Raw genomic sequence first — 72,089 nt, forward strand, 5'->3', positions numbered from 1 at the left:
CCTACGCCTCCCACGGATTGATAAACCTTAGGTCATCCACTTGAGGGAAATTTGCTACTGTCCTACAAACCTCTGCACTTGAAGGCCCAACAACGTCTATAAGAAGAAGGTTGCGTAGTAGACATCAAGCTCATTTGTGGCGCCGTTGCCGGGGAGGTTAGTGCTTGAAGGTATATCTTTAGATCGTGCAATTGAATCTTTTTTTCTCGTTTTATCACTAGTCTAGTCTATAAAAGAAAACTACAAAAAAATGGAATTGAGGTTGCCTCATATGCTTCATCTTTTTAATATCTTTCATGAAAATGATGGAAAGGAAAATTGTGCCCAAGTGCTAGAAGAAGAATGCATTAAAATGTTTGGCACTAAATCTTTGAATGATGAGCATGATTGCAATGTTGTTAGTATGAACTCTTTGAATATCCATAGTACTAAAGATGATTGCACTAGTCATGATGAAAATGTCTCTTATAAGCATGTCAATTTTTGTGGAGTGCATAGAGTTTGCAAGTACACACCAAATAGGGAAGATAGATTTTGCAAGAGGCATAAGTATTTAGAAACTAAATGGTTGCAAGAGAGGCTAGATGCTCGTGCTGAAAATTTAAAATTTCTTTGCCATCCTTGTGAACTTTGCAATGAACGTGACCATTTAAATCTCCAATGCAAATTGTTTGATGATCGTATCATGTCCAAAAATTGTGATGACTTGATTTCCCTTGCGCATCATAATGAACTTAGTTTGCTTGTGGGTCCTTGATAAAGTTCTTGATTTTGATCTAGAGGAAATTTATATGTATTGTGCGGTGAATTGCATTGAAAATCCTTATATTGCCAATTACATAAATACAAGAAAACAAATAGAAGATGAAGAGAATACTAATGAAAGGGAAGGGACTTCCCAATATCCTCCTATTATTTCTTATGATGAATCAGGTAACGAGGAGGAGCCTTCTGTTCAACCAATCTCATTAATAAGGAGCTCCAAAAAGAGGATTAAACCCACACATGAGGCGAAGAAGAAAAAGAAAAGACGGAGAAGCAAAGGTAAAAAGGCATCCCTCCCAAATGATGTTGCTCCTACTACTCATTGTGATGATAATAGTTGCTATACTATTGGTGCTATCCATACTGTTAATGATGGGAGTGATTATGCTTATGATATGAAAAGTCCCAAGCTTGGGGATGCTATGTTTGATGAGAATGACATGTTTGAGAATTTATTTGCTGTAATTAATGTTTGTCCCAAGCTTGGGGATGCTATGTTTTATGAAGATGATATTTTTAACCTCCCAAGTTTTGATATGCAATTTTTTTATGATGATAGCATGCCTCCTATTTATGATGATTATATTGATGAAAGTGGATGTGGAGAGGTCATGACTTTATTTAGTAATGATTCCACTATCTTGGAAGAGGTTTCAATTGATTATGATGAGAACAAAGTTGCTACTTATGATGATTATTGTGATGACACTTATGCTATAAAAAGTAGTGATGATTATATTTATAAAACTTGTCATGATTATGATTACCCTTTTTCTGAACATTACTCTTTTAATGTGGAAACAATTTATAGTATTCGAGTTTCTTATGATACTCCCACTATTCCGAATGAGAAGAATTTTGCTTATGTGGAGAGTAATAAAATTTATATTCTTGGGGATCATGAAAAGAATGCTTTATGTGACGGTTATATTGTTGAATTCATTCATGATGCCACTGAAAATTATTATGAGGAAGGAATATATGCTTGCAGGAATTGCAATAATATCAAGTTTCCTCTCTATGTGCTTAAAATCTTGAAGTTATGCTTGTTTTGCTTTACTATGCTAGTTGATTCTTGTTCCCATAAATTTTTTGCTCACAAAATCCCTATGCATAGGAAGTGGGTTAGACTTAAATGTGCTAGTCATATTCTTCATGATGCTCTCTTTATATTTCAATTCTTATCTTTTATGTGAGCATCATTGAAATCATCATGCCTAGCTAGGGGCGTTAAACGTTAGCGCTTGTTGGGAGGCAACCCAATTTTATTTTATTTCTTTGCCTTTTGATCCTGTTTAGTAATAAATAATCTATATAGCCTCTGGTTAGATGTGGTTTTATGTTTTAATTAGTGTTTGTGGCAAGTAGAACCTTTGGGAAGACTTGGGTGAAAGTTAATGCGATCTTGCTGTAAAAAACAGAAACTTTGCGCTCACGAGATTAGCTGTCATTTTTTACAGAAGAGTGATTTTAAGTTGATTACTTTTGAAGAAGATTAATAGACAAATTCCTCAAGTCCACCAATTTATTTCAGAATTTTTGGAGTTACAGAAGTATTTGAGAGTTACAGATTACTACAGGCTGTTATGTTTTTGACAGATTCTGTTTTCTATGTGTTGTTTGCCTATTTTGATGAATCTATGAGTAGTATCGGAGGGTATGAACCATAGAGAAGTTGGAATACACTAGATACTACACCACTATGAATTTAGAATGAGTTCACAACAGTACCAAAAGTGGTGATTTATTTCATATACTAACGGAGCTTATTAGTTTTCTATGGAGTTTTGTGTTGTGAAGTTTTCAAGTTTTGCGTAAAGATTCGATGGACTATGGAATAGTTGCAAGAGCCTAAGCTTGGGAATTCCCAAGGCACCCCAATGTAATATTCAAGGACAACCAAGAGACTAAGCTTGGGGATGCCTTGGATGGCATCCCCTCTTTCGTCTTCGTTCATCAGTAACTTTACTTGGGGCTATATTTTTATTCACCACATGATATGTGTTTTGCTTGGAGCATCATTTTATTTTATTTTGTTTTGCTTGCTGTTTGAATAATATCCCAATATCTGAAATTCTTAAATGTTAGAGAGTCTTCACATAGTTACATAACTATTCAACTACTCATTGATATTCACTTATATCTTTCGGAGTAGTTTGTCGTTTGCTCTAGTGCTTCACTTATATCTTTTTAGAGCACGGGGTGGTTTTATTTTGAAGAAATAGATGAACTCTCATGCTTCACTTATATTATTTTGAGAGTCTTTTAGAACAGCATGGTAATTTGCTTAGGTTATGAATTTAGTCCTAATATGATGGGCATCCAAGAGGGATATAATAAAAACTTTCATATAAAGTGCATTGAATACTATGAGAAGTTTGATTCCTTATGATTGTTTTGAGATATGAAGATGGTGATATTAGAGTCATGCTAGTGAGTAGTTCTGAATTTGAGAAATACTTGTATTAAGGTTTGTGAGTCCCGTAGCATGCACGTATGGTGAACCGTTATGTAACGAAGTTGGAGCATCAGATATTTTTTGATTGTCTTCCTTATGAGTGGCGGTCGGGGACGGGCGATGGTCTTTTCCTACCAATCTATCCCCCTAGGAGCATGCACGTAGTACTTTTTTTCGATGACTAATAGATTTTTGCAATAAGTATGTGAGTTCTTTATGACTAATGTTAGTCCATGGATTATACACACTCTCACCGTTCCGGCATTGCTGGCCTCTCTAGTACCGCGCAACTTCCGCCGGTACCATAAACCCACCACATATCCTTCCTCAAAACAGCCACCATACCTACCTATTATGGCATTTCCATAGCCATTCCGAGATATATTGCCATGCAACTTTCCACCATTCCGTTTATTATGACACGTTCCATCATTGTCATATTGCTTTCCATGATCATGTAGTTGACATCGTATTTGTGGCAAAGCCATCGTTCATAATTCTTTCATACATGTCACTCATGAGTCATTGCACATCCCGGTACACCGCCAGAGGCATTCATATAGAGTCATATTTTGTTCTAAGTATCGAGTTGTAATCCTTGAGGTGTAAATAAATAGAAGTGTGATGATTATCATTATTAGAGCATTGTCCCGTGTGAGAAAAAAAAGAGAGAGGCCGAAGAAGCCAAACAAAAAAAACAAAAAAAGGGAGAAAAAGAGAGAAGGGACAATGCTACTATCCCTTTTCCACACTTGTGCTTCAAAGTAGCACCATGATCTTCATGATAGAGAGTCTCTTATTTTGTCACTTTCATATACTAGTGGGAATTTTCGTTATAGAGATTGGCTTGTATATTCCAATAATGGGCTTACTCAAAATGCCCTAGGTCTTCGTGAGCAAGAAAGTTGGATGCACACCCACTTAGTTTCTTTTGTTGAGCTTTCATACATTTATAGCTCTAGTGCATCCGTTGCATGGCAATCCCTACTCACTCACATTGATATCTATTGATGGGCATCTCCATAGCCCATTAATACGCCTAGTTGATGTGAGACCATCTTCCTCCTTTTTGTCTTCTCCACAACCACCACTCTATTCCACCTATAGTGCTATGTCCATGGCTCACGCTCATGTATTGCGTGAAAGTTGAAATTTTTTGAGAATACTAAAGTATGAAACAATTGCCTGGCTTGTCATAGGGGTTGTGCATGATCTGAATATTTTGTGTGATGAATATGGAGCATAACCAGACTATATGATTTTGTAGGGATAAGCTTTCTTTGGCCATGTTATTTTGAGAAGACATAATTGCCTTGTTAGTATGCTTGAAGTATTATTATTTTTATGTCAATATTAAACTTTAGTTTTGAATCTTATGGATCCGAATATTCTTGCCACAATAATTACATTCATAAATATATTAGGTAGCATTCCACATAAAAAATTCTGTTTTTATCATTTACCTACTCGACGACGAGCAGGAATTAAGCTTGGGGATGCTTGATACGTCTCCAACGTATCTATAATTTTTTATTGTTCCATGCTATTATATTATCCATCTAGGATGTTTTATATGCATTTATATGCTATTTTATATGATTTTTGGAACTAACCTATTAACCTAGAGCCCAGTGCCAGTTTCTGTTTCTTACTTGTTTTTGAGTTTTACAGAAAAGGAATACCAAACGGAGTCCAATTGACGTGCCAATTTTTGATGATTTTTTATGGACCAAAAGAAGCCCCCGGAGTAAAATAGTTGGGCCAGAAGAGTCCCGGGCCGTCCACGAGGGTGGAGGGCGTGCCCTACCCCCTGGGCGCGCCCCCTACCTCGTGGATGACTCGGAGACCCCCCTGACGTGAGACCGACGCCAAAAATTCCTATAAATATAGAAACCCCTGAAAAGAAACCTAGATCGGGAGTTCCGCCGCCGCAAGCCTCTGTAGCCACCAAAAACTAATCGGGACCCTGTTCCGGCACCATGCCGGAGGGGGGATCCATCACTGGTGGCCATCTTCATCATCCCGGCGCTCTCCATGACGAGGAGGGAGTAGTTCACCCTCGGGGCTGAGGGTATGTACCAGTAGCTATGTGTTTGATCTCTCTCTCTCTCTCTCGTGTTCTTGATTCGGCACGATCTTGATGTATCGCGAGCTTTGCTATTATAGTTGGATCTTATGATGTTTCTCCCCCTCTACTCTCTTGTAATGGATTGAGTTTTCCCTTTGAAGTTATCTTATCGGATTGAGTCTTTAAGGATTTGAGAACACTTGATGTATGTCTTGCATGTGCTTATCTGTGGTGACAATGGGATATTCACGTGATCTACTTGATGTAGGTTTTGGTGATCAACTGGCGGGTTCAGTGACCTTGTGAACTTATGCATAGGGGTTGGCACATGTTTTTGTCTTGACTCTCTGGTAGAAACTTTGGGGCACTCTTTGAAGTACTTTGTGTTGGTTTGAATAGATGAATCTGAGATTGTGTGATGCATATCGTATAATCATACCCATGGATACTTGTGGTGAGATTGGAGTATCTAGGTGACATTAGGGTTTTGGTTGATGTGTGTCTTAAGGTGTTATTCTAGTATAGACTCTAGGATAGATCGAACGGAAAGAATAGCTTCGTGTTATTTTACTACGGACTCTTGAATGGATTGATCAGAAAGGATAACTTTGAGGTGGTTTCATACCCTACAATAATCTCTTCGTTTGTTCTCCGCTATTAGTGACTTTAGAGTGGCTCTTTGTTGCATGTTGAGGGATTGTTATATGATCTAATTATGCTATTATTATTGAGAGAACTTGCACTAGTGAAAGTATGAACCTTAGGCCTTGTTTCGAAGCATTGCAATACCGTTTGTGCTCACTTTTATCATTAGTTACCTTGTGTGTGTTGGGGACACAAGAGACTCTTTGTTATTGGGTTGCAGGGTTGTTTGAGAGAGACCATCTTCAGCCTACGCCTCCCACGGATTGATAAACCTTAGGTCATCCACTTGAGGGAAATTTGCTACTGTCCTACAAACCTCTGCACTTGGAGGCCCAACAACGTCTACAAGAAGAAGGTTGCGTAGTAGACATCAAGCTCTTTTCTGGCGCCGTTGCCAGGGAGGTTAGTGCCTGACGGTATATCTTTAGATCTTGCAGTCGAATCTTTTCTTCTTGTTTTATCACTAGTATACTCTATAAAAGAAAACTACAAAAAAAATGGAATTGAGGTTGCCTCATATGCTTCATCTTTTAGACATGTGTTAATCGGAAACTTGATACATGTGTGAATACATAGACAAAACAAAGTGTCCCTAGTATGCCTCTACTAGACTAGCTCATTAATCAAAGATGGTTAAGTTTCCTGACCATACATGTGTTGTCATTTGATGAACATGATCACATCATTAGAGCATGATGTGATGGACAAGACCCATCCGTTAGCTTAGCATTATGATCGTTGAGTTTTATTGCTATTGCTTTCTTCATGACTTATAAGTGTTCCTCTGACTATGAGATTATGCAACTCCCGAATACCGGAGGAACACCTTATGTGCTATCAAACGTCACAACGTAACTGGGTGATTATAAAGATGCTCTACAGGTGTCTCCGAAGGTATTTGTTGGGTTGGCATAGATCGAGATTAGGATTTGTCACTCCGTGTATCGAAGAGGTATCTCTGGGCCCTCTCGGTAATGCACATCACTATAAGCCTTGCAAGCAATGTGATTAATGAGTCAGTTGCGGGATGATGCATTACGAAACGACTAAACAGACTTGCCGGTAACGAGATTAAACTAGGTATGATGATACCGACGATTGAATCTCGGGTAAGTAACATATCGAGGACAAAGGGAATGACGCATGTTGTTATGCGGTTTGACCGATAAAGATCTTCATAGAATATGTAGGAGCCAATATGAGCATCCAGGTTCCACTATTGGTTATTGACCGGAGATGTGTCTCGGTCATGTCTACATAGTTCTCCAACCCGTAGGGTCCGCACGCTTAACGTTCGATGACGATGTGTATTATGAGTTATGTGATTTGATGACCGAAGTTTGTCCAGAGTCCCGAATGAGATCACGGACATGACGAGGAGTCTCAAAATGGTCGAGAGGTAATGATTGATATATTGGACGATGTTATTCGGACACCGGATGAGTTCCGAGAGGTACCGGATAATTATCGGAGTGCCGGAGGGTTATCGGAACCCCCGGGGGAACTAATGGGCCTCGATGGGCCTTAGTGGGAAGAGAGGAAGGGCCAAGAGGGGCTGGCCGCGCGCCCCACTTGGGTCCAAATTGGACTAGGGGAAGGGGGTGGCGCCCCCCTTTCCTTCCCTTCCCCCTCTTCCTTCCTTCTTCCCCCTCTTCCTTAGGTGGAAACCTACTAGGACTTGGAGTCCTAGTAGGATTCCCCTCTCTCGGCGCGCCCTAGGAGGGCCGGCCGGCCTCCCCTCCCCCCTTTATATACGGGGGCAGGGGGCACCCTAGAACACACAAGTTTCTCTTAACCGTGTGCCGTGCCCCCCTCCACAGTTACAAACCTCGGTCATATCGTCGTAGTGCTTAGGCGAAGCCCTGCGCCGGTAACTTCATCATTACCGTTGCCACGCCGTCATGCTGACAGAACTCTCCCTCGGCCTTAACTGGATCAAGAGCTCGAGGGACGTCATTGAGCTGAACGTTACCTGAACACGGAGGTGCCGTACGTTCAGTGCTTGGATCGGTTGGATCACGAAGACGTTCGACTACATCAACCGTGTTACTAAACGCTTCCGTTTTCTGTCTACGAGGGTGCATGGACACACTCTCCACGCTCGTTGCTATGCATCTCCTAGATAGATCTTGCATGATTGTAGGTAATTTTTTTGAAACACTGTGTTCCCCAACAGTGGCATCCGAGCCAGGTCTATGCGTAGATGTTATATGCACGAGTAGGACACAAAGAGTTGTGGGCGATAATAGTCATACTACTTACCAGCAACGTCTTACTTCGATTCGGCGGTATTGTTGGATGAAGTGGCCCGGACCGACATTACATGACCACGTTCATGAGACTGGTTCTACCGACGTGCTTCGCACACAGGTGGCTAGTGGATGTCTATTTCTCCAACTTTAGTTGAATCGAGGTTGACTACGCCCGGTCCTTGTTGAAGGTTAAAACAACACACTTGACAAAAAATTGTTGTGGTTTTGGTGCGTAGGTAAGAACGGTTCTTGCTAGAAGCCCGTAGCAGCCACGTAAAACTTGCAACAACAAAGTAGAGGACGTCTAACTTGTTTTTGCAGGGCTTGTTGTGATGTGATATGGTCAAGACGTGATGAGATATAAATTGTTGTATGAGATGATCATGTTTTGTTAAAGTTATCGGCAACTGGCAGGAGCCTTATGGTTGTCTCTTTATTGCATCAGATGCAAGCGCCATATAATTGCTTTACTTTATCGCTCTGCAATAGCAATAGTTGCAAAAGCAATAGTTGGCGAGACGACACGTTGATAAAGATCAAGATGATGAAGATCATGGTTTCATGCCGGTGACGATGGAGATCATGACGGTACTTTGGAGATGGAGATCAAAGGCACAAGATGATGACAGCCATATCATGTCACGTATTTTGATTGCATGTGATGTTTATCTTTTATGCATCTTATTTTGCTTAGTACGACGGTAGCATTATGAATGATCCCTTACTAAAATTTCAAGGTATAAGTGTTCTCCCTGAGTACGCACCGTTGCGACAGTTCTTCGTGCCGAGACACCACTTGATGATCGGGTGTGATAAGCTCTACGTTCACATACAACGGGTGCAAGCCAGTTTTGCACACGCGGAATACTCAGGTTAAACTTGACGAGCCTAGCATATGCAGATATGGCCTCGGAACACTGAGACCGAAAGGTCGAACGTGAATCATATAGTAGATATGATCAACATAGTGATGTTCACCATTGAAAACTACTCCATCTCATGTGATGATCGAACATGGTTTAGTTGATATGGATCACGTGATCATTTAGATGACTAGAGGGATGTCTATCTAAGTGGGAGTTCTTAAGTAATATGATTAATTGAACTTAAATTTATCATGAACTTAGTCCTGATAGTATTTGCATATCTATGTTGTAGATCAATAGCTCGCGTATACCTTCCCCGTTTTATTTATGATATGTTCCTAGAGAAAACTAAGTTGAAAGATGATAGGAGCAATGATGCGGACTAGGTCCGTGATCTGAGGATTATCCTCATTGCTGCACCAAAGAATTATGTCCTTGATGCACCGCTAGGTGACAGAACTATTGCAGGAGCAGATGAAGACGTTATGAACGTTTGACAAGCTCGGTATGACGACTACTTGATAGTTTAGTGCACCATGCTTTATGGCTTATACCGGGACTTCAAAAATGTTTTGAAATGTCACGGAGCATATGAGATGTTCCAAGAGCTGAAATTGGTATTTCAGACTCATGCCCGAGTCGAGAGGTATGAGACCTCTGACAAGTACTTTGCGTGCAAGATGGAGGAGAATAGCTCAACCAGTGAGCATGTGCTCAGAATGTCTGAGTACTACAATCGCTTGAATCAAGTGGGAGTTAATCTTCCAGATAAGATAGTGATTGACAGAGTTCTCTAGTCACTATCACCAAGTTACTGGAACTTCGTGATTGAACTATAATATGCAAGGGATGACAAAAATGATTCCCCGAGCTCTTCGCGATGCTGAAATCGGCGAAGGTAGAAATCAAGAAAAGCATCAAGTGTTGATGGTTGACAAGACCACTAGTTTCAAGTAAAAGGGCAAGGGAAAGAAAGGGAACTTCAAGAAGAATGGCAAGCAAGTTGCCACTCCCATGAAGAAGCCCAAAGCTAGACCCAAGCCTGAAACTGAGTGCTTCTACTGCAAAGGAAATGGTCACTGGAAGCAGAACTGCCCCAAATACTTGGCGGATAAGAAGGATGGCAAAGTGAACAAAAGTATATATGATATACATGTTATTGATGTATACTTTACTAGTGTTCATAGTAGCCCCTGGGTATTTGATACTGGTTCGGTTGCTATCATTAGTAACTTGAAACAGGAGTTACAAAATGAACAGAGACTAGTTGAGGGCGAGGTGATGATGTGTGTTGGAAGTGATTCCAAGGTTGATAAGATCACCATGACACACTCCCTTTACCTTTGGGATAAGTGTTGAACCTAAAATAAATGTTATTTGGTGTTTGCATTGAGCATAATATGATTGGACCATGTTTATTGCAATACGGTTATTCATTTAAGTCAAAGAATAATTGTTATTCTGTTTACATGAATAAAACCTTCTGTGGTCATACACCGAAGGTGAATGGTTTATTGAATCTCGATCGTAGTGATACACATATTCATAATATTGATGCCAAAAGATGCAAAGTTCATAACGATAATGCAACATATTTGTGGCACTGCCGTTTATGTCATATTGGTGTAAAGCCCATGAAGAAAGTCCTTGCTGATGGGCTTTCGGAATCACTTGATGCTTGCGAACCATTCCTAATGGGAAAGATGACTAAGACTCCGTTCTCCGGAACAATGGAACGAGCCACTGACTTATTGGAAATAATACATACCAATGTATGCGGTTCGATGAGTGTTGAGGCTCGCGGCGGGTATCATTATTTTCTGACCTTCACAGATGATTTGAGAAGATATGGGTATATCTACTTAATGAAACATAAGTCTGAAACATTTGAAAAGTTCAAAGAATTTCAGAGTGAAGTAGAAAATCATCGTAACAAGAAAATAAAGTTTCTACGATCTGATCGCAGAGGCGAATATTTGAGTTATGAGTTTGATATTTATTTGAAACAATGTGGAATAGTTTCGCAACTCATGCCACCTGGAACAGCACAGCGTAATGGTGTGTCCGAACATCGTAACCGCACTTTATTAGATATGGTGCGATCTATGATGTCTCTTACTGATTTACCACTATCGTTTTGGGGTTATGCATTAGAGACAACTACATTCACGTTAAATAGGGCACCATCTAAATCCATTGAGACAACACCGTATGAACTATGGTTTGGCAAGAAACCTAAGCTATCGTTTCTTAAAGTTTGAGGCTGCGATGCTTATGTGAAAAAGCTTCAACCTGATAAGCTCGAACCCAAATCGGAGAAATGCGACTTCATAGGATACCCAAAGGAGTCTGTTGGGCACCTTCTATCACAGATCCGAAGGCAAGATATTCGTTGCTAAGAATGGATCCTTTCTAGAGAAGGAGTTTCTCTCGAAAGAAGTGAGTGGGAGGAATGTAGAACTTGATGAGGTAATTGTACCTTCTCCCGAATTGGAAAGTAGTTCATCACAGAAATCAGTTCGAGTGATTCCTACACCAATTAGTGAGGAAGCTAATGATGATGATCATGAAACTTCAGATCAAGTTACTACCGAACCTCGTAGGTCAACCAGAGTATGGTTCGCACCAGAGTTGTACAGTAATCCTTTCTGGAAGTCATGTTACTAGACCATGACGAACCTACGAACTATGAGGAAGCGATGATGAGCCCAGATTCCGCGAAATGGCTTGAGGCCATGAAATCTGAGATGGGATCCATGTATGAGAACAAAGTATGGACTTTGATTGACTTACCTGATGATCGGCGAGCCATTGAGAATAAATGGATCTTCAAGAGGAAGACAGACGCTGATAGTAGTGTTACTATCTACAAAGTTTGAATTGTCGCAAAAAGTTTTTGACAAGTTCAAGGTGTTGACTACGATAAGATTTTCTCACTTGTAGCGATGCATAAGTCTGTCCAAATCATGTTAGCAATTGCCACATTTTACGAAATCTGGCAAATGGATGTCAAAACTACATTCCTTAATGGATTTCTTAAAGAAGAGTTGTATATGATGCAACAAGAAGGTTTTGTCAATCCTAAAGGTGCTAACAAAGTGTGCAAGCTCCAGCGATCCATCTATGGACTGGTGCAAGCGTCTCGGAGTTGGAATATACGCTTTGATAAGGTGATCAGAGCATATTGTTTTATACAGACTTTTGGTGAAGCCTGTATTTACAAGAAAGTGAGTGGGAGCACTACAGCCTTTCTGATAAGTATATGTGAATGACATATTGTTCATCAGAAATGATGTAGAATTGTCTGGAAAGAATAAAGGGGTGTTTGAAAGGAGTTTTTTAAAGGAAGACCTCAGTGAAGCTGCTTACATATTGGGCATCAAGATCTATAGAGATAGATCAAGACGCTTGATAAGTTTTTTTTTCAATAAGTACATACCTTGATAAGATTTTGAAGGAGTTCAAAATGGAACAGTCAAAGAAGGAGTTCTTGCCTGTGTTGCAAGGTGTGAAGTTGAGTAAAGACTCAAAACCCGACCACGACAAAAAATAGAAAGAGAATGAAAAGTTATTCTCTATGCCTCAGTCATAGGTTATATAAAGTAGCTATGTTGTGTACTAGACCTATTGTGTACCTCACCATGAGTTTGGCAAGAGGGTACAATAGTGATCCAGGAGTGGATCACTGGACAGCGGTCAAAATTATCCTTAGTGGAATAAGGAAATGTTTCTCGGTTATGGAGATGACGAAGAGTTCGCCGTAAAGAGTTACGTCGATGCAAGCTTTGACACCAATCTGGATGACTCTAAGCCTCGATCTAGATACATATTGAAAGTGGGAGCAATTAGCTAGAGTAGCTCCATGCAGAGTATTGTAGACATAGAATTTGCAAAATACATACGGATCTGAATGTTGCAGACCCGTAGACTAAAATTTCTCTCACAGGCAAAACATGATCATACCTTATTACTCTTGGGTGTTAATCACATATCGATGTGAACTGGATTATTGACTCTAGTAAACCTTTTGAGTGTTGGTCACATGGCGATGTGAACTATGGGTGTTAATCACATAAAGATGTGAACTATTGGTGTTAAATAACATGGCGATGTGTACTAGATTATTGACTCTAGTGCAAGTAGGAGACTGAATGAAATATGCCCTAGAGGCAATAATAAAGTTGTTATTTATATTTCCTTATATCATGATAAATGTTTATTATTCATGCTAGAATTTTATTAACCGGAAACTTGATACATGTGTGAATACATAGAAAAAACAAAGTGTCCCTAGTATGCCTCTACTAGACTAGCTCGTTAATCAAAGATGGTCAAGTTTCCTGACCATAGACATGTGTTGTCATTTGATGAACGGGATCACATCATTAGAGAATGATGTGATGGACAAGACCCATCCGTTAGCTTAGCTTTATGATCGTTGAGTTTTATTGCTATTGCTTTCTTCATGACTGATGCATATTCCTCTGACTACGAGATTATGCAACTCCCGAATACCCGAGGAACACCTTGTGTGCTATCAAATGTCACAACATAACTGGGTGGTTATAAAGATGCTCTACAGGTGTCTCTGAAGGTGTTTGTTGGGTTGGCATAGATCGAGATTAGGATTTGTCACTCCGTGTATCGGAGAGGTATCTCTGGGCCCTCTCGGTAATGCACATCACTATAAGCCTTGCAAGCAATGTGACTAATGAGTTAGTTGCGGGATGATGCATTACAGAACGATTAAAGAGACTTGTTGGTAACAAGATTAAACTAGGTATGATGATACCGACGATTGAATCTCGAGTAAGTAACATACCGATGACAAAGGGAATGACGTATGTTGTTATGCGGTTTGACCGATAAAGATCTTCGTAGAATATGTAGGAGCCAATATGAGGATCCAGGTTCCACTATCGGTTATTCACCGGAGATGTGTCTCGGTCATGTCTACATAGTTCTCGAACCCGTAGGGTCCGCACGCTTAACGTTTGATGACGATGTGTATTATGAGTTATGTGATTTGATGACTGAAGTTTGTTCGGAGTCCCGGATGAGATCACGAACATGACGAGGAGTCTCAAAATGGTCGAGAGGTAAAGATTGATATATTGGACGATGTTATTCGGACACCGGATGAGTTCCGAGAGGTACCGGATAATTATCGGAGTGCCAGAGGGTTATCGGAACCCCCGGGGGAACTAATGGGCCTCGATGGACCTTAGTGGGAAAAGAGGAAGGGCCAAGAGGTGCTGGCCGCGCCCCCCCTTGGGTCCGAATTGGACTCGGGGAAGGGGGCGGCGCCCCCCTTTCCTTCCCTCCCTCTCTTCCTTCCTTCTTCCCCCTCTTCCTTAGGTGGAAACCTACTAGGACTTGGAGTCCTAGTAGGATTCCCCTCTCCTGGCGCGCCCTAGGAGGGCCGACCAGCCTCCCTTCCCCTCCTTTATATACGGGGGCAGGGGGCACCCTAGAACACACAAGTTTCTCTTAACCATGTGCGGTGCCCCCCTCCATAGTTACACACCTCGGTCATATCGTCGTAGTGCTTAGGCGAAGCCCTACGCCGGTAACTTCATCATCACCATCGCCATGTCATCGTGCTGACGGAACTCTCCCTCGGCCTCAACTGGATCAAGAGCTCGAGGGACGTCATCGAGCTGAACGTGTGCTGAACACGGAGGTGCCGTACGTTCGGTGCTTGGATCGGTTGGATCGCGAAGACGTTTGACTACATCAACCGCGTTACTAAATGCTTCCGCTTTCAGTCTATGAGGGTACATGGAAAAACTCTCCCCGCTCGTTGCTATGCATCTCCTAGATAGATCTTGCGTGATTGTAGGTAAAGTTTTTGAAATACTGCGTTCCCCAACAGGATGCCATCCGGGGCATCCCCATGCTTAGATGCTTGGTTGTCCTTGAATATTACCTTGGGGTGCCTTGGGCATCCCCAAGCTTGGGCTCTTGCAACTCCTTATTCCATAGTCCATCAATTCTTTACCCAAAACTTGAAAACTTCACAAGACAAAACTCAACAGAAAACTCATAAGATCCGTTAGTATAATAAAATAGATCACCACTTTAGGTATTGTTGTGAACTCATTCTTTATTTATATTGGTGTAATATCTACTGTATTCCAACTTCTCCATGGTTCATAACCCCCGATACTACCCATAGATTCATCAAAATAAGCAAATAACACATAGAAAACAGAATCTGTTGAAAACAGAACAGTCTACGAAGATCTGAATTGTTCTCATACTTATGTAACTCCAAAAAATCTGAAATATTGGGACAACATAGGAAATTTGTATATCATTCTTGTGTAAAGAATTCAGAGTTTTTCCATGCTCCAGTGAATTTAAACAATTCTGTTACTGGACGTAAAAGTTTCTGTTTTTCAGCAAAATCAAATCAACGATATACCAAAGTATCCCAAAGGCTTTACTTGGCTCAAACACTAATTGAAACACCAAAACATAATTACTACGGAGGTAATAATGTATATTTATTGAAAATAGTAGCAAAGATAATAAACATAAAAATAAAATTGGGTTGCCTCCCAACAAGCGCTATTGTTTAACGCCCCTAGCTAGGCATATTGCAATAGATCTAGGTATTGTCATCTTTGGTATTCTTTTTCATAGATGTGTTCTTGTCAGAAGGCTTTGCAAAGATAACTTGGAACACATTATCCATATAAATTTTGGCATCATTAAGCTGCCCATATACGTACCCCCTTTGATTTCCGTCTACAATGCAAGAATACTGTTGATTAACATCATTGAAAACTTGTTGGATCATATCTAAAACAGGGATTTTCTTTTTGAGGTTTTCATCAAAGATTTGATTACTTCCAAACAAATGTCTCAAAGTATAGTCACTATTGTAAATGATCTCATCTATCACCGGTTTTTCATGGCTCATACCATAATGATCAAAAATTTCCCTAGCTTCCCGTACTATGTGATCAAATTCATTCTTAAGAACTTGGGACACTATCATTTTAGCCTTAGGATCCTTTATAATGGGTAACTCATAAAATAATCTTTGCAAGGTAGGATGAGTATGAATAAACCTTCTTTCAAATTTCATAACTAGTGCTGAAATAGCTTCTGCATAAGTTTTAGTTCTTTTAAGTATGGGAGTGTCATCGAGAGGCAGATTGCCTACACAATTGAAAAATTCTTGTATATGTTCTTCTCCCATAAAATTCCCTTGCCCCAAAACAAAAGTTTTAGCATCCAAATTGCCGGTCAATCCAATTTTAGGAGTTAGGCCATCATCTGTTTCTGCCATACCAAAGTCACTCATGATGATGAGTTCAAGCAAACAAAAGATCGGACAAAAAGAGAGGCGAATAAAAAGGCAAATATTTTTGTGATTTTCTGAAATCGTTTTAGAAGTGGGGGAGAGTAAAACGAGAGGCAAATGGCAAATAATGTAATGCAAGAGATGAGAGTTTATGATGGGTACTTGGTAGGCTTGACGTAGAACCTCCCCGGCAACGGCGCCATAAATTCTTTCTGCTACTTCTTGAGCTTGCGTTGGTTTTTCCCTTGAAGAGGAAAGGGTGATGCAGCAAAGTAGAGGCAAGTATTTCCGTCAGTTTGATAACCAAGGTATCAATCCAGTTGGAGGTACGAGCAAGTCTCCAATCTATGCACCTGCACAAACAATCAAACACTTGCACCCAACGCGATAAAGGGGTTGTCAATCCCTTCACAGTCACTTGCAAGTAGGAGATCTAATAGAGATGGATATTAAATATTACTAAAACGTAAAACAAAGTAAAAACAAATAAATTGCAGCAAGGTATTTTTGGGTTTTTGGTTTTATAGATCTGAAAATATATGATGGAAAATAGACCCGGGGGCCATAGGTTTCACTAGAGGCTTCTCTCTTGAAGAAAGCATACGGTGGGTGAAAATATTACTGTTGAGCAATTGATAGAAATGCGAATAATTATGATGGTATCCAAGGCAATGATCATGAATATAGGCATCACGTCCGTGACAAGTAGACCGACTCATGCCTGCATCTACTACTATTAATCCACACATCAACCGCTATCCAGCATGCATCTAGAGTATTAAGTTCATAAGAACGGAGTAATGCCTTAAGCAAGATGACATGGTGTAGAGGGATAAACTCAAGAAATATGATATAAACCCCATCTTTTTACCCTTGATGGCAACAATACAATACATGCCTCGCTACCCCTACTATGTCACTGGGTGAGGACATCGCAAGATTGAACCCAAAACTAAGCACCTCTCCCATTTCAAGAAACACCAATCTAGTTGGCCAAACCAAACCGATAATTCGAAGAGAAATACAAAGATATTTAATCATGCATAAAAGAGTTCAGAGAAGACTCAAATAATATTCATAGATAATATGATCATAAACTCACAATTCATCGGATCTCAACAAACACGCCGCAAAAAGTATTACATCGAATAGATCTCCAAGAACATCGAGGAGAACATTGTATTGTAGATCAAAGAGAGAGAAGAAGCCATCCAGCTACTAGCTATGGACCCGTAGGTCTGTGGTAAACTACTCACGCTTCATCGAAAGGGCAATAGAGCTGATGTAGAAGCCATCCGTGATTGAATCCCCCTCCGGCAGATCGCCAAAAAGGCCCCAAGATGGGATCTCACGGGAACAGAAGCTTGAGGTGGCGGAAAAGTATTTTGGTGGATGCCTCTGGTGGTTTGGGAACATTTTAGGATTTATAGAGCTGGGATGGAGGTCGGTGGACTCCCGAGGGGCCCACCAGCCAGGGGGTGTGCCCCCTAGGGCGCGCCCTCAGGGCTTGTGGAGCCCTCGGGACTCTTTTGGCCCTCTCCCCAAGTCTTCTGGTCCGAAAAAATCACCACGAAAGTTTTATTCCGTTTGGACTCCGTTTGATATTCTTTTCTGTAAAACTAAAAAACAAGGAAAAATAAATAAAAACTAGCACTGGGCTCTAGGTTAATAGGTTAGTCCCAAAAATAATATAAAATAGCATATAAATGCATATAAAACATCTAAGATAGATAATATAATAGCATGGAACAATAAAAAATTATAGATACGTTGGAGACATATCAGTGGTCTGCTTCCTTTTGCATCCGTCAACATATGTGTGTTGTTCTTATTATCTTTACATGCCTATTTGGCGAGGGAGCCCACATTGTCTATACAAATATACATGCCGCCCAGAATTCAGATTTTAATGTAAGATTATAAAGAAGAAGAGATAACATATTGTACCGAGTTAATAGCATACCATTTTTTGTTATTGCATGATCTGAACGGTGGCTACATGCCGCCCAAAAGTTAGGTAAGAACAAAAATGGATGCATATATGTAACAATATAATTGGGTTCATCAGAACTAATTAATGTTTATTTTTATGAGAAATAAACATTTGCACGTGTTCTTCAGTTAGTTGGGTTGTTAGATTGCTGCTTCTCTTTCTGTTGGTTTATGATCTTTTGAGTGCAGAATGTTAACAAGTTGCTGCATCATCATGGCTAAGGTGTCAATACCCCTAAGTAAGCCACCTCTTACTTTAAGAGTAGCATAGTGAGTGTCCTCTTTACACTCCATAACACAGATGAACAATAGAGCATCACTTTTCAGTACCATCATACTAACCCCACCTAGGCATGTAACAAACAACCTGGTACTCAATCTGGGCAGAGTTGCAAATAATAAAAATCATATTTAAAGGCAATGTTACATGGTCTTATCATACTTTTCATACCTTAGTTTGACAACAGAAAATGGCTGGCAAGATATATCACATGCACTCACAGTCAGAGATTCATATTCTACTCCGGACGGGCCACACACATAATTGTTCCTGGACCGGGCAAGGTAGCATATGGGCCTTTCAAATACCTATGTTTGACACGAAGAGGGATTTTTTTAGTGCACATGAAAAATAAAAGTGTGGTACAAACACTGCTAAAAAAATACATCCTTAACTGGTCTATACATCTTATACAAATATGTTTATTTTTTGAACTCAGATTTCTCCTCATGATAACCATATTTTCAACTAAAAAAGTGCTTCCTTAACTGGTCTATGCATGTTATACAAATATGTTTTTTTTCAAACTCAGATTTCTTAGCGTGATAAACATATTTTTAATATAGCATGATTTAACACATGGGCTTTCTACTACCGATATCGAGTATGTCCTTGCAAAATGAAACTATTTTCATCAACAACATGACTTTAGCGGGTCTCTGCGCCATTTGGCGCGACAGGTCAACTAGTATCTTTCATTGGTGATACGTCTCTGTTGTATCTACTTTTCCTAACGCTTATGCACTTGTTTTGGACTCTAATTTGCATGATTTGAATGAAACTAACCCAGACTGACGTTATTTTCAGCAGAACTACCATGGTGTTGTTTTTGTGCAGAAATAAAAGTTCTCGGATTTGGATGAAACTTTTTGGAGAATTATTTTAGAGTAAATAAAAAATACCGGAAGCAAGAACCACCGGAGGGGGCCCCTGGCTGACCACAAGACACGAGGGGGCACCATCCCCTCTAGGCGCGCCCTGGTGGGTTGTGGGTGTTGGGGAACGTTGCATGGAAAACAAAAAAATTCTACGCACACGCAAGATCTATCCATGGAGATGCATAGCTACGAGAGGGGAGAGTATCTCTGCGTACCCTTGTAGACCGTAAAGTGGAAGCGTTTATTAACGCGGTTGATGTGGTCGAACACCTTCGCGATCCAACCGATCAAGTATCAAACATACGACACCTTCACGTTCAGCTCGATGACATCCTCGAGTTCTTGATCCAGCAAGACGGGTGAAGTAGTAGATGAGTTCCGGTAGCACGATGGCGTGGTGACGGTGGTGGTGAACTTGTTCCCGCGGGGCTTCGCCGTGAACTGCGGAAAAACTGGATGGAGGACTAAACTATGGAGAGGGGCGCCGCACATGGCTAAGAGATTGTTCGCGGTTGTGCGGCGCCCCCTCCCTCTCATATATATAGGTCGGGGGAGGGGAGGCAGCTAGGGTGCCCCCCAAGGTGGCCGACCGACCCCCTTGGGCGCCCCCTTCCTTGTTTGCTTGCGGGGGGAAGGCAGGAGGGGGTGCCCCCCGTTTCCTTCCTCTTAGGTGGAGGGAAGGAAAGAAGGGCTAGCCCTCACCCCTTTCTGTCCATAGGGCCGGTAGCCGAGATGAGGGGCACGCCAGCCCCTTGTGGGCTGATGTGTTTCCCTCTCTTGGCCCATAAGGCCCATTAACCTCCCGAGGCCTGGAACCCCTTCTCGTGATCCAATGACTACCCGATACAATCCGAAACCTTTCCAGTGACCAAATAGCATCGTCCTATATATATATATATATATATATATCAATCTTTACCTCCGGACCATTCTGGAGCTCCTCTTCATGTCCGTGATCTCATCCGGGACTCCGAACAACATTCGGTCACCAAATCACATAACTCATATAATACTATATCCGCAATGAACGTTAAGCGTGCGGACCCTACGGGTTCGAGAATGATGTAGACATGACCGAGACGCCTCTCTGGTCAATAACCAATAGCGGAACCTGGATGCCCATATTGGTTCCTACATATTCTACGAAGATCTTTATCGGTCGAACCTTATGACAACATACGTAATTCCCTTTGTCTGTTGGTATGTTACTTGCCCGGGATTCAATCGTCGGTATCTCTATACCTAGTTCAACCTCGTTACCGGCAAGTCTCTTTACACATTCCGTAATACATCATCTCGTAACTAACTCCTTAGCCACTTTGCTTGCAAGCTTCTTGTGATGTGTATTACCGAGAGGGCCCAGAGATACCTCTCCGATACATGGAGTGACAAATCCTAATCTCGATCCATCCGAACTCAACAGACACCTTCAGAGATACCTGTAGAGCATCTTTATGATCATCCAGTTACGTTATGACATTTGATAGCACACAAGGTATTCCTCCGGTATCCAGGAGTTGCATGATCTCATAGTCGAAGGAATATGTATTTGACATTAAGAAAGCAATAGCAATAAACTGAAAGATCATAAGCTAAGCTAACGGATGGGTCTTGTCCATCACATCATTCTCCTAATGATGTGACCCCGTTATCAAGTGACAATACATGTCTATGGTTAGGAAACCTTAACCATCTTTGATCAACGAGCTAGTCTAGTAGAGGCTTACTAGGGACACAGTATTTGTTTATGTATCCACACATGTATTTAAGTTTTCGATCAATACAATTCTAGCATGAATAATAAACCTTTATCATGAATAAGGAAATATAATAATAACAACTTTATTATTGCCTCTAGGGCATATTTCCATCAGTCTCCCACTTGCACTAGAGTCTATAGTCTAGATTACATTGTAATGAATCTAACACCCATGGAGTCATGGTGTTGATCATGTTTTGCTCGCGGAAGAGGCTTAGTCAACGGGTCTGCTACATTCAGATCCGTATGTATTTTGCAAATTTCTATGTCTCCACCCTTGACCTTTTCATGAATGGAGTTAAAGCTTCTCTTGATGTGTTTTGTTCTCTTGTGAAACCTGGATTCCTTCGCTAAGGCAATTGCTCCAGTGTTGTCACAAAAGATTTTCATTGGACCCGATGCACTGGGTATTACATCCAGATCGGATATGAACTCCTTCATCTAGACTTCATCATGTGCTGCTTCCGAAGTAGCCATGTACTCCGCTTCACACGTAGATCCCACCACGATGCTCTGCTTGGAACTGCACTAACTGACAGCTCCACCATTCAATATAAATACGTATCCGGTTTGTGACTTAGAGTCATCCGGATCAGTGTCGAAGCAAGAATTGGTGTAACCATTTACGATAAGCTCTTCATCACCTCCATAAATGAGAAACATATCCTTGGTCCTTTTTAGGTACTTTAGGATGTTCTTGACCGCTGTCCAGCGGTCCACTCCTGGATTACTTTGGTACCTCCCTGCCAAACTTATGGCAAGGCACACATCAGGTCTGGTACACAGCATAGCATAGGGAATGACTTTCATTTTATCTCTATCTTCTGCCGTGGGCGGGCTTTGAGTCTTACTCAATTTCACACCTTGCAACACAGGCAAGAACCCTTTCTTTGACTGATCCATTTTGAACTTCTTCAAAACTCTGTCAAGGTATGTGCTTTGTGAAAGTCCTATTAAGCGTCTCGATCTATCCCTATAGATCTTGATGCCCAACTTATAAGCAGCTTCACAGAGGTCTTTCATTAAAAAATTCTTATTCAAGTATCCTTTTATGCTATCCAGAAATTCTATATCATTTCCAATCAACAATATGTCATCCACATATAATACAGAAATGCTACAGAGCTCCCACTCACTTTATTGTAAATACAGGCTTCACCATAAGTCTATATAAAACAATATGCTTTGATCACCTCATGAAAGCCTATATTCCAACTCCGAGATGCTTGCACCAGTCCATAGATGGATCGCTGGAGATTGCACACTTTGTTAGCACCTTTAGGATTGACAAAACCTTCTGGTTGCATCATATACAACTCTTATTTAAGAAATCCATTAAGGAATGCAATTTTGACATCCATTTGCTAGATTTCATAATTATAAAATGAGGCCATTGCTAACATGATTCAGACAGACTTGAGCATCACTACGGGTGAGAAGGTCTCATCCTAATCATCCCCTTGAACTTGTCGAAAACCTTTTGCGACAAGTCGAGCTTTGTAGACAGTGACATTACCATTAGCGTCCTTCTTCTTCTAGAAGATTCATTTATTCTCAATGGCTTGCCGATCATCGGGCAAGTCCACCAAAGTCCATACTTTGTTCTCATACATGGATCCTATCTCAGAATTCATGGCCTCAAGCCATTTATCGGAATCTGGGCTCACCATAGCTTCTTCATATTTCATAGGTTCGCCATGGTCTAATAACATGACTTGCAGGACATGATTACCGTATCACTCTAGTGCGGAACATGTTCTGGTCGACCTATGAGGTCCAGTAGTAACTTGATCCGAAGTTTCATGATCATCATCATTATCTTCCTCTCTAGTTGGTGTAGGCATCACGGGAACGGTTTTCTCTGATGTGCTACTTTCCAATTCGAGAGAAGGTACAATTACCTCATCAAGTTCTAATTTCCTCCCACTCACTTCTTTCGAGAAAAACTCCTTCTCTAGAAAGGATCCATTCTTGGCAACAAAGATCTTGCCTTCGGATCTGTGGTAGAAGGTGTACCCAATAGTTCCTTAGGGTATCCTATGAAGACGCACTTCTCTGATTTTGGTTCGAGCTTATCAGGCTGAAGCCTTTTGACATAAGTGCCGCATCCCCAAACTTTAAGAAACGATAACTTAGGTTTCTTGTCAAACCATAGTTCATACGGTGTCGTCTCAACGAATTTAGACATCGCCCTATTTAACATGAATGCGGCTATCTCTAATGCATAACCCCAAAACGATAGTGGTAAATCGGTAAGAGACATCATAGAACGCACCATATATAATAAAGTACGGTTACGACGTTCGGACACACCATTACGCTGTGGTGTTCTAGGTGGCGTGAGTTGTGAAACAATTCCACATTGTTCTAAATGAAGGCCAAACTTGTAACTCAAATATTCGCCTCCGCGATCAGATGTAGAAACGTTATTTTCTTGTTGCGATGATTCTCCACTTCACTATGAAATTCCTTGAACTTTCCAAATGTTTCAGACTTATGTTTCATCAAGTAGATATATCCATACCTACTCAAATAATTTGTGAAGGTCAGAAAATAACGAAACCCGCCGCGTGCTTCAACACTCATTGGACCGCATACATCAGTATGTATTATTTCCAATAAGTCATTACCTCGCTCCATTGTTCTAGAGAACGGAATTTTAGTCATCTTGCCCATGAGGCATGGTTCGCAAGTATAAAATGATTCATAATCAAGTGATTCCAAAAATCCATTTGCATGGAGTTTCTTCATGCACTTTACACCAATATGACCTAAGCGGCAGTGCCACAAGTATGTTGCACTATCATTATCAACTTTGCATCTTTTGGCATCATATTATGAATATGTGTATCACTATGATCGAGATTCAACAAGAATAGACCATTCATCAAAGGTGCGTGACCATAAAAGATATTACTCACATAAATAGAACAACCATTATTCTGTGATTTAAATGAATAACCGTCTCACATTAAACAAGATCTAGATATAATGTTCATGCTCAATGTTGGCTCCAAATAACAATTAATGAGGTCTAAAACTAATCCCGAAGGTAGATGTAGAGGTAGCGTTCCAGCGGTGATCACATCGACCTTGGGACCATTTTCTGACACGCATCGTCACCTCGTCCTTATCCAATCTTTGTTTATTCTGTAGCACCTGTTTCGAGTTACAAATATGAGCAACCGAACCAGCATCAAATACCCAGGTGCTACTATGAGCATTAGTAAGGTACACATCAATAACATGTACATCAAATATACCTTTGTTCACTTTTCCATCCTTCTTATCCGCCAAGTATTTGGGGCAGTTCCACTTCCAGTGACCATTCCCTTTGCAGTAGAAGCACTCAGTTTCAGGCTTGGGTCCAGCTTTGGGCTTCTTCACAGGAGCGGCAACTTGCTTTCCAATCTTCTTGAAGTTCCCTTTCTTTCCCTTGCCCTTTTTCTTGAAACTAGTGGTCTTGTTAACCATCAACACTTGATGCTCCTTCTTGATTTCTACCTCCTTGGCTGTAAGCATTGCGAAGAGCTCGGGAATCATTTTCGTCATCCCTTGCATATTACAGTTCATCACAAAGGCTTTGTAGCTTGGTGTCAGTGACTGAAGAACTCTGTCAATAACACTCTCAACTGGAAGATCAATTCCCAGCTGAGTCAAGTGGTTATGATACCCAGACATTTCGAGTATGTGTTCACTGACAAAACTATTCTCCTCCATCTTGCAGCTATATAACGTGTTGGAGACTTCATATCTCTCAACCTGGACATTAGCTTGAAATATCAAGTTTAGCTCTTGGAACATCTCATATGCTCCGTGACATTCAAAATGTCTTTGAAGTCCCGGTTCTAAGTCGTAAAGCATGGCACACTGAACTATTGAGTAGTCATCAGATCGAGTCTGCCAAACGTTCATTAACATATGTAGTAGCTCCTGTAGAAGGTCTGTCACCTAGCAGTGCATCAAGGACATAATTCTTCTATGCAGCAATGAGGATAATCCTCAAGTTATGGACCCAGTCTGTGTAGTTGCTACCATCATCTTTCAACTTAGCTTTCTCTAGGAACGCATTAAAATTCAGGGGAACGGTAGCACGGGCCATTGATCTACAATATAGATATGCAAAAACTATTAAAACTAAGTTCATGATAAATTAAGTTCAATTAATCAAATTACTAATGAACTCCCACTTAAATTAACATGCCTCAAGTTATCTAAGTGACACATGATCCAAATCAACTAACCCATGTCCGATCACCACGTGAGATGGGGTAGTCATCAATGGCGAACATCTCTATGTTGATCATATCTACTATATGACTCATGTTCGACCTTTCAGTCTCCAGTGTTCCAAGACCATGTCTGTACACGCTAGGCTCGTCAAGTTTAACCCAAGTATTCTGCATGTGCAAAACTTTCTTACACCCATTGTATGTGAACATAGACTCTATCACACCTGATCATCACGACGTGCTTTGAAACAATGAACTGTGGCAATGGTGCATACTCGGGGAGAACACTTTATCTTGAAATTTAGTGAAGGGATCATCTTATACTGCTACCGCCGTTCTAAGCAAAAAAAGATGCATAAAGGATAAACATCACATGCAATCAAAAAATATGTGACATGATATGGCCATCATCATCTTGTGCTTTTGATCACCATCTCCAAAGCATCGTCATGATATCCATCGTCACCGGCTTGACACCTTGATCTCCATCGTTGCGTTGGGGTCGTCTCACCAACTATTGCTTCTACAACTATTGCTAACGCATAATGATAAAGTAAAGCAATTACATGGCGCTTGAATTTCCTACAATAATTAAGAGACAACCCTAAGGCTCCTGCCGGTTGTCGATATTACAAAACATGATCATCTCAAACAACAATGTATATCACATCACGTCTTGACCATATCACATCACAACATGCCGTGCAAAAACAAGTTAGACGTCCTCTACTTTGTTGTTGCAAGTTTTACGTGGCTGCTAGAGGCTTCTAGCAAGAATCGTTCTTAACTACGCAAAACCACAACGGTGATTATCAAGTTTGCCGTTTTAACCTTCCTCAAGGACCGGCCGTAGTCAAATTCGATTCAACTAAAGTAGGAGAAATAGACACCCGACAACCACCTTTATGCAAAATAAGTTGCATGTCAGTCGGTGGAACCGGTCTCATGTGCGTGGACATGTAAAGTTGGTCAGGGCCGCTTCATCCCACAATGGCGCTGAATCATTGGTGGTAGGCAGTATGACCATCACCGCCCACAACTCCTTTGTGTTCTACTCGTGCATATCATCTACGCATAGACCTGGCTGGGATGTCACTGTTGGGGAACGTTGCATGGAAAACAAAAAAATTCTATGCACACGCAAGATCTATCCATGGAGATGCGTAGCTATGAGAGGGGAGAGTATGTCTACGTACCCTCGTAGACCGTAAAGCGGGAGCGTTTATTAACGCGGTTGATGTAGTCGAACACCTTTGCGATCCAACCGATCAAGTACCGAACGTACGTTGATGTCTACTATGCAACTTTATTCTTGTAGACACGTGTTGGGCCTCCAAGCGCAGAGCTTTGTAGGACAGTAGCAATTTTCCCTCAAGTGGATGACCTAAGGTTTATAAATCCGTGGGAGGCATAGGATGAAGATGGTCTCTCTCAAACGATCATGCAACCAAATACAAGAAATCTCTTGTGTCCGCAACACACCCAATACAATGGCAAATTGTATAGGTGCACTAGTTCGGCGAAGAGATGGTGATAAAAGTCTAATATGGATGGTAGAAATATATTTTTAGAATCTGAACAAATAAAAAAAACAAGGTAGCAAATAGTAAACGGGCACAAAAACGGTATTGCAATGCTAAAAAATGAGGCCTAGGGTCCGTACTTTCGCTAGTGCAACGTCTCAACAATGCTAACATAGTTGGATCATATGATTATCCCTCAAAGTGTAATAAAGAATCACTCCCGAGTTCCTATTAGCGGAGAACAGAAGATAGATATTGTTTGTAGGGTACGAGCCACCCCGACAAACCAGCTAATCATACTAACAGAAACTGCTGGGTCTTTAAACAGTTCGGCAAGCTCAACGCCGAACACAAGGGGAAGAGGCCGCTAGGCGACAGGGATGACGGAGAGGTTCACCAACGAAATACCGGGGGCCTGAAGCAATTTCCACCCAAGGGTCAACTACTCCCGGAGCGGAAATAGCAGTCCGGCTTCCGCCGCCCACATCATACACCTACAAAATTTGTGCCGCGCATACACCACTATGCACTCAAGATACCATGGGCATTGGCGGAGGCACACTACGGACAAGCCTGCAAGCATCCCAGTAACCTTTTTTATTCACTTTATTTTTATTTCTTCCTTTACTATCCCTTAGAAACAGGTGACGAACAGGACAAACATCTGAAACTGGCTCTATCGGAGTTTGGATCCGTACGCTCACCTCATGGGCTATCTCCGTCAAGGATTCCCCCCGCCAAGGACTGACGGCGCACGCGTGCGACAGGAGGTCCAAAGTAACTTTTTGCAGACCGCACTCTCTATTTCGAGCCTGTACTATGCCTGTTCCTTCGCCTCCGACCCCGAGCATGTAAAATAGCCGGGAGGATGGCTTTTATATATATAATAAATAAATCATTGGCATATCGCTCAGCTCCCAGTATCCGAATTAATCATCCATGTTGTTTCACCACTAAATACGGCTTCCATGGTTCTTTCACAGACATACCTTGGCATAACCTGCCAGGGGCTCGGTATGGGAATAAATGAGTTGCCAGCAAAAGCCCGAACAGCTCTACAACGTACTTCGGCGTCGCAAGTTTGGCCTTATATGCATCAGCTCCGAATCATTGTCTTGGGTCAATAGTTGGGTTGCCCGGCTCCTATGCTTGCTACCCTACGTTCCGCTCTATCGGCTAGGGTGGTAAAGGGAGAACTACTGCGATTGTGCTTCTGGTTCATCTGGTCAAGTACCTCAGTAGAGAAAGCTGAAAACTGACTGTCATGATGCGGCGAGAGCTGGTCAACCACTTGGCGATTTCTTGGAATCTTTAGCGATTCTCCGTGTCACACGAAGGATCTTTTTTAGATCAAATATGTAAGGCACCATACGCCGCATACATACCAGGGGATATGTCGTAGTCCCACCATAAAACTCCTATGGCTAAGTGAAAGTGTTAACGCCCTATAGTCCGATTGCCTGGTTCGCTGCATTATCACCTCCTTTATGGACCAAGACGTTGGATAAGGAGTGATTAAATGCTTTTCCGAACACCCCCGTACTTCCTACGAGGGGGCTGAAGCCGACGACTGGAAAACTTTCAGATTATATTAACACGGCCGCACAGGAGGCATTCAAGCTTTCAAAGCAAGACATAAACATAGATTAACTATAAAATTGTCTTTTACAATTATCATACACCTTACTCGAACATTATGTCTTTCGAGCATTGACCCTCTATTAAGCGGGCGGCCTCTAGGACGTCTTCAAAATAACACTCCGGTTCAGGATGGTCCTTGCCCTTGGGTGGACCCTTAGCCGCGACATCGATGGCCTTCATCATTCCCCAGAATGTCTTGACTCGGGCAAAGGCCATCCGTGCACCTTCAATGCACGTTGACCGCTTCACAGCGTCGATACGCGGCACCTCGTCAATAAGCCTCTGCACCAAACTGAAATAGCTATTCAGAATAGGCTCGGTTGGCCACAACCGGATTATGACATCCTTCATGGCAGTGCCAGATATCCTATGAAGTTCGGCCCATTGGGACATCTGTTCATTGAGCAACAGAGGGCGCTTTGATGCGCCAAACTGTGACCAAAAAAGATTCTCCGTTGCATACCCATCTCGCGCTTGGTAATACTGCGCCGCATCGGAAGAACTCTTCGGCAAGTCCAAGAACTCGTCCGGAGAACTCCACACTTGGTTAAGCTGAGCATAGTTCGGGTCACCGAACTTAGTTTGCAGCAGAAAGGGCTTTCCAGCTGCAATCTCCCTAGCCTGCCGAACCTCCTCACGGGTTGCTTTGGATTTCGATCGCGCTTCCTTCGCCTCTTGTAAGGCCTTGTCCAGCTCAGCCGTTAAGGCTTTATTCTCCTTCTCCAGAAATTCGCAGCGGCCAGTGGCATTTTCCAATTCAAGCGCCACCATGGATATCTTCTCCTCGTCCTGGCGCCGTGCAGCTTGTTCCGCTTTCAGCTCGACCGATGCCTTTTCAGCAGCAGCATTGCTACGCCGGGCCTGCTCCTTGGCCTAGGCCAGCTCCGCTCGAAGAACTTCAACGGCGGGAGCACCATCTGCAGCCACGCATACTCCAGGATACATATTTTAGCGTCATGCTTATACCAAAAAAATGTATGGGGACTGCACCGAATACATACCTTGCGACTCGTCAAGATGCATATTGATTAATGCAAGATCATCCCCTGCCGCATCAATCTTCCGCTGTAGCTCGGCAATTTCCATAGTCCGGGAAGTGGCCAAGGGGGAAGTAGCCTGTGTTCAAAAGTTTATCAGGTTAGTCCTCAAGCGATCCTTTTCGATCCTCCATTTGCTTCCTCAGGGAAGACAACCCGAGTCTTAGGGGCTACTACCTATACACTGGCGCATCTTCACAAATGAAACATAGCTGAAAACATTACGTCACAAACCTCGAAGCCCTTCAGTAGGCTCACGAAGGCTTAATTTAATCCGCTTATCGCGGACAAAACCTTCTCAATCACTGTACCCATCAAGGTACGCTGCTCCCCCGAGACAGATGCTTTCCGCAACATGTCCCGCAATATATCCCGAGTCTCCAGGTCTCCGAAAGCTGCTCCAAAAACACAATCATCCTTTGAAGGAATCTGCTCACCCGTCTCCAAAATCACTGTCGGCTGTGAACCAGACAGTCCGGGGCCTTTGTTATCATCAGCCCCGGAGTCCCGGATGGTCGGAGGTCCACCTTCGGGTACTGCCTCTTTTTTCCCCTGGTCTAAAGGGACCCTCCACGATGACACTTCAGAGTCATCCGCCTTATTGGGCGAAGAGGTTGGAGGAGGCGTTTCGCTCTCCATCATCTCTGGGAGGAGACTTCCCGAAGAAGAGGATCGCCCAGAAAAACTTTGCGCTGACCTGTAAAAATGCATGAACGCGTTACGTATATCTTCGATAACAGCAACGGAGCGGGACACTATCAAAGCACTCTGGATTCACTTACGGTTTGGCAGAGGGCTTATTCCCTTGTTGGAGCTGTTTAACGGCGTCGCTTTCCAAAGCCAAGCCGCTCGACGGTGGCACCTTGCCCTTCTTGGAAGACCGCCCCTCCCAATCTTCGGAGGTGGCCCTTTTCCTCCTGCTTGGAGTAGGGATACTGGGTCCTTTTCCGCCTCCGTCTTCGGGCGAGAAAAGGTCGATTTCTCCGGACTCAGTGTCCGACTTACCTCCGGAACCAAGGTCATCTTGGATCTTCTCGCCCTCCCCTGCTGGTGCCTGGTATGGCGCCGAGGCCAGCATCCTTATTAACACAGGAGTAGCCGAGTCTTCGGGAAGGGGAGCCGGACACCTAATCCGTTCCACCTTCTTTATCCATCCCTGAAAAAGGATGATACTGTTGGTACCTTGCCGCTGAGTATCTGACTATAAGGTATTCGGTAAACGGGTACTTACCGGGGTATCCGGATGGTTACAGTCTAGGCCGACATCTTCGGTGGTCTCTGGCCATTGCCTTCGTTTCCCAAAGAATAATCTCCACATTCCTTCGTGCGTTGTGCCGAAGAAGTGCTGAAGAGTCCACGACCCTTCTGGATTGAACTCCCATAGGCGGAGAGGTCGTCGCTAGCACGGCAGGGTCCGATGAACTAGCATTACTTGAACAACATTGGCTATGTCGATGTCCCTCTCAATGAGGCTTCAGATGCGACTTTGCAGAGTTCCCACATCATTGATTGATCCCCAATCCAGCCCCTTGTTAATCCACGATGCAAGCTGAATTGGGGGACTGGATCGAAAGGCAGGCACAACTGCCCACTTGGAGCCACGGGGCTCGGTGATATAGAACCACCCCTGCTGCCATAAATCGGAAGATTTGGTGAAGGATCCTTTCAGCCAAACAGTGCTAGCAAGCTTGCTCACAGTAGCGCCACCGCACTCAGCTTGCTCCCCTTCTATCGCTTGCGGCTTCACATCAAAAGTCTTTAGCCACAAACGGAAGTGCGGAGGAGTTCGGAGGAAGGCTTCGCACGTGACGATAAAGGACGAGATAAGAAGAATAGAGTCCGGATACAATCATTACATCTGAAGACCTTGCAATGTCATATCACCAAAAATTATCAGTGGATTGAGCTCGTGAAATATTATATCCTCTGCAATTGTGTATACAGGTCCGGATACAATCATTACATCTGAAGACTATCTTGGAGTTCGGAAAGGGGAACTCGCCTTGCAATGCCGAAGACAATCTGTGCGTCGGACTCCTCGTCATTGAAGCCAGGTTCAAGGGCTACTGAGGGAGTCCTGGACTAAGGGGTCCTCGGGCGTCCAGCCTGTTATCCATGGGCTGGATTGATGGGCTGTGAGGACATGAAGGCCGAAGACTGTACCCGTGTCCGGATTGAACTCTCCTTGGCGTGGAAGGCAAGCTTGGCGACCAGCTATGAAGATTCCTTCTTATGTAACCGACTCTATGTAACCCTAGATCCCTCTGGTGCCTATATAAACCGGGGGGCATAATCCGGATAGGATACATTCATTATCATAGTCATACAGGCTAGACTTCTAGGGTTTAGCCATTACGATCTCGTGGCAGATCAACTCTTGTAATACTCATATTCACCAAGATCAATCAAGCAGGAAGTAGGGTATTACCTCCATAGAGAGGTCCCGAACCTGGGTAAACATCGTGTCCCCCGTCTCCTGTTACCATCGATCCTAGACGCACAGTTCGGGACTCCCTACCCGAGATCCACCAGTTTTGACACCGACACAACCCACCTGGGCGCGCCATGGGGCCTGGCGTGCCCTGGTGGGTTGTGCCCCCCTCGGGGCACCCCCCAGGTGCAGCTCTGGCCCATTGGGTTCCTTCTGGTCCATAAAAAAATCTCCGTGGAGTTTCATTGCGTTTGGACTTTGTTTGGTATTGATTTCCTACGACGTAAAAAACAAGCAAAAAACAGCAACTGGCACTGGGCACTGGGTCAATAGGTTAGTCCCAAAAAATGATATAAAGTTTCTATAAAATGATTGTAAAACATCCAAGAATGATAAAATAAAAAAATGAATACTTAATAAATTATAGATACGTTGGAGACGTATCAGCATCCCCAAGCTTAATTCCTGCTCGTCCTCGAGTAGGTAAATGATAAAAGAAATAATTTATGAAGTGTGAATGCTAGCAAAGTGCACAAGTTTGATCAATGACAATTTCAATCACTTTTCCTAGCATCATAACATCAATTCTTTCTTATAAAACTTCTCATTTTATAGTAGCAACCAATTCACTTGTTAAGGTTCAAAAAATGAACCCTCTTGAAGCTCAACAACCTATGTTCTTAGTCACAAGTAGTATCTCTACTTGGTGCGGAATTTTTGGCTAGCAAAGATGGGGGGCAAGCACCACATGTTGAAGGATATATGACAATATGAATTCTATGTGAATATGAACAAACATAAACCATTACGTTGTCTTCCTTGTCCAACGTCAATAATTTTGGCATATAATATTTTGTTGGGGGCTCACAATCACAAAAGATTTCCATGATAGTGTATTTGCATGTGAAAGTTCTCTTCCTTATACTAATTATTCGTGAATTGCTTGTATGACTAATATTGTGATTGTCAAGCCTCAAAACATTTCACTTTCTAAACCCAATGTGAAGCTACTACTAGGCATGATATGCTTTCAGCTTTAGGACATTCAATTTATTCAACAATTACTCAGGGGATATGAGTGAAGCACAAGAGTAAATGACATAGAAAAGGGCTTCGTTGATGGGATGTGAATGGCGCTTATTTAGCCTCCTTGGCAACTATTTGAGGACTCTACTTTATTTAAAAACTTCCAGATCTAAGTATTTTATTAAAACAGCAAGCAAAACAAAATAAAATGACATTCTAAGAATAGCACAACTCATGTGAAGAAGCAAAAACTTAGGCTCAACCGATACTAACCGATAATTGTTGAAAAAGAAAGGTGGGATGCCTACCGGGGCATCTCCAAGCTTAGATGCTTGAGACTTCTTGAATATTATCCTGGGTGCCTTGGGCATCCCCAAGGTTGAGCTTTTGTGTCTCCTTAATTCGTCTCATATCACGGTTTTTCTAAATCTCAAAAGCTTCATCCACACAAAACTCAACAAGAACTCATGAGATAAGTTAGTATAAACCAATGCAAAAACTTTATCATTCTCTACTGTAGCAAATCACTAAAATTATTATTCAACATTGCATACTAAATGCCTCTGCATATTTAATACTCCTATCCTAAAATAGAATCATTAAACAAGCAAACATATGCAAACAATGCAAAAATATGCAAACAATGCAAACATATGCAAACAATGCAAACATAACAGCAATCTGCCAAAATAGTACAATCTGTAAAGAATGGTAGATTATCAATACTTATTCAACTCCAAACATTATAAAATTCCACCAAACTGTAGAAAATTTATCAGATCTTATTATGCAAAAAGTTTCAACATTTTATCGCATTCTGACTATCCTCGGGAATTTTTGCAACATCGATAAACTTTCTGTTTTCAAACAGCAACATGTATACTTGCAAGATAAGCATGGCAAAGGCTATCAATGCCACTTTTATTGAAATAAAAGATGCTAAACATTATTATAAATTGCAAGCAAATCCTAACAAAATAAATTGACGCTCCAAGCAAAACACATATCATGTGACGAATGAAAACATAGCTCCAAGTGAGGTTACCGATATTGTTGGAGACGAAAGAGGGGATGCCTTCCGGGGCATCCCCAAGCTTAGTTGCTTGGATATTCCTTAGATATTAACTTGGTGTGCCTTGGGCATCCCCAAGCTCAGGGTCTAGTCACTCCTTATTCTCCTCATATCATTGTCTCACCCAGAACTTGAAAACTTCAATCACACAAAACTTAACAGAACTTTGTGAGATAGGTTAGTATGATAAAGAGCAAACCATTTCACTTTTGGTACTGTAAAAGACAAGATTAATAATTGTTTTCACACAATGCCTACTGTAGCATATCATTTCCACAATTTATATTGAGCAATATAAGCCATAGAAACTAGAAAGCAAGCAAACTATGCATTGAAAACAGAATCTGTCCGAAACAGAACAGTCTGAAATGATCTGGATTACTACCATACTTCTGCTACTCCAAAAATTACTAAAAAACATTTACCACGTGATACATTTTTATATTAAACTTCTTCAAAAAGAATCAACTCAAAATCACTCTTCTGTTAAAAATGGGACTTATTTTCGTGAGCGCAAAAGTTTCTGTTTTTCAGCAGGGTCAAATCAACTATCACCCAACATGATCCCAAAGGCTTTACATGGTACTTTATTGAAACAAAAGCAATAAAACATGATCAATACAGTAGCATAATCATATGAACATGCAAAAACAGTAGGTAAAAGTGTTGGGTTGTCTCCCAACAAGCGCTTTTCTTTAATGCCTTTTAGCTAGGCAAGATGATTTCAATGATGCTCGCATAAAAGATAAGAATTGAAACATAAAGAGAGAATCATGAGTCATAAGTTCCTCTCTCATAATAATTTTCAGTAGCATCATGAATAGATTCATCAATATAACCATTACATAAAGCATTCTTTTCATAATCCACAGGCATAGAAAATTTATTACTCTCTTTGGCATACATATCATCATAATAATCATCATAGATAGCAACTTTATTGTCATAGTCAATTGAAACCTCTTCCAAAATAGTGGATGTATCACTAAATAAAGTCATGACCTCTCCAAATCCACTTTCGTCAATATTGTAATAAGGTTCAACACCCTCCAAAATAGTGGGATCACTACTACCTAGAGTTGACACTCTTCCAAACCCACTTTTATCAATGTAATCATCATAAATCGGAGGCATGCTTTCATCATAATAAGTTTGATCATTCAAAGTAGGGGGACTAAAAAGATCATCTTCATTAAACATAGCATCCCCAAGCTTGGGACAAACATTAATTGTAGCAAATAAATTCTCAAACATGTCATTCTCATCAAACATAGCATCCCCAAGCTTGTGGCTTGGCATATCATAAGCATAATCATTCTCATCATTAATGGTATGAATGGCACCAACGGTATAACAATTGCTATCATCATAATTTCCCAAGTTCGTGCCAAAAATATTTCCAATATTATAAGAGGCATCATTATCCTCCCAATCATAATCATCACAACAAGAAATAGGCATAAAAAAATCATCATCAAGTGCATCATCTTCCAGAATTATTTTTGATTCTTTTTCATGAGGCACAAAAATAATAGGAGCAGCATTATTTCGGAGAGATACCTTTTTACCTCTATTCTTTCTTCTATTCTTCTTCTACACCACATCATGTGTGGGTTTAATTAATCTTTTCAAGCTTCTTATTGATGAGATTGGTTGGATAGGATGCTCCTCCTCGTTACCTGATTCATCATAATAAACCCTAGGATGGTATTGGGAAATATTTCCCCTTTCATTAGTACTCTCTTCATATTCTATTTGTTTTCTTGACTTTAGATAGTTGGCAATATAAGGATTATCAATGAAATTTACCGCACAAAACATATAAATTTCCTCTAGATCAAAATCAAGAAATCTCTCGAGATTAAATTGTGGAATACCATTAGTTATACATTTCATTTCTTCATACCCCAAAAGAAGACTAAGCTATTTATGATGCTCAAGGGTAATCAAGTTATCACAATTTTTGGACACGATTTGATCATGAAAGAATTTGAATTGGAGATTTAAATGACCATGTTCATTGCAAAGTTCACAAGGATGGCGAAAAAAATTAAATCTTTCAGCACAACCATCTAGCCTCTCTTGCAACTTTTTCGTTTCTAAATATTTATGCTTCTTACAAAAATTATCTTCCTTTTTTGGTGTGCAATTGCACTCCCAATTCACTCCGCAAAAAGTGACAAGCTTATAAGAAACATTTTTATCATGACTTGTGCAATCATCATTAGCATTTTGCATATTCAAAGAATTCATACTAACAACATTGCAATCATGCTCATCATTCAAATATTTTGTGCCAAGCATTTTATTTACTTCTTCTTCTAACAATTGAGGACAATTTTCCGAACCATCATTTTCAAGAAAGATATTATAAAGATGATCAATAATATAAGAAACTAAAAGATTCAATTGCAAGATCTAAAGATATACCTTCAAGCACTCACCTCCCCGGCAACGGCGCCAGAAAAGAGCTTGTTGTCTACTACGCAACTTTATTCTTGTAGACACGTGTTGGGCCTCCAAGCGCAGAGCTTTGTAGGACAATAGCAATTTTCCTTCAAGTGGATGACCTAAGGTTTATCAATCCGTGGGAGGCGTAGGATGAAGCTGGTCTCTCTCAAACGATCCTGCAACCAAATACAAGAAATCTCTTGTGTCCCCAACACACCCAATACAACGGCAAATTGTATAGGTGCACTAGTTCGGCGAAGAGATGGTGATAAAAGTGTAATATCGATGGTTGTAATATTTTTGTAATCTAAGTAAATAAAAACAGAAAGGTAGCAAATAGTAAACGGGCACAAAAACGGTATTGCAATGCTTAAAAATGAGGCCTAGGGTCCGTACTTTCGCTGGTGCAACCTCTCAACAATGCTAACATAGTTGGATCATATGATTATCCCTCAAAGTGTAATAAAGAATCACTCCCGAGTTCCTATTAGCAGAGAACAAAAGATAGATATTGTTTGTAGGGTACGAGACCACCTCAAAGCTATTCTTTCCGTTCGATCTATTCAAGAGTTCGTACTAAAATAACACAAAGCTATTTTTTCCGTTCGATCTATCCTAGAGTTCGTACTAGGATAACACCAAAGCAAATTCATATTCATAATACTCAATCCATCACAAGGAACTACGTGGGGACCCCAAAGTTTCTAGCGGAGAAAAACGTGCATCAACCCGTATGCATAGATTTCCCCAATATCACCGCGGGAATCCGTGAGTTGAATGCCAAGACACATATCAAGTGAATCAATTGTCACCTCAATTATTCATACCACAAGATATATATCATGTGTTCTCATCTCTGAATATTCAATCCGACAAGACAAAACTTCAAAGGGTAAAGATTGAATTCATCATAACAAGAGTATAGAGGGTAGAAACATCAGATGATCCGACTATATTAACAAAGCCCATGATAGAGATCACGAGAGAGAGAGAGAGATTTATCACATAGCTACTGGTACAAACCCTCAGCCCCGAGGGTGGACTACTCCCTCCTCATCATGGTGGCCGCCGGGACGGTGAAGATGGCCACCGAAGATGATTCCCCCCTCTGGCATGGTGCCGGAACAGGGTCTAGATTGGTTTCCGGTGGATACAGAGCCTTGCAGTGGCAGAACTTCTGATCTAGGTTAACCCCGATGGGTTTCGGAATATTTGGGAATTTAAAGTGCAAAGAGGGGGTGCGGGAGGCCACCGAGGTGGGCACAACCCACCTGGGCGCACCAGGGGGGCCTAGCGTGCCCTGGTGGGTTGTGCCCCCCGGGGCACCCCCCAGGTGTAGCTCTGGCCCATTGGGTTCCTTCTGGTCCATAAAAAGTCTCCGTGGAGTTTCGTTGCATTTGGAATCCATTTGGTATTGATTTCTTGCGACGTAAAAAACAAACAAAAAACAACAACTGGCACTGGGCACTGGGTCAATAGGTTAGTCCCAAAAAATGATACAAAGTTCCTATAAAATGATTGTATATCATCCAAGAATGATAAAATAACAACATGAATACTTCATAAATTATAGATACGTTGGAGACGTATCATACGTCACCTCCGCGTTCAGCACACGTTCAGCTTGATGACGTCCTCGCCTTCTTGATCCAGCAAGACAGGCGAAGTAGTCGATGAGTTCCAGCAGCACGACAACATGGTGACGGTGGTGGTGAACTTGTTCCCGCAGGGCTTCGCCGTGCACTACGAAAAAACTGGACGGAGGACTAAATTGTGGAGAGGGGCGCCGTACACGGCTAAGAGATTGTCGTCGGTTGTGCGGCGCCCCCTCCCTCTCATATATATAGGTGGGGGAGGGGAGGCATCCAGGGTGCGCCCCAAGGTGCCCGACCATCCATCTTGGGCGCCTGCCCTTTGGCGCCCCCTTCCTTGTTTGCTTGCGGGGGAAGGTAGGAGGGGGTGGCGCCCCCCTTTCCTTCCTCTTAGGTGGAGGGAAGGAAACAGGGGCCAGCCCTCCCGCCTTTCCATCCATAGGGCCGGCGGCCAAGAGGAGGGGCACGCCAGCCTCTTGTGGGCTGGTGTGTTTCACTCTCTTGGCCCACAGGGCCCATTAACCTCCCGGGCCTTCCCAGAACCCCTTCCGGTGATCCGATGACTACCGGATACAATCTGAAACCTTCCCGGTGACCAAACAACATCATCCTATATATCAATCTTTACCTCTGGGACTCCGAACAACATTCGGTCACCAAATCACATAACTCATATAATATTATTTGTCAACGAACGTTAAGCGTGCGGACCGTACGGGTTCGAGAATGGTGTAGACATGACCGAGAGGCCTCTCTGGTCAATAACCAATAGCAAAAACTGGATGCCCATATTGGTTCCTACATATTATACGAAGATCTTTATCGTTCGAACCTTATGACAACATTCATAATTCCCTTTGTCTGTCGGTATGTTACTTGCCAGCGATTCGATCGTCGGTATCTCTATACCTACTTCAATCTCGTTACCGGCAAGTCTCTTTACTCGTTCTGTAATACATCATCTCATACCTAACTCCTTAGCCACTTTGCTTGCAAGCTTGTTGTGATGTGTATTACCGAGAGGGCCCAGAGATACCTCTCCGATACATGGAGTGAGAAATCCTAATCTCGATCCATGCCAACTCAACAGACACCTTCGGAGATACTTGTAGAGCGTCTTTCTGATCACCCAGTTATGTTGTGATGTTTGGTAGAATGCAAGGTATTCCTCTGGAATCCGGGAGTTGCATGATCTCATAGTCGAAGGAATATGTATTTGACATTAAGAAAGCAATAGCAATAGACTGAACGATCATATGCTAAGCTAACGGATGGGTCTTGTCCATCACATCATTCTCCTAATGATGTTATCCCATTATCAAGTGACAACACATGTGTATGGTTAGGAAACCTTAACCATCTTCGATCAACGAGCTAGTTTAGAAGAGGCTTACTAGGGACACTGTATTTGTTTATGTATCCACACATGTATTTAAGTTTCCGATCAATACAATTCTAGCATGAATAATAAACCTTTATCATGAATAAGGAAATATAACAATAACAACTTTATTATTGCCTCTTGGGCATATTTCCATCAGTGGGGCCCTCGGGGCTCCGCAGACCCTAATTCCAACTCTATAAATACCTATTTTCGGAGAAAAAACAGGACATGAAGTTTCATCGCGTTTCATGATATGGAGCCGCCGCCACCTCCTGTTCTTCATCGGGAGGCCAGATCTGGAGCCCGTTCGGGGCTCCGGAGAGAGGAATCTTCGGTCTTCGTCATCACCAACCCTCCTTCATCACCAATTCCAAGATGCTTCCCACCGGGAGTGAGTAATTTCTTCGTAGGCTCGCTGGTCGATGAGGAGTTGGATGATATTCATCATGTAATTGACTTAGTTTTGTGAGGGCTTGATCCTTAGTATCCACTATTTTATGAGATTGATGTTGCTATGACTTTGCTATGCTTAATGCTTGTCACTAGGGCCCGAGTGCCATGATTTCATATCTGAACCGTTTATGTTTTCACCATTATATCTATGTTCTAGATCCGATCTTGCAAGTCATATTCACCTATTATGTGTTATGATCCATAAACCCCAGTGTGACAGTAATTGGGATACTTTCGGTGATGACCGTAGTTCGAGGAGTTCATGTATTCACTATGTGTTAATGCTTTGTTCCGGTTCTCTATTAAAAGGAGGCCTTAATATCCCTTAGTTTCCTTATGGACCCCATTGCCACGGGAGGGTAGGACAAAAGATGTCATGCAAGTTCTTTTCCATAAGCACGTATGACTATTTACGGAATACATGCCTACATTATATTTATGAACTGGAGCTAGTTCTGTGTCGCCCTAGGTTATGATTGTTATATGATGAATATGATCCAATGAATGCACCAGTCCAATGCCTACGAGTTTTCCACAGATTGCTCTGGCTAAGTCAGTATTGCTATTGCTACTGTTACAACTGCTACAATACTGTTACTGCTGCTACCGTTACTATTGCTACTGTTACCACTACTATCAAAACTATCATATTGTGCTACTGATCACTTTGCTGCATATATTTAATCTCCAGGTGTGGTTGAATTGACAACTCCACTGCTAATACTTACAAATATTCTTTGGCTCCCCTTGTGTCGAATCTATAAATTTGGGTTGAATACTCTACCCTCGAAAACTATTACGATCCCCTATACTTGTGGGTTATCAACTGGCAAGGGGCATATGTGTCCCCCAACCCCGCGTCCCTCCAAGAGGTGACTCGGGCCCGTCGCCAGCCCATCCCTCCTCCCCTCTTCCTCGCCGCCGTTGAGGGTCTCTGCCGGGGGCGGGTGGGCCTTCCATGGGTGCAACTCCCCTTTCCCTTGGCTGCGGTGCAGCTCCTGTCCGACAGCACTCCTGGTGGCGTGGTGTTGCGAGGCTCTGGCTCCGACGATGTTTGGTGGCAGGTATGTGGGGCGAACTCTGCCTGATGGTGCGCCCTCGAGTGTAGCGAAGGTTGGGGCTTGTCGATCCCCTCGATCCGAATCTAGGAGGGTTGGTGGAGCTTGGCCCAAGGCTGCGTGCATACATGATGGTGTTGCCTCGTTGGCTGCTGGGGTTAGAAAAAGTGGTAGGCGTAAGTGTGAACTGTCATCTAGCTCTGCACTTGATTCACCTTCTGTTTTGAGTAAACAAGCAACACCACCGCATGCTATTAATCCTGATATGTCGCAAGTTATTGATGATGTTGCTTCTGCTATGGATGATGCTTGTACCTTGCTTGATGGTAATGTGCCACTAGGTGTATTTCTTGATGAACAACTTGCTAGAGCTAAAGATATTGAGAATGCTGAAACTGATGAAATTACTGAAACTGATGAAGTTCTTGAAACTGAAATTCTTGAAACACCTATTAAACCTAGCTTTCCTAGATTTGAAATGCCTAAGGTACCTGAGGGTTATGTTATGGATGAGGAGATAGCTAGAGACTTTCTTGCTTGCAATGATAGGGACGATCTTAAGAAACTATTATGCAAACTGAAAGAAAAATCTTTGAATGCTAGAATGAAATGTGACCCCAAGTTTGCTACTTCACCTATCTTTGTTACTGATAAGGATTATGAATTCTCTGTCGACCCAGAGTTAATTACTTTGGTTAAATCTGATCCTTTCCATGGCTATGAAACTGAAACTATAGTGGCACATCTTAATAAATTAAATGATATAGCTACCCTATTTGCTCATGACGAGAAAATTCGCTACTATTATATTCTCAAGTTATTTCCGTTCTCATTAAAGGGTGATTCTAAGATATGTTACAATACTCTTGCTCCTGGTTGTGTGCGTAGTCCCTGGGATATGATTTACTACTTCTCTAGAAAAAAATCCTGCTCATAAGAAACAAGCTGCCTTACAGGAAATATTTAACTTTGTGCAAATTGAAGAAGGGTAGGCTTCTCCAATTGCTTAATGCTTTGCCTGATCATCCTCTTAGGAAACATGAAATACTTGATATCTTCTATAATGGACTAATCGATGCTTCTAGGGACTTCTTAGATAGTTGTGCTGGTTGTGTTTTCAGGGAACAAACTGTTGAACAAGCTGAAGAATTATTGAATAATATATTGAAGAATTATGATGATTGGACTCTTCCTGAACCACCACCTAAACCCACTCCGAAGAAGAGGGGTATGTTAATTCTCAGTCCTGAAGATATGCAAGAGGCAAAGAAATCTATGAAGGAAAAATGTATTAAAGTTGAAGATGTTAAAAAATTACCTCCTATTAAAGAAATACATGGACTTGACAAACCACCACCACCGGTGGTAGAGGTAAATTATTTATTAAAGTTTGATGAAGGTGACATCCCTTACAATAAACATCCTAGGCAATACCTTTATGAATTTGATAACTATATTAGAAAACAAGATCACTTCAATGAAAATGTTATGAAACAACTGAAATAAAACTCTGATATGATTGCTCGCTTGAGTGACTTGTTATTTATAATCACTAATGATGTTAGAGGTGTTGGAAAACATGTCTCTATGGTTCAAACGCAGCTAGAACAAGTTGCTAAATCTCAAAGAGAATTGCTTAGAGAAATGAACAATATATGAATGATTTGGCTGTTAGAGTAGCAACTAAAGGAGGAAAAGTTGACTCAGGAACCACTTTCTCCCGAGGGACACCCTAAAAGAATTGAACAAGGCTCTCAAATAATTAACACCGATGCACCTAGTCCTTCTAAGAGGAAGAATAAAAAGAAAAATGATAGGACTTCGCATACCTCTAGTGAACCTGAAATAGAAAAACCTCCTGAAGATAATAATGATGTCTCTATCTCAGATGCTGAAACTCAATCTGGTAATGAACATTCACCTAGTGATAATGAAAAAGATAATGATGATGTTCATGAAGACACCTAACCAGACAATGATGAAGAACCAGATAATGATGTTGAGATAGAACCTGTTGTTGATCTTGATAACCCACAACCTAAAATAAATGATATGATAAAAGAGACTATGTTGCTAGGAAACATGGCAAAGAAAGAGAACCATGGGTTTAGAAACCCATGCCCTTTCCACCTAAACCAACTAATAAAAAAGATGAAGAAGAATTTGAACGCTTTGCTGAAATGCTTAGGCCAGTCTTTTTGCGTACCCACTTGACTGATATTTTAAAGATGGCCCCTTATGAAAAATATATGAAAGACATCATCACTAATAAAAGAAAAATACCTAAAGTTGAAATATCCACCATGCTTGCTAATTATTCTTTTAAGGATGGAGTGCCTAAAAAACTTGCAGATCCAGGAATACTAACTATGCCTTGCTCCATCAAAAGAAATTATGTCAAAACTGCTTTGTGTGATTTAGGAGCTGGTTTTAGTGTTATGCCTTACTCTTTAGACCTACTGAAATATCGTTGCAAATGGCTGATAAATCAACTGCCATACCTATCGGTATTTGTGAGGATGTGCCCGTTGTTGTTGCAAATGTTACTATCTTAAGAGACTTTGTTAAACTTGAGATGCCCGAGGACGACAACATGTCGATTATCCTTGGTAGACCCTTTTTGAATACTGCAGGGGTTGTAATTGATTGCAATAAAAGCAAGATCACTTTTCATATAAATGGTAATGAACATACGGTGCACTTTCCGAAGAAACAATTCCAAGTCAATGGTATTAATGTTATTGAAAAATCTCCTACAATCACCATTGGAAGTTTTCAACTACCTCTACCTACTAGCAAAAAGAAATAAAATACTTATTTTGGGGATATGCATATCCCCGTTGAGGTTCCTTAGTGTTTTAAGAGAGTTCTTCGGTTTCGTGCTAATCGAAAGTGGTTGTTAATAAGACTTGATCAACCTTATTAATGGATCATTTTTGAGAGGTATGAAGTTGATGAATTTAGTAGGCACAACCTTCCGCTCCCACCTTTGTTTTCTGTTTTTCTTTGTTAATTAAAATAAAATGCCATGTTTAGTCTATTTTCTGAATTTTCCGTGCAATAAAAAGTGGTCAAAAGTAAAAGTGTTCAGAATGCCCTGAAATTTTGATACGAATTTTTGGTATAAATAACATCAGAGGGGGGGGGGTTGCCTTGGTGACCACAAGACACCAGGGCACGCCAGCAACCCCAGGCGGACCCTGGTGGGTTGTGGTCCCCATGTTGCCCCCCTCACTTATCCCTTTAGCCCATGTCATCTTCTACCTCCAGAAAAAATTACCATAACTATCTATCTCTCTCGTGTTCTTGCTCTCAAACCCGCGGATTTCGATCTCTTTGCTCGAAGCTCCGTTTCCGAAACTGTTTTGGGGGATTGCTACTTGGTATGTGACTCCTCCATTGCTCCAATTAGTTTTTGCTTTAGTGGTTTATATTTTGAATAATTAGCTACTCTTCGTATTGCTGTAAATGGGCTTGCATGTTGAATTTTTAGAGTTTTAAGTAGTTTGAATGCTTGATTTAGCGTCTAAGCATCCTTATGAGTAGTTGCTATCAATCTTGTGAAGTTTTGTTGACAAAAATTTGTGTCCCAATTTTTTTAAGAAATTGTTTGCAAATAAAAATGCAATCCTTTAGGAGTTCTTCGAGGAGGAGGTATTCAGAGGCATCATCGAGTAGTGGCTCGATACGTCGGTCTTATATTGAGCCAAGTGCAAGCTCAATGCGGGATGCCGCTACCAAATCATGCCTATGGCCGTGTAACTACTTCATGGTAAGTGCAGGTATTAAGGAAGAATTTGAGCAATATGTTCACAACACCAAGCTTGGCCCCTACATCGAAGGTAAGTGCATCCAACATCTCAACCTCACAGAAACGTTCACTAAGAAATTTAGATATCATCCTCGTGAGTCTAAAGTTTCATTTAGCCTTTATGATTATCCCTTTACCATACCTCTAGATGTGTTCTGTGATGCCTGTAAAATTTCATATTGGGGTTCGCTGGATGAACCGCCAAAATCTGAGTATGAGTCATTTTTTATTAATCTTTGCTTTGGAGAGGATAGAGGAGTGACACAAGGTAGAATAAAAAGTATTCATTTCCCATCAATTCACTACTTTGCACTCTTTAATGGCAAATGCATCATGGGCAAGCAAGATTGCAACACACTATGTGCTCCTGACTTGAGCCTCATAGACACAGCTTTGACCGGAATTAAACATTATAATCTTGGAGCAATTGTTGCACGGAGGTTGCAACGTAATGCTGATAGTGGTCACTTTTATGGTGGGATTTATGCCTCTTGTTTCGCTAAAGAGGTTGGTGTGTCACCTCTGCCTAATGATCCCATCCTACCTACTCAGTACTTAGACTTTGAGGCCATGAAACGTCATAAGTTCCTTAAGGGCACAATTGATAATTATACTTATAACTTGAGGTTTAATACAGATTCCATTGTACCTGTTGTTTTGCCTGCACATGTTATCTTTGATTATCAAAGTAAAAGAAGATATTATGTTCTCGAGAGCGAGGCCCGTTCTTAGAAGCTAGAGGTCAAGGCTGCTCGCCGGGCTAAGGAGGCTGCACCAAGAGCCTCCGTGAGCTATCATTCTAACTACTATCCAGGCCACGACTGGTGCTTACCATGCTAGGCGAAAAGCCTAAGCTTGGGGGAGTACGTATTTCCACCGGCATTATATTCATGTTCACAAATATCATTCTAGTTGTCGTTTTCCACACATTTTCATTGTAACATCCATGCTAGATTTATTTCCTCGCTTTCTTCTTGTGTGTTTGATAAACTTTGATAAAATCAAAAAAAAATATTGCTTCTTTTTGGTTTTCCTTTCTAGTTTAATTAGTTGTAGTATTAAAATAAAATCCAAAAAGATTTCTCGATTCTTCTTTTGCTTGTTGGGAGCTCTCCCGTGTAAATAGTTTTTCTCATTTTTTTGTTTCTTTAATTTTCTTTCTTCAAGAAAAACTAAAACTCCAAAAACATTTCAGTGTGTTTCTCTGAGTTTCTTTTCTTTTCATTGAGTTGTACCAAGGAGAAGACCATGATGAAAATGTTGAGTGGCTCTTATATGCATTACTATTGATTTAACAAAGAGCCCATATTACCTTGTCTTCTCCTTTTGAATAAAATGTTTGCAGATTCCAGCTTAGTCCACGGCACTCTCACACTATTATTATGATGAAGGCAATAATTACAATAATAAAATGTCTTCTCCTTTCATATCATTCAATCGTGCAAGTGAAAGGCAATAATGACGATATTTGATGAAGTGACTGTGGCAGAGAGAAGCAGGTATGAACTCAACTTGTTTTGTTTTTTGTAAATATGTTTAACCTAGTATCCATGATTGATCGTATTACGATCAAACATGTTTGCAATGAAAATTACAGATTATAGTTGCTCATGCCACGCTTAAGTAGCTAGGAGTGGATAATGATTTATCTTGCATGTCAACATGCATTAAAATGATTGTGATGTAGTATGATGATATGGTATCCTCCTCTAAATGTTTGTGGCCCGACTTGGCAGATGTTCATGCATGTAGTTGAATCAAAACCAACATAGCCTCTACGATATTTAATTCATGGTGTTCATATCCTACTCATGCTAGTATTCAATATTGATTATGCATAACACATGTTCATGACCGTTTTCGCTCTCTAGATGGTTGCTTCTCAACCTATCTACTAGCCTACGACTGTACTATGCGGAAATACTGCTTGTTGATACGTCTCTATCGTATCTATAATTGTTGATTGTTTCATGCCAATATTATACAACTTTCACATACTTTTGGCAACATTTTATATGATTTATTGGACTAACCTATTGATCCAGTGCCTAGTGCCAGTTCCTATTTGTTGCATGTTTTCTGTTTCACAGAATATCCATATAAAATGAAGTCCAAACACGATAAAAATATACGGAGAGTTATTTTGGAATATATGTGATTTTTGGGAGGTGGAATCAACGCTAACGGAGGCCCACGGCCTCCACAACCCACCAGGGCGCGCCGGGCACCCCTTGGCGGGCCCAGGTGTCTTGTGCCCTCCCCGTAAGTCGGTTGGGGCCATTCCTAGGGTGCAAGGAGGATAATTTATGGAAAAAATCATGTAAAAATTTCAGCGCAATCGGAGTTACGGATCTCCGGGACTTTAAGAACCGGTGAAGGGCCAGAAAACAGGAACAGGAAACAGAAGAGAACACAGAGGGAGATCCAATCTCAGAGGTGCTCCTGCCCCTCCGCCGCCATGGAGGCCATGGACCAGAGGGGGAACTCTCCTCCCATCTAGGGGGAGGCCAAGGAAGAAGAAGAACAAGGGGGGGCTCTCTCCCCCTCTCTCCCGGTGGTGCCAGAACGCCGCCGGGGCAATATCGTGTGACGGCGATCTACTCCAACAACTCGGTCATCTTCACCAACAACTCCATCACCTTCCCCCATCTATATTCAGCAGTCCACTCTCCCGCAACCCGTTGTATCCTCTACTTGAACATGGTGCTTTATGCTTCATATTATTATCCAATACTATGTTGCCATCCTATGATGTTTGAGTAGATCTATTTTGTCCTATTGGTTAATCGTGATCTTGGTTGGCATGAGTGTATATTCTATTATGGTGTTGTCCTACGGTGCCCTCCGTCTCGCGCAAACGTGAGGGGTCCCCGCTGAGGGTGTTGCAATATGTTCATGGTTCTCTTATGGTGGATGGCGTGAGTGACAGAAGCACAGACCCGAGTTTGGGGGTTATGGCGTATGGGAATAAAGAGGACTTGATACTTAATGCTATGGTTGGGTTTCACCTTAATGATCTTTGGTTGTTGCAGATGCTTGCTAGAGTTCCAATCGTAAGTGCATATGATCCAAGTAAGGAAAGTATGTTAGCTCGTGCCCTCATATAAAATTGCAAGAATGATTACCTGTCTAGTTATCAATTGCTTAGGGACAATTCCGCAAATCCTATCACCACTTTTCCACGCTCGCTTTATTAAATTATTAAAACAACACCTAACTTTTATTTCACGTTCTTTATTATCTTGCAAACCTATCCACAACTACAAAGTACTTCTAGTTTTATTCTTGTTCTAGGTAAAGCAAATGTTAAGTGTGCGTAGAGTTGTATTAGTGGTCGATAGAACTTGAGGGAATATTTGTCCTGCCTTTAGCTCCTCGTTGGGTTCGACACTCTTATTTATCCAAAAAGGCTACAAATGATCCCCTATACGTGTGGGTTATCAAGACCGTTTTTGGCGCCGTTGCCGGGGAGCAATAGCGTGTGGGGTGAATATTCTCGTGTGTGCTTGTTTGATTTATCACTAAGTAGTTTTTATTTTCGGTTCTAAGTTGTTCTCTATCTTTAGTTATGGATATGGAACACGAAACACCAAAAAAAAAGTTGTACTTGCTTCTCATGGAGATGTGGAACCTCCTAAAACTCTCGATGCTCGTGATGTGAAAAATATTATGCACTACTTTGATAATCTTGAGGAAACCCCATTCAACTTTATAATTGGAGACACGTTGGATCAACGTGAATACTTTAGGGATTATCGCTTGACTCAAAAATGGAAACTTTAATGTGATCAAATTCATATGTTGCATTGGTATGCTCGGGATCTATGTTTGAGGTATGATTATACTTGTTGCTCTAGGATGAAGGCTCCACACCTTCCCTTCATGTGAATTTAGTGATAATGAAACCTTGGCTTCTTATACTAATGGTAAATATGATTACTATGATGTGGAATGAATAGAATAAATTATTGCTTTTAAGGGTGCTTATGAAATTGAATCTTTGTTTAAAAAGTATGAAGATTTTGATGATTGAGTTTATAGACCTAAATTTCTTGCTATACTTAAATATTGCTATGAGAATTATAAATACAATTCTGATAATGATTTATTTATTGAGGGAAATCTCCGCTGTCCAAGAAGAGACTAATATTTTGCAGGAGTCTATGGAAGAAGAAAGTGATGAAACTGTGAACTCATTGGATGAAAAAGATGATGAGGAGAGCGAAGAACAAAAGGAGGAAGAGCAGATTAGCTACCCATGCCCACCTTCTAATGGGAGTAACTCTCCAACTCATACATTGTTTAATATCCCTTCATGCTTACCGAAGGATGAATGCTATGATAATTGCTATGATCTCATTGATTTACTTGAAATATCCCTTTTTGATGAACTTGATGCGTGCTATTCTTATGGCCATGATGCCAATTTGAATTATGCTTATGGAGATGAACTTGCTATAGTTCCTTATCTTAAGAATGAAATTGTTGATATTGTACCCACACGTGATAGTCCTATTATCTTTTTGAATTCTCCAAACTACACTATATCGGAGCAGTTTGCTCTTATTAAGGATTACATTGATGGGTTGCCTTTTACCATTGCACATGATAATTTTGATGAATATAATATGCATGTGCTTGCTGCTCCTACTTGCAATTATTATGATAGAGGAACTACACCTCCACCACTTTATGTTTCCAACACGATAAAATTGCAAGAAACTGCTTATGCTATGTATTGGCCTTCACTTGATGTGCATGAATTGTTCTTTTATGACATGCCGATGCATAGGAAGAGAGTTAGACTTTGTCATTGCATGATTTATGTTGCTTTGTTCTCACTACTAAATTACAAATCATTGCTAATTAAAATTGGCTTTGATATACCTTGGGATTCGGGTGGATCCATTACTTGAGCATTTTATGCCTAGCTTAATGGCTTTAAAGAAAGTGCGGCCAGGGAGACAACCCAGCAGTTTTAGAGTCATTTTATTCTGTTGTGTGCTTTTATAAAGTTTAAAAACAAAAAAATAGAGGGTAACTTAGAACTTCACAAAAAGAAAAGTGAAAGTGAGAAAGACGAGCATCGTGGAAACGGGAGCATGCCTTGAACTTTGTTCATGCCCATGGAAACTTTGTGAATCTTGATTACAGAAACTTTTCAACAAAAATAATTATCCCCTTGTACAAATCCATTGTATTATAAAAACAATGTGCCAAGATTTGCCTTTAGGATGATTAGATTGCTTGTTGGTATGTGCGGTGCAAAAACATAAACTTTGGTTGTAGTGCATGATTTTACGCTTTTTACTGGAATGTCAAAAGTTTCTGAAACTTTTTGCAAAATGTTGCTATACAAATTGTTTATTTTTTTCCTAATTTTTCAGAATTTTTGGAGTACGGGAAGTATGGTTAAAGTTCAGATTACTACATACTATCCTGTTTAAGACATATTCTGTTTTTGATGCATCCTTTTGCTTGTTTTGATGAAACTATCGATTCTATCGGTGGTATAAGCCATGGAGAAGTTATAATACAGTAGCTACAATGCAAAAATAGAATATGAATTGGTTTGCATCAGTACTTAAAGTAGTGATTTGATTTATTATACTAACAGTCTTACCGAGCTTTCTGTTGAGTTTTGAGTGGATGAAGTGATCAAAGATCGAGGAGGTGTGGATATGAGGAGAAGGAGGAGATGCAAGCGTTCAAGCTTGGTAATGCCCATGGCACCCCAAGTAAATATCAAAGGAGACTCAAGCGTCTAAGCATGGGGATGCCCCGTAAGGCATCCCATCTTTGTTCAACAAGTGTCGGTATGTTTTCGTCTTCGTTTCCTTCATGTGATATGCGTAAATCTTGGAGCGTCTTTTGTGTTTAGTTTTCACTTTTCTTTTATGCACCACGATGGTATGAGATAGTCCACGGTTGATTTATAGAATACTAATTGCACTTCACTTATACCTTTTGAGTATGGCTTTATAAAATGCTTCATGTGCTTCACTTATATCATTTGAAGTTTGGATCGCCTGTTTCTCTTCACATAGAAAAATATTATTCGTAGAATGCTCTTTTGCTTCACTTATATTTATTAGAGCATGTGCAAGTCTTTTGTAGAAAGAAATAAACTCTGATGCTTCACTTATATCTATTTAGAGAGTCAACATGAATTGGTCATTTGCATGGTTATTGGTTAGTCATAAAATCCTACATAAAACTTGTGGATCACTTAATATGATGTTTTTGATTCCTTGCAATTGTTTTGCGATATAGAGGTGGAATATGTGGGTGGTACTAGTAAACAGCTGTGGTTAGTAAGAATATTGGTGTTAAGGTTTGTGATTCCCGAAGCATGCACGTATAGTCTCTCGTTATGCTATGAAGTTGGAACATGATTTATTATTGATTGTCTTCCTTATGAGTGCTGGTCGGGGACGAGCAATGGTCTTTTCCTACCAATCTATCCCCCTAGGGGCATGCATAGTAGTACTTTTCTTCAAGGGCTAATAAACTTTTGCAATAAGTATATGAGTTCTGTATGACTAATGTGAGTCCATGGATTATACGCACTCTTACCTTTTCGCACTTGGCTAGCCTCTTCGGTACTGTGCTTTGCCCTTTATCACCTCGAGAGTCGGTGCAAACTTCGTCGGTGCATCCAAACCCTGTGATATGATACGCTCTATCACACATAAGCCTTATTATATCTTCCTCAAAACAGCCACCATACCTACCTATCATGGCCTTTCCATAGCCAATCCAAGATATATTGTCGTGCTACTTCCACCGCTTCTGTTTTGATGACTTGAGCATTCATTGTCATATTGATTTGCATGATCGTAAGATAGCTAGCATGATATTTCCATGTCTTGTCTGTTTTTTGATATCTCTATTACGCTAGATCATTGTACACACTACAAAAAAGACACATCCATGACATTTTGGGCAGAACGAATTTTTTTCCATACTTATGACACTTCTATGACGATAACTATGACAAAACCCAGTATCATCATAGATGTGGTGGGGTCCTACTTCTATGACAAACAATCATGACAGAAAATGGGCTTTTCGTCCTGGGCGGGCCGGAGACGCAGCTCCATGACATTCTTTGGGCCATCCATGACGGAAAAAACCGTGGTAGAAGCGAGGGCGCGGAAAATATCGGGGAGTTCCTGGTTACGGTGGGTGGTCGGCGGGGCCGAGCGATGCGCGTTTCTCTCGTACGTACGCGCATGTGTGCGAGGCGTTGGGCTCTAACTGAACCCAAGCGAGGCGTTGGGCTCTAACTGAACCCGAGCGATTGCACTGCAGGCTACGCGTTACTGAACCCGAGCGATCGATCGATCCCTTGTTGTTAACTGAACCCGAGTGATTCCTTTGCTACTACTGCTAACTGAAGCCGATCGATGCTGCCTCTGGATGAACGGTGAGCGTTGTTGGGGGTTTGGATGAACAGTTCCTGGTGGGGGGTTGGATGAACAGGACTCCGTGGTAGTAGAGGCCGTTGCCGCTGGATGAACAGGACCCTGATCGATCGAGCCGGTGGATGAACAAGACCCCGTGGAGGGCTGGATGAACAGTAGCCGGTGGAGGCTGGTTGAACAGTAGCCGGTGGAGGGCTGGATGAACAGTAGCCCGTGGAGGGGTGGTTGAACAGGACCCCGTGGAGAGGGCTGGTTGAACAGTAGCCGGTGGAGGAGCGCCCGATGGAGGCTAGATGAACAGGAGCCCGTGGATGAACAGTCGCAGGTGGAGGCTGGAGGAGGTCAACGGTGGAGATGAACAGTATCCCGTGGAGTCCCGTTTTGCGGTGCGCCACACCCCTCCCGATGAACAGGACCCCCGTTCCGATCGTAGCGCTCAAACACAAGTCCGTTTCCTCCATTTTACGGTACGCCACACCCCTCCCGATCAACAGGACCCCGTTTCGACCGTAGGAGGTCCGTTTCCTCCGTTTTGCGGTACGCCAGACCCCTCCTGATGAACAGGATCCCGATTCGACCGTGGCCGGTCGAACACAAGGCCGTTTCCTCTGTTCTGCGGTACGCCAGGCTTCGTTTCCATCGGCTGTTCCGTCCAAGCCGGTTGGCTCCCGATGAACACGACGACACATTCCGTTCCAACCCAGCCAATTGCCTCCCCATGATCACGACGACGACGCAACTTCTCCACCCAGCCATGTACACGAGCCCTGGCCGTATGTATGCGTGAGTAGGCGTTCAAGACCACGCCCGTATGTACGTACGTGGCCGTATTTTCTTTCTTGCACCCTGGCCGCTGTACGTACGTGTACATGCTATGTGCGCGCCTCTACTATGACACGTGCGTGCCTCTACATCGACCAGTATGTACGTACACGTTCGCGACCAGAATGACAACGCTATGTACGCTTCGACTAGGTGGGTCCCGACTGTCAGGCACTTCCTTCCATGCGAAGATGTAGTTGGTGGGTCCCAGCAGTTAGGGGGGAAACATTTTTTCGTGAAATATGGTGGCCCGTCCGGTGGGTCCCTGCTGTCAGGTGGAGGAATCATTATTTTCCCCGTAAAAAGGAGGCACTTCCTTACTGCGGCCATGGACCCAGCTGTCAGCCTCTCCACGTACAGTACTCTTCTGATGGAAGTCGTTCCTTTACCACGTTGACCACGCCGCACCGAGAGCACCAGGGCGGTGGACAACGGTGAGGCCTAGGAAGGGGACGACGTGGAGCCGGGGAAGACGCGACAGTGGTTGCCCACGTGGAGAGGAGTAGAGGGTTCACTGGTTTGGCTGCGGTGTGAGGCTGACGTCGCCGTAGAATAACAGGGGATGTGGGTGAGTAGAGGGATGCCCAGGCCAGTGGTGGGAGTAGTAGGGGGCGGTGAGGCCTCCGCGGCATCACAGTTGGCCACAGGAGGCAGGAGCACGTGGCACGATCGGCGCAGCTTTGGGCGGCTAGAGCAAGAAGACCAGAGATTGAAGAAGCACTACGGCCGTTGGATGGACATCGTATGGTCACTGGAGCTAGAATCATCCATATTGACTAAGTTGACAAAGTCCTCCATCCCCGTCAACTTAGTAGGCCCACAAGTCAGCCTCCCATTATGCCGGGTCCCAGCTTGTAGGGGGAGTATTCATTTTTTTGTGCGTAATAAGGAGGCACTTCCTTGCGTACGAAGATATAGCTGGTGGGTCCGAGCTGACAGCGGCGGGGACGTTTTTTTTGCGAAATACAGAGGTCCTTACGGTGGGTCCCAGATGTCAGGTGGAGGAATCATTATTTTGCACGTAATAAGGAGGCATTTCCTTGCGTGCGGCCGTGGACCCAACTGTCAGCCTCTCCACGTACAGTCCACTTCAGATGCATGTCGGTTGTTGACCACGTTGACCACGCCGCGCCGAGAGCACCAGGGCGGTGGACGACAGCGAGGCGAAGGGAACGACACGGAGCCAGGGAAGACTCGGCAGTTGTTTCCCACGCGGAGGGGAGTACGAGGGTTTACTGGTTCGTCTGCCGTCGCCGGAGAATAACAGCAGGTGTGGGTGAGTAGAGGGATGGCTAGGCCAGCGATGGGAGTACGGTGGGGCGGTGAGGCCTGCGCGGCAGCATAGCCGGCTACGGGAGGAGGGAGCAGGCAGTCCCGCCGGCTCTTGTTTGAGCGGCTGGAGCAGGAAGAGCAGAGATTGAAGAAACACGATGGCCGTTGGATGGACATCCAACAGTCACTGCTTGTGCGTCAACCTTTTTTTTAGGAAAGCCTCAAATCTGTGGAAAACAACATATAGCACATCTGCCATTATTTCTAATAATTTACAGCCCATTTGCTAAATCTTAAGGGTTTTTTTGGAGCCCATATTCTTTTTGTTAGCATTACAGCCCATATTGTGGCCATGGTTAAAAAATTATACGAAATTTTGCATATTTCGGTGCGGTCCGAACTGTTTTTAATGCCAAAATTTTGAGCCACATTCAAACTGATTTTAGAAATAAATGTATATCAATATAAAATCCAACAAATTGTCCACGCATAAAAATCAATGCAATTTAAAATCTCGAAATGAAAAAAAAGAAATTTGAAACTAATGCTGGTTTGATGTGTTTTAAAAATGTATAGCCTATTTGTCATTGCTGATAGGCCATTTTCTCGGTCAGCCGAATGAAGCTCTCCTCGTCTTGAAAGATTTGCAGCCCAACAGGCCTGACAAAGCGACTTACTTGACAAATCACAAAAAAATTGGGCTAGCCATTTTCAGAAAGAAAGAAAAAAATTACTGGGCTGGTCTTTGGTAAACATAAAAGAAAAGGCTGTCTAGACAGGCCAGAGTGCCCCGCACAGCCCAGTTGACACCCTGCTTCCGTCTCAAAAACAAATTAGATAAATGCCACTCCAATTATGGCGATTCATAAAAATGCCACTGCAATTTCCAAACTTTGAAAAATGCCATTGCAATTTTTGCAAAGTTTGAAAAACGCGACCGCAATTTTTGCAAACTTTGAAAAACGCCACTCCAGACTTCGAAAAATGCCACCGGAAATGGCATTTTTCAATGTTTGCAAATTGCAGTGGCATTTCTCGGAATCGCCAGATTTGGAGTGGCATTTATCAAATTAATCCAAAACAAAAATAACTGGGCGAGCTACTGGGTCCCTGGCGTCAGCCGCTCGTTGTGAAATTCTCCCGTTTATTGACTATGTTGACAATGGCATGGGACCCAGATGTCAGAAATCCATTAGGAGGAGCCATTTTTTGTTGGCTTGAAATAAGGAGGCACTTGCTTGCGTACTGCCATGACCTTGGTGGGTCCCTGCTGTCATCCTCTCCACATACAAACATCTCCTGATTGTGTACGCGTCAACCTGGTAGGCCCACAAGTCAGCCTCTAAACCCGTGGCAGACAAATACAACCCATTTAAGAAAATAACAGCCCATTCCATACGTTCAAACGGAAAGTTCAACATTCAGAGCCAAGTAACAGGTCTAATCCAGATATAGAGTACTGAACTTCTAGGTTGACAACCATCATAGCCAAGTTAACTATCTACTCCCACTAATACTCTAGTAGTGTACAAGTACTAACTTACTCTTAGCTAACTAGACGATGCCGACCGCCATATGCGGTACACGCTAAACGCTGGCACCAGCATCCTCCACCTCGCCTCGGACTTGCCAGAGGTGCGATAGGGCACGTTGCTCGCACGCGTTGGCCCTTTCCATGCTGGCGTGGTCCATCGAAGCTTCGGCTTCTAAGCGGGAAACCCACTTGACGAGCTTGTAGTAAAATTCGTCGTCGCGAACGTGTGCGTGCCCGACAGCCTCCAGGGCTATTTTCCTCCAGGGCTATTTGCCGGGTGCCGGCCTCCACGTAGTCGGCCCAGTTGCGGGCGCTCTGCTCGCGACTCAGAGCGTCGGTGCGCTGCTGCTCCATGTCCCGCTGGCGGCGCAAATCAGCGATACGCTGCTCCTCCGCCAGGCGGTCGCGCTCCAACAACTCCTCATACTCCGCATTGCCATCTAAAGACCGATAGAATGCCTCCTCCCTCCGTCTACCTTCCGGTGAAAGACCGAACACTAGTTCCGGCGGTGACCGCCTCCGGCGTCGCCTATCGCGCACTGGCGGGGGCATGGCGGACGTGGCGAAAGCGAGGATAAATGGCGAGCGACGTCGGGCCGGTGGGGGCTTATGAGGATAGGGCGAGTTGGGTGATGGTGCCACCGGAGAAGCCCGGAAACAGTAATTATAGGCGGAAGGTAGGCGAACCAGCGTGTCGCTGGAAATGCGACAGTCATCGCGGTCATCGGAATTCAATGCATAAGCAGGCATGGCTTTGCACGCCAGCTTGACGTGGAAAACTAGAAAAACTGAAATTATGACTGTGACGTCCCGTCCCATCAGTGGTGCGTCCCGTCCGTGCTGGGTCGCATGCCGGCATGACGGTCAAACGAGTGCACTCGAGTCATCCAGATGAGGTACTCCCTCCTTGTCAAAAATGATTCCACCACTCATCATCTACCTTGGTTGGTGAGATTTTTGAATTAAGCCCCGCAAACCGGAAAGGAGGTAGTATGTGCGTGATCCGTTATTTATTTGTGTAGGATCGAGTAGGTCGTTTTTTGAATTGAGCCCTGCAAACCGGAAAGGAGGTAGTAGGTGCGAAATCCGCTATTTATACGTGTAGGATCGAGTAGGTCAGACAGTGTACGTGTAGGATCGAGTAGGTCGGATGGTGTACGTGTACGATCGCATTAGCTGATGAACGTTCGCTGGGAGATAGGGCATTTGCGAACGTTTTTGCTGGCAGTTTCTTCAGATTCGCATGGCATTTTCTTGAGAGTAGCTTGTCAGTTTCTTCAGAGGTAGGCATTTTTATTCAAAAAACTGCCACTTCGGATCTTGCGTCACAACTAAAACTGCCAGGAGCGCATTAGTAGGCTAGCTAGTGATCGATCAGTAACTTGTAAACACTGAGAACGCAGAAATAAGGATCATGTTGTGCACAACAGTAAGAGCCGATCCGTTCGAAATGTTCACACGAGACTCACAAGCCTGGCATTGTAATATGTTCAAATTAGTCGCCCAAATTCAAAACCAACTAGTACGATTCCCATACATAAGATCAACATGTTAATGCATCTCAATGATTCACAGATCATATACAAATATGTAGCTCCAAAAGCAAAGATCTAGAAAAACATAGGTTCTTCCTACTAACATGGATGCTTCTCTTGGCCAACATTCAGTACAGAGTGAAAGTCAAATTTGTTTGTGAAGTCTACAATTCCTCTTGCAAACGTAACTAGTTTGACCAACAGCTGGAATGACTATGTTGTCCAATAAAGCACTGAAGCTCCAAAAGCAATGAAGCACCTAGTGTTGGCCAATAAATAGTACAGTACTACTTTTCTGCAGTCCATGAAGTGACTATCCAATCTTTCTGTGTCTATTTTCAAATGGCACTGCATGCAGTGACTATATTATTCTCTTGTGCAGTTCAACCAAAATTGCGGTCACTTTGTTTGTTTGCCAAATAGCAATGGGCAGACATCTCTGTCTGCACGAATATCAAGCAGCTAGTAAACATATACCCCACCTTGTATTTTTGGTTTAAACACGTCTCTTCCGCTTAGCATCTGTCATGTTTTGCACTGGACAATTTGATACAGTCATGTTTTGACCTGGACAATTTCATACTAAATTGATTTGCTGGTTCAGAGCAGAAATATTGCGCCTATTCTTCATCAGACTCAGGATATCCATGTTCGCAGTGATGGAAGAGGTGAAATCGATACAACCGAAATTGAGCATCCAATCATTGAATCCTGTCCTGCACCTCCAATGTAGGTCCACCCTGCCAATAAATTCACATGCAAACCACTAGTATTACTATCTAATGACAGTACAAAAAGAGTAGCAAGATAGTAGCAAACCATGTACCTTCGTAATGAACAGCTCATAGTGCCACCAATTGGATATAAAGGTTTGGAAGAAAACATGCTCCTAATGTTGAACCATTTGGACTTTTTGTGCAGTTCCACTAAAATCGAGCATCCCTGTTTGCATAGATATTGAAAGTGTGATTACTATAAAAGTGGCACTAGTTGAAGCATAGACTCACAAATATAAGCATTCCAATTTCTTAATGGGAAAAGGTAGCAAGACTGTTTCTAACCACCTGTTTGAAGGAATAAATAAGGCAACATCGGCTGATGTCAGGAAGGCATACATAGTTTTTTCTGAAAAATTGAGCCATTCCTGACCTTTCCTCTTCTTTTAAGCATATTTTGTGCAGTTCAACTAAAATAAAATGCCATCACCGCCTTGACAATTCAGTGACACTGTACACAAGGAAATGACTTAACATTACATCATGATGTCAGGTATGTAGTCGACAGGCATTAGAGACAAACATACAGACCTCCTCCGATAACATAATGAACATTAATTTTAACAAAGGTGTGACTAGCTTTACCGGGATAATTTGAGTGAACTCTACACCCTCTGTTCCTTAATATAAGACGTTTTCGCAGTTCAATTTAAAGTACCCAAACGTCTAGTATTTAGAAAAACAGGTAGTAGTTTTCTTGAGCACATATCTGGGAAAGCTTGCCACACTTTATATATGTCCATACGCTAATGCAACACCATTCGAATAGTACAAATATACACTAATCCAGTGGCTAGTGCAACAGTAGAGTAGTTATTTTATTACAGGGTACAGTACAATGGTTTTACTGAACAGATTTCCATAAGCTCTAGCACTGGAAGATTTCTATAAGAATTAACAATACAAAATGTAAAGGTAACAAGTTTCAGCATTGGTATACTAGATGTGCAAGAGCATTAAACCAAATACAAAAGTCTGAAGGTAACTAGCATTATTAACTAATGACAGTATAAAAAAATTGCAAACCATGTACCTTCAAGGTAAATATCATTTCGAACTCGAGGGGACCTAAAAATTGCTATCCCAATCTTGATAATCGATCAAACATAAAAACTTGATCGAACGAATCAAGAGAACAACTGGAGGAGGAGGTGCCCACTCTTGACCTTTCCTCTTGACACTGTACAAAAAAAATTGAGTTATCTCATGAAAGTGAGGTATGTAATCTATAAGCATTAACAGTGCAAAAATCTGAAGGTAGTAACAAGATTCATCGTTGGTATACTAGTTGTGCAACAGCATTAGAATGCCTTAGCTGAAAAATCTTTAATACATCCACAATCAACAGCTAACCCTGAAATAATCTAGTGACATTAAATGGCATTGCTTAAATTTATCGGTGGCATTAGACTGAGTGCGGCATTAGTTAAATGTGGCATCACTTTAGCAGTAGCATTGCTTGACTTGACCGCTGGCATTATACTAACAGCAAAAAATTGGCAATAAGAGCATGGGAGGCCCATTCGGACAGTGGGCGTACCAGTACGATGTACCTCCACACACGCATAGAGTGGTGAGGGAGTTATGGTTGCCCAGAGCAACAAATATCCAGGCAGCATATGTGGAATACGTCCCATGTTTGTTCTCTTTAGCTACTGATTTTCCCCTTTTCAACCTAGATGCGGGTTCGATGCCTAGTCTCTTGGACAGTACAGTCTCCCTTCCTTTCCTTATTGAACCCAAACATGGATTAGTCTGCATGAAGTAGGGTTTCCTTTATTAGTGCAAGTTAAGGTTTTTGTCTGCGTGACGAGCAGAGCACAGGATAGCAAATTGGGAAGATGGTGGAGTGGAAAAAGATCCACATGCAGCGACGTGGCAGATAGGGCAATAGAACAAGGGTATGGTTCGAAAAGAGGTAGCATACCTGAGGGTCAGCGGGAAGTGGCTTCGCTCGTAGTCGTCGTCCTCCGCACACACTACGGCAGCGAGCTTGGGGACGGAGGCCATCCCGCGCGGGCGCTAGGTCTGACAGGACAGCATTGTCGTCAGTGCGTGACCTCGCTCATCGACGACGAGTGCGTCAATGCTGCACGTCCTTTTCTTCCCCGGTGGATCTATGGCCATCGGTGAGGAGGGAGAGAGAGGCCGTCTTTTCTAGATCTGGAGAGAGGGTGATAGTCTGAGAAGCAAGTGGGTAGCCCTTTGCAAGAAAGCGCAGAAGCTCCAGCCTATATATCTTTTTTATACTACTAGTACTAGAGGTGGAGTAGTGGTAGAGTAGTTTATATTTTCTCTGCATACAGTACCAGTTAGTCGTGCTTCAAAACTGAATGGCACGCCATTAAAAAAATAAAGGTCGATAACTAATGCGGCACCTCGGGCCAATGTGGCCAGATAGCATTTTGCACGAGAAATTACACACCATGTTTCGTTGCCTTGTGGTCCCGTTCCAACATGTCAGTGAGACGACGGCGAGTCCTTTTGTACAATTTCCGAACGGACGTCTATGTAGGCCGGGGCGCCTCTTCGTGTACCGTGGCAACCGTCCACCGACTCTTCGCCTTTCCCTCTCGATTTGGAACTGTTGTCGCACGCTCTTCCTCCCTCCTCCATTTGCCTTCACCCTCCCTTCCGCCATTGTTCGATCGTCTTCTCCATGGAGGGAACAGGCCGGAAACGACCCCGTTATTCTTGCCCCGACCTGAAAGATGATGTGGTGGAGGAACTCATTGATGGGTTCGATGTCATCACCTCGGCTAGCATGGCAGGTTCGTTCAAGACCATGCTCGACTCAACTAATAACATCATTACAAGGAACCCAAGGGTCCAGGAGCGGTTTGATCTCCCCTATGTTCTTCGCCGTGACCCTGCTGACTGGCGCGCGGACGACACAGGCATCACCTTGTGCAAGTTGGTGCTGCTTGATAATGATACGTGTGATGTTAAGATGCCATCTCTTGAGGGTAAGGCTTGGGCAGGCGCAAATGGAGATTGGGTTGTTTATATTGGGTACAACTGCGAGTGGGAACTTGTGAATGTGTACACTCGTAACCGGGTTGCACTTCCAAAAATCTCAGACTGCCCAGAGGTTGAGCACACTGGTATTCTACGTACATTCAACTACGATCATGGTGACTGTCGTCTACAGAAGATAGCAATTTGTCGAGTTCCCGACCGCTCTTGGGGTTATAGGAATGCTTGTGTTGTCTCTATCTTCGACAAACTTGTTGCCGTCCTTCATGGTTTGACTCAATGGATATTGCTCAAAAATCAGTTTCAGTTTCTATACACGGATGAGTATTGTGACGCAATTCAATACGAGGGTCTTGTGTTTTCTGCAACCACTCGTGGCACCGTTTTTGCATGGAATCCTTATGCTTTCGGTACGTTTGTCTTCCACCGTAATTATAATTGTTTCATCCACATGCATGCGGGTTAGCTAGTTTCCCTTTACTAATTAACCTTCTTGTCTTTCCGAGGTCCTGTGAACGTTCCACCACCTATACTTGAAATTTTTTATAACCAAGGGGGAGATGACGACGATGATGATCACGAGCATGACGACCCATATACTCAGTGGCACCTGGCAACTTATTCTGATGGATCACCTCTTCTTGTCTGTATACAGGGCACTGCTGATGTTACTAAGGAAGCAGGTGTTGTCTCCCATGGTCGCACTCTCCGGACCTATTCCAACATCCGTTGCAGGGTATTAGGGATGCATACTACTGTGCTAGCGCGAACATCTTCTCCCTGGTTTAATATTAATACTCTAGTAGGAAACTCGCTCTTCCTTGGACAAAACTATCCAATCATGGTGAAAGGCGATCCAACTGCTGTTGACACAATGTTACTACCATTTATGACAAGCAAATGTATCTATACCTCGGACATTGCTATGGTTCCCTACCGTGGCTATCACAATATGCGCCCTGACATAGGCCGCTTCAGCCTAGATGATCAGTCCTGCGTTGGTCTCGAGATTGACAGTAGCAGCCCCTTCCCAGAGAATCACTTCTAGTTCAAAGTAAGCATTTCCAACGCCGAGGATTGGTTGAGCTGAAGTTCATTTCGTTGATTGTTATTTGTTGTGTGATGAAAACTTTAGTATTTACTAGAATGTATCGTCGTTGTCGTTGTGGGTTCATGACCTGTTGTATGTAATAAAATGATATGCCTGTGATAAACTTAATAAATTTATGAATGGCTTTCGAGCCGCTTCTCTGAGTGGGTGTTGCGACGAGGCAAAAAAATATTTTCCAAATACATAATTGTACGTGCATTGGAACAGGTTATCGGATGAGTCCAATCAACAATAGTACTACTACTATTTGTACTAGCTTCACATGCTTCGCGCGTCGGGCGGGTGTTTTTACTGTAGCTGTGAATCCCATCATCCTAGGTCCTCGGATGAGTCCAGTAGAAATTGCATTCTGATGTTTGGGTTCAAACTTTCAAAACTGCTGCACTATCTCTACGTCTACGTATACGTAATACAACAAGTTTTAAACTTGAGACCAGCCACCCACCCTCACAAAGAAATTTTTTTAACCTAGCACAGACTCCAGGAAATTTGGCCATAGTGTGAGGTGGGCCATATGTTAATGTGTTCGCTGTACGTAACCAACACCTTGAATCCTCCATATATGTAGTAGGGTGGCATGGGTCAGAACAAGCATTCACGTCCAGGAGTACGGCACACGACACCAGCATGACTTCCATCTAACACCATATTTCTTGGAGTCCGCGCTACAGCTATCTCTTCAACCTCGTCGTTTCTCTAACTCAGCCATCGTGCGGCGGGCGAGGTGGGTGTTTGCCGATAGTCGGTTTCCTCAACTGCAGTCCCACTTGTAAGGCCAACTCCAACGCACAACCCCAAATGGACCTCCGTTTTGCCCGGATTCTGTTCATTTGGGTAGGGCAATGGGGTCGTGTCCGGGCCATTTCTCGGATGCGGTGGTCGTGCGCCCAACGCGCGGACACATCCCGGCTGCGTACAGTTTTCTTTGCAAACACATAACATTTTTTCATCATTTGATTTTTGGTACATGGAAATACATCACCAAAATTTGACTAGAAAAGCAAGACCATAGAAAACAAGAACCACAAGAATACATTTTAGATGATATCCAACTTCCATAACTACTCCTGTAAGTTGGATTAGTGCCTTCTCAATGCATTCATTGTTGATCTGCGGAGGCTCAATCTTGCGTGCTTCTTTGTTCTTCGAGTGTAAAGAAGTAGACGTTGCTTCCTCGCATCTAGTATCATGTCTAGCCTCTATTCTATCAACAAGTGCACTAGTCTCATCTCTAGCCTCTACGCTAGCTAAAAGTGCTTGAACATCTACTAAATTGCGCTCTATCAATATATCGATGTACTCTTCTTCCCAATACCAAAACTTGCATCCATTCTACACAATAAAATTTTAAGTTAGCACAACTAGTCTAATCCGAGAGCACAACCGAAGCTAAAGTAGCACATACCCCATCAGTTGAGCACTTGATGAACACCCATCCGGGATGTTCCGGCGTTGTAGACACGCGGCGCAAGACCTTCTTTGGGCAGTCGTCGCACGTAATGAGTGGCAACGGTGCGCCGACGAGCTTTCGGGCCAGCACCGAGCCCGGCCGACCGCCATTCATATATCTGTCAGCGGACCGCCGACGGTGTAGATCCAAGCGGCTAGAGGAGGAGTCAGTACCTGCATGCGGCCTTGTCGGGGCCTTCCGGCCTGGTCCCCGGCCAGTCCATGGTGCGGCGCGGCTTCCCATAGCCGGGCAAGCTCAAGCCCGACCGGATCCTCTCCAAATCCGGCCGCCGGGTGCGCAAAACACGTAGCAGTGGTTGGGTAGCTCCGGGGTGTCGAGGGAAAGGGGGCTGAGCGAGCGCGCGTCCGAGCTGCACGCGCTGGAGTTGGCCTAGCGGCGTCGCGGACCAACCGTGTGGGGGTGCGAAGTGGCTTCGCTCGTGTGGGGGACGGAAGCCATCCCGCACGGGCGCTAGGTCTGACAGGACGGCCCTGTCGTCAGTGTGTGACCTCTGTAGCAACCGTGCGCTCCCCACTAGCCTCTTCGTTGACATGTGGTCCCGTTCCAACATGTCAGTGAGACGACGGCGAGTCCTTTTGTACAATTTTCGAACGGACGTCTATGTAGGCCGGGGCACCTCTTCGTGTACCGTGGCAACCGTCCATCGACTCTTCGCCTTTCCCTTTCGATTTGGAACTGTTGTCGCACTCTCTTCCTCCCTCCTCCATTTTCCTTCACCCTTCTTTCTGCCATTGTTCGATCGTCTTCTCCATGGAGGGAACAGACCGGAAACGACCCCGTTATTCTTGTCCCGATCTGAATGATGATGTGGTGAAGGAACTCATTGATCGGTGCGACATCATCACCTCGGCTAGCATGGCAGGTCCATTCAAGACCATTCTCGACTCAACTAATAACATCATTACAAGGAACCTAAGGGTCCAGGAGCGGTTTGATCTCCCCTATCTTCTTCACCGTGACCCTTCTCACTGGCGCGCGGACGACGGAGGCCTCGCCTTGTGCAAGTTGGTGCCGCTTGATAATGATACGTGTGATGTTAAGATGCCATCACTTGAGGGTAAGGCTTGGGCAGACGCAAATGGAGATTGGGTTGTTTATATTGGGTCCAACTGCGAGTGGGAACTTGTGAATGTGTACACTCGTCACCGGGTTCCACTTCCAAAAATCTCAGACTGCCCAGAGGTTGAGCACACCGGTTATGACCGTACTTTCAACTATGGTCATGGTGACTGTCATCTACAGAAGATAGCAATTTGTCAAGTTCCCGACCGCTCTTGGGATTTAATGGAATATGTAGTTGTTGCTATCTTCGCAAGCTTGTTGCCTTCCTTCATAGTTCGACTGGATGGATATTGCTCAAAAATTAGTTTCTATACAAGGATGAGTACTGTGATGCAATTCAATACGAGGGTCTTGTGTTTGCTGCCACCACTCGTGGCACTGTTTTTGCATGGAATCCTTATGCTTTCGATACGTTTGTCTTCCACCGTAATTATAATTGTTTCGTCCACATGCATGCGGGTTAGCTAGTTTCCCTTTACTAATTAACCTTCTTGTGTTTCCAAGGTCCTGTGAACATTCCACCACCTATACTTGAAAAAATTTATAACCAAGGGGGAGATGACGATGATGATGATCACAAGCATGAGGACCCATATACTCAGTGGCGCCTGGCAATTTATTCCGATGGATCACCTCTTCTTGTCTGTATACACGGCACCGCTGATGTGACTAAGGAAGCAGGTGTTGTCTCCCATGGTCGCACTCTCCGGACCTATTCCAACATCCGTTGCAGGGTATTCGGGATGGATACTACTGTGCTAGCGCCAACACCTTCTCCCTGGTTTAGTATTGATACTCTTGGAGGAAACTCGCTCTTCCTTGGACAAAACTATCCAATCATGGTGAAAGGCGATCCAGCTGCTGTTGACACAACGTTACTACCATTTATGAGAAGCAACTGTATCTATACCTCGGACATTGCTATGCTTCCCTACCGTGGCTATCACAATATGGGTCATGAAATAGGCCGCTTCAGCCTGGATGATCAGTCCTGCGTTGGTCTCGAGATTGACAGTAGCTGGCCCTTCCGAGACAAACTCTTCTGGTTCAAAGCAAGCGTTTCCAACGCCGAGGAGTGGTTGAGCTGAAGTTCATTTCATTGCTTGTTATTTGTTGTGTGATGAAAACTTTAGTATTTACTAGAATGTTTTGTTGGAACTAATCTATAATCCAACATGTATCCTCGTTGTCGTTGTGTGTTGATGACTTGTTGTATGTAATGAATGGTACATTTGCATATGCATGTCATAAACTCAATTTATAAATGGTTTTCGACTCACTTCTTGGAGTGTTAGTGCCGTAGTAGTATAGCCAGCATCCGTAGTAGTATGAAGTTGCCACATCACATAGAGCCAACCAATAGTTAGTTCTAGTTAGATCAACTAGAGCTAGGTGTCGCACGGAGGCCGAGAAATATGGTGATAGCGTGACTGCGTGAGGTGGGCTTGTACGTAGTATGATGTAGGCACAGGGCTTGCCGTGTTTCCTACTCCTCCGGTCTAAATGTGGAGAAGATTTGGTCGAGTTCTTCCTCCTTTTGCCGACACGTGGGACATCCAGCATCCAGGTCGTGTCATGCAAGAAAATGGAGTGGTAGTTGAAGCCACGTGATGTGCATCTTGGGTTAAACTGTAAATAGAATCTTACTACTCTTGAGTAACTCCAAAAGCGGCCACCGAAGATCTTTATTGGATTTGTTTTTCATCACCAGCACGTCGAGGTGAAAGATGTGCAGGTTCAGTGGGTCCTCTTGCGTTTTCACTGACATGTGGGACCGCGTGTGAGCAAACAGACGATGGGCTCCGCGCGTCTGCTGGCTGGCTGAGAAGAGAGATAGAGGAGGGCTGAGCACGGACTCCAGGAAATTTGTTCTACGTAACCAGCACCTCGATATAGGCTCGATATAGTGGGGTGGCATGGGCCATAACTAGCATTCACGTCTAGCAGTACGGCACACGCCACCCACACGAGTCCCATCCGACACCAATTTTCTTGGAGTCCGTGCTACAGCCATCTCTTCTCCCTCCTGTTTTCTCAGCCATCGCGCGGTGGGCGGGGTGGGGTTTGCCGATAGTCGGTTTGCTCAACTGCGGTCCCACTTGTAAGTGAAAATGCAACACAGCACGCATTCCCCTTGAGCGGCGTGCCGGACCAACCGTGTGGGGGTGCGACGCGAACACGGCAGGCTTTTCCTTTTGAACTTGTAACTTGTAAAATTTGGTTCTGCTCCATGGCGTGACCGATAGATAGAAATAACGATTTCCCTAGAGTAATGAGAAGTTTGGTTCTGGCGCGGTTCATGCATGGAGTACATACGAAAATTATGAAGTTGATGCGAAAAGGTAAGATAATACTACTACATGGATTTGACAGAAAGATAAAGATACATACGGATCCATCAACAACATCCTCACGCCCTAGTGCGCCGGGTCACCAACCGACGTGTGAGGAGCAGCGGCGTTGGCGGCGAGCTCAACGTGCTTCTGAACAATGCCGTCCAAGGTTGCCCTGCGGGTCAAGAAGGCCAGCGACCTATCGTCCTCCTTTGGCACGTAGTAGTCCTTGTGGACGATTTGCGCGTAGACGTGCGTGATTATGTCGACGGTGTCTTGCTGCACCAGGCGCTGCGCGACGAGCGCGACCTCGAGGTGGACATTCTCCGGCGCGGCGGGGGGCAGTCGCAGGGCCACCAGTGCGTCGAAGAGGTTGTCACCATAGAGGCCGTTGAGGGTGGCGGGCATCGCAGAGCCTGGTCAAGGTCGTCCGCGAGCTTCTTGACAACGGTGAACTTGTCGAGGAAGCTCACGAGGACCTTGTCTAACAAGGAGACGAAGCTGTCGTCCAAGCGGCCTCTCGCCCTGGCGGCTCAAGCATGACCTGGAGACGTTCCTCGATGTCGGGCCACAGGCCGGCGTCGTGGACCATCTGGCACAGCCGGCTGATGCTCGCGCTCATCGCCTCCATGGGTGTAGCTTCTAGTCAATTGATCTTGTGATTGGAGTGATCACTCTTGCCCTTGGTTAGGGTGCGTAGATGCATAGGATTTCATAGATTGGACTGGCGGGGAGCCTTTACATGAGAAGTGCAGACTGCGTTGCATTCAAGTGTGTGTTGGCCATCTACTCCTCGGCCCTCTACTGCACTCGCCTTTGGCTGTATGACAGGTGGGCCAGCCACCTGTTGGGCCCACGTGTCATTCACCCAAACGCAAGTGCAGTAAGTCAATGAAGCTGTGTCCCCCTCCGTCCCTAAACACTTAGGCATGGTACATTAACTCCCTCCTTGTTTCTTATTTCGTGACATATCAACCAATGAGAGATGTGGGCCGTGCATGCTTTCAATGACTTGAGACTACCAAACATGACATGCAGTGGTTAGTTCATTGCATGTAATCCTATTAATTAGCAAAAAGACATTAAGTTCTCTCGCTTTCCCCTTCGTCTTGGTCACGGTGCACAACCTAAGAGCATGGTTAATAGTATAGCCAGCTGCTGGCTATATGATGTTGCCATGTCATAGTAGAGCCATCACTTGTAGCCACTCATACAATAAGGTTAGCTATAAGGCTGGCTATAAGAGTACTACTTTTTCTCATCTTCTCTCTCTCTTTCTCAATATTTATTGTATATCGGCCTAGGAATCCGCATATAGCTAGGCTCTTGCATGAGAGCCCACTCCTCTTTTTCACTTGCTCTAAGATGACTTAGACTAGCCACAGTGGGAGTAACTTCAGCAGTAACATCGAGTCCAACTCAACAAATTTGCTTATGTGGAAATGAGTTAATGAGGAGAGAGGTAGTTTGAGTAACTTAGCTAGTTATTACTGTAACATCACATGTCCCAATGCAATATGAGTCTATAACCTAATAAATGAGGCTTTGCATGTTACCATACTTATGTTACTACCCACTATGAAAGGTAGTAACATAGTTTAGGGATATGTGTATGTTACTAGTGTATGTTACTCTTCATTGTGGCTAGTCATACACCTAGACGGAGGGAGTAGTCTCAAGTCATTGGATGCATACGCACCCCACGTCTCGTATTTGTATTGGGTGATTTCTTTTTTCGTGGCAAGAAACAGAGAATGAGGTGGCCAGGTGGGTAGTTAATGCACTGCGCCTAAAAGTTTTGGGATTACTATTTGGTTTTCGTAACGTGGCTAATGCACCAGTACGGAGGGAGTACAATAGTAGTCTTTGATTGCAAATTTTCGTTGGTAGCTTACAAAGCTGAGCGCTCGGTGAGTACAATAGTAGTCTGATTGATGAGACTTCAGATTTGAGCCATCTACCGGAAGGAATAAAACAATACACCATGTATTTATTTACAGAGGGAGTAGTACATTTTTTGTGACATGCATTACTAGATATTGCTAGTCAAATACTAAATCCAGACGTGGTAGTACTACTAAATCCAGACGGTGGTGCTAGTGTTGGGGAACATAGTAATTTCAAAAAAAATCCTACGCACACACAGGATCACGGTTATGCATTGCAACAAGAGGGGAGAGTGTTGTCTTCGTACCCTCGTAGACCGAAAGCGGAAGCATTAGCACAACGCGGTTGATGTAGTCGTACGTCTTCACGATCCGACCGATCAAGTACCGAACATACAGCACCTCCGAGTTCAGCACACGTTCAGCTCGATGATGTCCCACGAACTCCGATCCAGCAGAGCTTTGCAGGAGAGTTCCGTCAGCACGACGGCGTGATGATGGTGTTCATGACGCTACCGACGCCGGGCTTCGCCTAAGCACCGCTACGATATGACCGAGGTGGAATATGGTGGAGGGGGCACCGCACACAGCTGGGAGAGATCAACAGATCAACTTGTTGTGTCTCCAAGGGGTGCCCCCCTCCCCGTATATAAAGGAGTGGAAGAGGGGGAGGGCCGGCCCTCTCTTTGGCACGCCCTAGGGGAGTCCTACTCCCACCGGGAGTAGGATTCCCCCTTTCCTAGTAGAACTAGGAGCCCTTCCAAGTAGTAGGAGTAGGAGAGAAGGAAAGGGAAAAGAGAAGAGAAGGAAGGAGGGGGCGCCGCCCCTCCCCCTAGTCCAATTCGGACTAAGCCTTGGGGGGGCGCGCAGCCTTCCCTCTCTCTTTCCCCTAAAGCCCAATAAGGCCCATATACTCCCCGGCGAATTCCCTCAACTCCCCGGTACTCCGGAAAATACCCGAATCACTCGGAACCTTTCCGAAGTCCGAATAGAGTCCTCCAGTATATCGATCTTTAAGTCTCGACCATTTCGAGACTCCTCGTCATGTCCCCGATCTCATTCGGGACTCCGAACTACCTTCGATGCATCAAAACACATAAACTCATAATATAATCGTCACCGAAACTTTTAGCGTGCAGACCCTACGGGTTCAAGAACAATGTAGACATGACCGAGACACGTCTCTGGTCAATAACCAATAGTGGAACCTGGATGCTCATATTGGCTCCTACATATTCTACGAAGATCTTTATCGGTCAAGCCGCATAACAACATACGTTGTTCCGTTTGTCATCGGTATGTTACTTGCCCGAGATTCGATCGTCGGTATCTCAATACCTAGTTCAATCTTGTTACCGGCAAGTCTCTTCACTCGTTCCGTAATACATCATCTCGCAACTAACTCATTAGTTACAATGCTTGCAAGGCTTATAGTGATGTGCATTACCGAGTGGGCCCAGAGATACCTCTCTGACAATCGGAGTGACAAATCCTAATCTCGAAATACGCCAACCCAACAAGTACCTTCGGAGGCACCTGTAGAGCACCTTTATAATCACCCAGTTACGTTGTGACATTTGGTAGCACACAAAGTGTTCCTCCGGTAAACGGGAGTTGCATAATCTCATAGTCATAGGAACATGTATAAGTCATGAAGAAAGCAATACCAACATACTAAACGATCAAGTGTTAAGCTAACGGAATGGGTCAAGTCAATCACATCATTCTCCTAATGATGTGATCCCGTTAATCAAATGACAACTCATGTCTATGGCTAGGAAACTCAACCATCTTTGATCAACGAGCTAGTCAAGTAGAGGCATACTAGTGACACTATGTTTTGTCTATGTATTCACACATGTATCAAGTTTCCGGTTAATACAATTCTAGCATGAATAATAAACATTTATCATGAAATAAGGAAATAAATAATAACTTTATTATTGCCTCTAGGGCATATTTCCTTCAGTCTCCCACTTGCACTAGAGTTAATAATCTAGTTCACATTGCCATGTGATTTAATACCAATAGTTCACATCAACATGTGAACACCCATAGTTCACATCGTCATGTGACCAACACCCAAAGGGTTTACTAGAGTCAGCAATTCACATCGCCATGTGATTAACACCCAAAGAGTACAAAGGTGTGATCATGTTTTGCTTGTGAGAGAAGTTTAGTTAACGGGTCTGCCAAATTCAGATCCGTATGTATTTTGCAAATTTCTATGTCAACAATGCTCTGCACGGAGCTACTCTAGCTAATTGCTCCCACTTTCAATATGTATCCAGATTGACATAAAGAGTCATCCGGATCAGTGCCAAAACTTGCATCGACGTAACCCTTTATGATGAACTTTTTGTCACCTCCATAACCGAGAAACATATCCTTATTCCACTAAGGATAATTTTGACCAATGTCCAGTGATCTACTCCTAGATCACTATTGTACTCCCTTGCCAAACTCAGGGCAGGGTATACAATAGGTCTGGTACCTAGCATGGCATACTTTATAGAACCTATAGCGGAGGCATAGGGAATGACTTTCATTCTCTCTCTATCTTCTGCCGTGGTCGGGTTTTGAGTCTTACTCAACTTCACACCTTGCAACACAGGCAAGAACTCTTTCTTTGACTGTTCCATTTTGAACTACTTCAAAAACTTGTCAAGGTATGTACTCATTGAAAAAATTTATCAAGCATCTTGATCTATCTCTATAGATCTTGATGCTCAATATGTAAGCAGCTTCACCGAGGTCTTTCTTTGAAAAACTCCTTTCAAATACTCCTTTATGCTTTCCAAAAAATTCTACATTATTTCCGATCAACAATATGTCATTCACATATGTTTATCAGAAATGGTGTAGTGCTTCCACTCACTTTCTTGTAAATACAGG

Source organism: Triticum aestivum, chromosome 3D (genome assembly GCF_018294505.1).
Source record: "Triticum aestivum cultivar Chinese Spring chromosome 3D, IWGSC CS RefSeq v2.1, whole genome shotgun sequence".
Classification (NCBI taxonomy): Eukaryota; Viridiplantae; Streptophyta; class Magnoliopsida; order Poales; family Poaceae; genus Triticum; species Triticum aestivum.